Genomic DNA, 72,089 nt, shown 5'->3' with positions numbered 1-72,089 from the left:
TTTTCCCCTCCACCTCTCCGACGGCACCCCGAACGTACTCGGAGATGTCGCCCGAACACCCGGCAGCAAGCCTCCGAGTTTTCTTGCAGTCGATGTAGAGAAATTAGTTCAGTCCTTCCAAGCGACCACGAAAATGCAAACTTTGCACAACTTCGAATGTCTGGTGTCAGCGAATTCCTTCTTCCGAGCTGAAGCTCTCCCGAGTACTTTGAGCACGTTGGAAGCTCAGAAACACTTAACATGACTTACAACGAACCAGTGGCGTTCGTTCATTAAAATTTTATGGGACCAGTTTAGCTAAGCTTATAGCCATCAGGATTTGATTTTCACTATAGAAGTTCATGTAAACAATGTTAGGGATATTTTTTGTTACATAAATAACTTTTGCCATAAAACGTCGCATTTATGCACTTCAGGTTAATCAAGACCAATAATTTTACAAAGGAACAACAAGACGATTTTTATTTTTTTCATTTTTCTCGCAAAATGATCCCGTTTTTCATAGAGATATTTATAGTAAGTAAATTTTTTGGGAAATCGACGTACATTTGGTTTAAATCAGGATGAAGTCAAACGAAATTTTGATAAAATCAGGGAAATTTTACAAAAGGGCAATTTTTAGCACTTTATGCACATAGAGTAATCAAAAATAGTTAGCAACATGCCAAGGCTAAGCCTCGGTGATTGGCACAGGCATGTGCAGCAAAAGTCGCCACGGCATCGTTAGCCTTTCTAAATTGAAACAGAATGGTTTACCACATGTTATAATATGAGAAATTATTATTTTAGTATTAGGAAATTTAGCTCACTTACCCAAGTTGCACCTTAGTTGACAATGCAGCAATGAATTCATTACTTCTTACTGATTAACTTAGTGTTAATTTTAGTACAGTAGGTAATATTAGTAATTTGTATTTATATTCTAATATATAGCATAACAATTCTCTATCTATTTTTTTTGGACTTACCTAAGGAATTGACACACCATTCTTATATGAGTCAAGTATACCTTTCCGCGGCGGGTCTGTTTACACGACCAAGTAATTTGAGGTATACGGCGGACTCAAGAAGTTTTGAGTGGTTAAATTTCTTTTGTTTAAAGAAAATTTGAAATTGAGAAAGTTTTATTATCCTTAATGTGTTTAAAATTTGAATTTCACTTTTTTAATTCCCTAATGCTATATTTTGTTACCACCTGGAGTTTCAACGAAACTCAGAAGTAGCATTTACTGAAATTTTGTTTTATATTGCATTATATTGAACCACGGCAAATTGCACCGGCCTATCGTTTATTAGGAGGCCATTAGAGGCTTGCCAAAGCAACCTTTTACCACTCTAATAGCTTGCTTTGCGCAACTCAAATTTTATATATTTATTTTAATGGTTCACAACATAATAATTTATTTTATAATTTTCAACAGACTTTAGAACATGTTTGCAACACTTACTTTTGTTTATTAATTCTACATTTTGGAATTTTGAAGTGAAGTCTATTACTGACAATAAATTATTTCAGTTTATCAGAACACGTAATGGTATTTTAATATCAGGTTCAGGTCAATTTAGTGTTATTCAGAATTTGAATAATAATTTGATCACCCATAGATCAATTCAGATTAACGAAGGGCAATCTATATTTTTTAATTATCAGAATTTTTCGCAGATTATTGTGGATCAACAAATTTTACATACAAGAATTTTAGCTTTCGAACAAGTAAAGATGAAGGAAATTGAGTTACTACCTAATATTCCCAAGAATTTATCTGATTTCACTATTCCCCAATGGACTCCGCTTGAATTTGCTTTAAAGCAACTTAATCAATCGATTAGTAAGGGCATCTCATTTCAAGAATTAGTTTTAAACCCTTTGCCCATGTCTATATTAGTATTTATTATTTGGAATGTTTTATTAACATCAGTACTTGCGTATTATTTGTATAAACATCATCAGCTTTCTAAACAGGTTCATTCAGAGCAGCACAGTAATAATTAATAGTTTAAGGCAACACATCAATCATGGATATTAATATTTTAATTACGGTTGGATATTTTATTTAAATTTTCCTTATTTATTTTCAAAGAGTTATGGCAATTATTTAATCAATTTATTTTAATTTATTTTATTTTGATGAGGAAATTTAATTTAATTTTAAGAAAAGGCAATGGAAATAAGTTTGGTTTTTTGTGCATAAACGTGAATTATATGTACCCATCCTTTGCAATTTCCTTTCTTTATTATAATTTTCCCTTTTAACCTAACCTGTCTATACGGAACGACGTGGACAAGCAATGCCTACACCATCCATGGGCATTTTTCATGACGGACATTCGCAGACAGGCTATTACTACATAGAAAGATTCATCACCATTCTACGAGGGAGACATGCAGACATTTTAACTTATACTACAAGTACTACATTTTACAGGAAGGATGTAATTAACCAGGAATTTCCCAGTATAGCGGACTATACACTATCAACGACACCTAGTGAAGGAAGCAGATAATAATTTCCCTCCACTCTGTTTGCAGTTCGAACAACAATTTTTCCCCATCTCCCAAGTTTTACGGGTAATTTACCACATCCTTTACATTGCCCCAATGCAGTCAAGACGACAAGCAATCCAAAAAGAAGAAGAAGCAGAGAAAACATTTTACATTTTACAAGCAGCAGTTTCGGTCACAAACAATAATTACAGAATTTTGGTTCGAATTGTGCTACAGTGTTTTTCCACACATACACATGCGAGCTCCTATCATGTGTATTTATTTGGTCATTTAACATGCATTATGGGAAACAATACTTTTCCATAGCCCTTATACACATCTTCAGTTTCGTGCTATGCATGATAACCAGTTTTATATGCATTCAAGTTTACATTATACTACAAGGAAGCGACAAGCGCCAGTGGTGTCAATTGACCAGTGCTAGCATCAACTAGTGCATAATTTTTTTAAGAAGAAGCTTTTGCAAGGGATATCCAATTGAACATGCAAGCAATAACAAACGTAACTACAGCACTTTCAAACATTTTAGAAAGCATACTTTAGTTTTATGCAAATGTTTTTCCCAAACAGTTAATTGTGTTTCACCAACATGGTACATAGTAAACAATACAATTGTACATTGGACATTTTCTGATATTTTCAATCAGAGTAGACATTTGGTAAGATACTTGCAAGATTATTATTTTTTTGTGTGCAGTCATACAAAGGTATTCACCAAGCCATATATATGTATACAGTGTACAGATTAACGTAGAAAAGAAAATTGAACGCTATATTTACGTTTGTACCAGCGACAGTTTTCAGTGTAACTAATTATATGCATCGAATATTGTATAATAATACATCGGGATGTGCAATATAGCCACTGCAAGTTCATATATTTGACGACGTCAGGAGTGAAGTGGCTACGCATTTAGCAAAACGTATTACACTTTGATATAATCAGGCTTTCATACAGAAAAAACAGTGAGATGTGACAATGTTTTACATGCCTACTTACGTTTCTACTTACTTGTGCACCTTTTTAAGGTTTTGTAGTTTCTTTGAAGGGTCTATATCGAGTGGCAATATAAACAAACATTGTGAACTCTGTTCAACCTTGATAAGACGCTTCAGCCGTTTGCTTCGCTTGGCGACACAGAGTAGAAATCGCGTGGCTTGGCATCACAGACTATTGATCACGCGCTTGTGATTTATAAAAACGAGCAATTCTACATAATAAGCATTGCGTACACACAAATGTGGTACATTGAGAGTTATATTGCTTAACTACACGAACTCTTGTGATTCCTAGTCATACAATAGTACATATTATTGTTTTTTATATCATCTGAACATACGAATTTGTTATTTTTACTTGTCATGTTTAGGGAATGAAAATTTTCTTTCCTTCGGGATGCGGAAAACAAGAGAAAGTTATGTTTTGGTGGATTTCTTTTGTATATTTGTTTTTTTAAGAAAATATATGGAATTGGCGAACCTAAGTCATGTCAAGCTTTGCGATTTAATTTTAAATTTTCAAAAGGGAAAATTTTTCTCCGCGGGGCGAACGTAACTATCCCTAAGATTGTATGTTTATTTTTTAAGTCTCTCTGAACGCTTCATGTTGATCAGGGCATTAACTTGTTTTTCTCAGCTGTCTCAAGCCTCTTAGGCATGTTTACAATGCATTGTGTTGTGCCATGCAGACCTCCTGAGCATTCAGGAAACAGGTAATACTTCTGGTTACAGAGTCAGCGGTTTGCATGGGAGCAATTATAATAAACACGATTCGGCATTGAGGAAGAGCTCGATGGCCTGGGAATAGAGGTGAGACAAGCTGAGGGGAGACGGACTTCTGGAATTGAGTTGAGGGAGAGAAGGTGGTCAGCAAGGGAGTAGGTCAGAGGTAGAAGGACGCTTTGGTCAGCATAGGAGAGAAGCTTACAGAGGACTTCGCTTATTTCTATTCAGCTAAAGACTTCAGATAGACAGGTAATTATCCTACACCCAGCCATGATTCAGGTTCAACGGTTCATAAAACCCAACGAGTGACCATTGTCTTTTCTGTAGTTAAGTTCCTAGTGTAATAGTGTACCTTTCGCATTGCTAAGCGATAACTCTCCATGCTAATGACGAGTGGTCTCATCAAGGATGAATGATGACCAATTTACATCACCCCATCAATTAACTGGTTAACCTTCTAGGTACTCTTAAGATCCCACGAACTTCAAGGTTCGTTACGATATCAAGGTAATTTGTGGTATGTGCATCTCCAAACAAATCTTACGCTATGTAAAACATCAAAATCTGTCGACACACAAAAATACGAAGTTTTTAAGACAGGATAAATGATCGACATCCTCTAAGTAGAAGCATATTCTCCATCGTCCCACCTTCTCAAATAGAAATGAAATTTTGTGAGCAAAAGGCACTTTGTGAATTAAGCTTTTTGCTTTTGGAGAGAGAGATGCCTACTCAGTGGCGTATTTGTGAGAAAATTTCAGTAGGTGGGCTTTTTTGAATATATAAATTTGAATATGTTACCAGTCAGTAAACTAAAATATTGCCTAACCTAAGTCATAAAATCTTTAGATAGTATTTACACATATTTTAGAGAAACTTAGAATAGCTATTTACATTATAAGAAAACCCCAACTCATATCAAAAAGAGCTATCAAACTAGTCCAATTCAATGCGAACAGATATGTTAAGCCACAATTTGTTTGAACAATAGTGATGTTTCATCAACCATAGACTAATTCTGAAGACAGTTCCTTTTGAAAAAACTACACCAACGAAAATGTAGACAAGTAAACAATGGGCTATTTAAAAATAGATCTACAGGTACGTAGTAGGATGCAATTGGTTTAAGAGTAATTAACGTAGAATCATTTTTCAATTATGTTTACCACATAGTTAAGAAATGATATACCACATACGTTCAATTCAATTTTCTTTGAGAGGGGTAAAAACATCCTTTGCAGGATTAAAAATAACTTTTTGGACGTGGATAAAAACTTTGTGGGGGTAAATTCCCCGACCCTTTAATTCGCACTCTGGCTCTAAGGGACAAAGCTGAGAGTCATTATATTACAGGAATGTAATGAAACACTAAAATAGTAATATTGAATTCAATTCAAAAGTGGCTGTTCCACATTTAGTTGGCAACACACCACCTAATATTTAACTAGTTGATGTATTATGTATTTTTCATTTTCTGTAATATTACATCGCTTTTCTATAACTCAGGTTTCCCAGCCATGAGGATGAATGGTAAACTGTTGAAATTCAACAGGAAATGAAACAAACCAAATGCAACGTCCATGCTTTGCACAGAATTCCAACCGTGCTACCACAAATTAAAGTACATAAACAGATTTGGAACTAAAGCAGGAAACCGGGACGCTGACTTCCCGCTGGGAATAGTCCGGCACAAGAAGTTTTGCAATTATCCGCTGAGGGGCACCTGTCGCACTCTTGATCCTACTTCTTCTGCCAAAGAAAAATAAGAGATGGCGCTGCTGAATTTCACAGCTGTCGAGGTCTAAAAATGAAGTTACCAGACCCCACACCCTCCCCGAAGCGATGGGCGTACCCGAGAAAACTCTGATCTGAAATTCTGCGAAGCCTCAGTGCTTCCGTAGCTTCGCTATTGAAAAATGGCCTGAAGGCGTGACTTTAACTAGCGGTTAGGCAACAATAGAATGATGTGCATCTATTTAAAGACTAGGTTCTTCAGAGTACTTGGATATTATCCTCATTTCTCACAGTTCCTGAAGAAATAATGTAATAATATCGGGCTCTTTTTCAAGGAACACTTCAGCAATTTACCACAGATAAATCTTTCATATGTGGTTTAATTTATCTTGCGTTTCTTTCATCTTCTACATAAATACCACCTAAATAGTTATAAAAGACGTTACTGAGTGAATTTAATAGTCCCGGTAATTTCTCTGGAAGTCAGCTTTTATATCCTTTTCGGGAAACTACATGGCAACGAAATAAAATTATTTTTCAATTATTTTTGAATGAGCTACAGTATCTTCGGTCAGCATTCAAGGCAGAGATAAAGTCAGAGGTCCATCTATTTTTTTTCCAGCGGAAAGGGGGGTGGAATTTCAAGAAAATTGTTTAGGCGAGTGTAAGGGTAAATTTATAGTCAAAATGATCTTAAATGGACCCATGTGGTAGAGGGGCGTTGAGAAAATATGGTAGGTGTGTTGATAAATCACTGGTACAGTTATGGGACCCTTATCTGCGGTGCTACCCTAGCCACTCTGACTAATTCATAACTGCCGCATACTTATCCATGAATACTTACCCTTCAGTAGCAGTTGTTGAAGACCGAGCTATAGTCACATTGCATATGCAGCCATCAACAGAGAAGGGTTTCTTCGGATATGCAATTAATCCTTCTTCTCTTGCTATTTGAGCCTTAATTGCAATCCAGGAAACAAATGCAATGCTGACCATCACTCCGGACAGTGCTCTCTAAGAATTATATCATCAGCAAATGAGGATAGAACAAATACATGAACATTAAAAATAAAGGCGACAGAAAATTGTGAAAAATATTCAGCTGCTTGATACACATAGAGTAAAATTTATATTTGAGGCAAGGGATAGGGATGTATTTTAAATTGTTGTACATAAATGACAACCTATGATAGCCCGAACCCAGTTTTAATTATAGTCTCATGTAACCCTCTTGTGAAATGTATTTTATTAAATATTTTCAGAAGAGAAATATGGACAGTATTAGATATTTATCAAAGGTCAAGGGAAATGGATTCACGAATTATATGAAACAAATTGCGAAATCTTACCATAATTCTGAGTTTTTAAAATTTCAGTTTTATTAACCAATAATGAAATAGAACATCCGGTTCCTTGTACTCAAATTCATTCTGTGTGACACAGAAAATTCATGGTACTTGTCAGTGGTGGCGATTAAGGAGCACCAGGAGGGAAGTTGCCCCCCCCTTTGTCACTTTTGCCCCTGCTCTATGTTAAACTTTATCTACCAAAGGAATGTAAACTTTCCCTACCCTCCCCCAGTTTTGTCACCTTGCCCCCCAATTTTGGAACCCAATCGCCGCCACTGGTACTTGTAGTGACGTAATAGCTAGCGTCGTACATTTCGAAAGCGTACTTAACGTGCCGTATTAATCATCATGGGGTGCTAAGGGGGTGCGGAATGAAATTTAGGTGGTGTGATATTGAAAATAAAGAAAAGGCGACACACCTTTAGTCACTATATGTATCAAATATCGATCATCTACAAAGACTTCTTTGAAAATTTCCCAAAGAAACTTAGAACTACTCGAAAATTTCCCAAAGAATCTTAGAACTACTCGTAATTTTCTTCATTTTTGCTTATTTTGACAACAATTACATGTACAGGAAAGTAATTGCATATTTTCTTTCAAATTACAACCAAAGGCTTGCCTGTTGTATACAATAGCGGTCTCAATTCAATACCTAACATTCAACGGTGAATTTGACGAAATGGTTTTAATAACATAAGATGACACTTTGTGAGTGTTTTCGATTTAAAATACGTTTTAAAAAAGATGTGCGGAAGAAAATTAAGAATTTATTTCGGGGGTTGTCCGAACCAAGTGTCTCACAAATAATAATAATGAATAATACAGTAGAGGTAGTTAGTCGGTTCAAATTCATACTTGGTACGAGGCCTATTATTTTTATAAATTTAATCACAATGGAAAACCTATTTTGACGATATTTTTGTCGATTTTATAGTATTGCAAATCTGTGATTTTTCATCTCATACTTCGTACGAGTGTCATAATTTCTTTCGAGTTAAAGTACGTAACACGCACACGTACACCCACTCACGCACACCTACACCCACTCACGCACACCCACGCACACACACGCACACCCACGCACACCCACTTACACCCACCTACGCACACCTACACACACACACACGTCCACCTATGCACACCTACGCACACCCACGCCCACCTAAAAAAAAACCAAAACAAGTTATTACGCTACATTGCGATGGCTCGTAAGGGTAAACTATTGCATCATGTTGCGCAACAAGTTATTACCCAATATTATGATGACCCTGTATCTGATGTGTTGTTTTCTGATTGGCTGAATTATGACGTAATGCGATGATGTGGTGTCTTCTGATTGGTTGGATTATGACGTTATGCGATGACGTGTTGTTTTCCGAGAAACTTTATATATAAATACCAGAGCTGAAAAAATAATATTACAATTATAACTATTGTCTTTTTAAGTTACATTCTATCAATTATCGTAAGTTTAAAAGTGTTTTTTCCTAGTAAATAGAATTTTGTATTTAATTCTGTGCAAATTACATGCCTGGAAGCTTGCGTGTATCACCCTCACTGTTTATTCAGCTTTCAACTTTAACTATTGATCATGCATTTTTTTTGCATGTTTCCCATGTCAACACAAAATATATATTTTCTCTTGGATTAATTTTAACTATGAGGATGAGAATTTAAGGAGTAGAGAGAGAGAGAGAGAGGGGGGGGAGGGAGATAGAGAGAGAGAGAGAGAGAGAGAGAGAGAGAGAGAGAATATCATAACAAATAGCTTCTAAAATTTTAAGATATATCCTACAATATTCTACATATTCAACGAATTCATTTGATTACAATGGAACAATGTTTTATTATTACATCATATGTTTCAATATTTTCATAGTCATCCAAACGTTTGACAAAACATTTGTTTAGTTACGAAGATAGGAAGAGAAAAAAATGGTTGAATAATTTCGAGAAGTATTTCTTAATAGGAGACAGTGTTTTTATTTTTTTTTATTTATTTTTTTCGTGTAACCATTATGTTATAGATGGGAACAAGCAAAACCAACATTACCACTACGTTATTATGTTGAAGAAGATTTTTCCATTATCAATTGTGTCCACACACAAAACTTAGTGTCTGTCTGCATCCATACCTTGATCAAAAAATTCGAACCATGTCTCAGCCCCTTGTAACTTATTTAATTATTTACACTTGTGCTTGTATTTGCTCTGTTTGGGTTTAATAAGTCTTGAGAGTTAGTTATTTAGTTAGTTGTTTCCCACTGCACTATTTGAATTTTGAATAAGCACATGTTAGTTATAAGCGCATAGTTGACATCCTGTCTGATCATATTTGTGTTTGGGTTGAAGCTTCGTATCTGACTGCAACATTTATTTTCTTCTTTTTCTTGTTATCTGCTTTCTATATACAATATAAGAAACAACACATTTCCATTAACAGTATTTCATGTTATGCAAAACATTTAAGTTTATACACCGTCAGAGGTATGATTGCAACAACGTTACCACTACGTCATCCGACAAAAAACCAGAATCGGTATTGTTATATTTTATTGCTCAGGTCATTTCTTTTTTTAATGTGTACAGCTATAGGTGTACATAGTAACTTAAGCCATCAGAGTCGTAAACCAACAAAAGTACACCTCTGTTAACTGCCTTGTATGGGGGTAGGGGGGGACAATTGTAGCTGTTGGTGCAATGCACTTTGAAGTTTTGTTTTCTAAGTGCCACACATCAATTTCATCATAATTATGATTATTCATCCTCATCATTTCTATTAGCCAAAATTGCTTTTTTACAAATTTTCGTACTATATCCGTACACCCTGGGCATTAGCAGATTAACAGAAATAGTCTGAAGTTTGAACTCGTGACCCCTCCCAATACTGTTGCAAGCTTATTTGTGATTGTTCTTCTCAATTATTCAAAGTACATCTTTCATATTCAAATACTCACAAGTAAAAAGGGTTCATATCACATTAGTGAATTTAAATTGTATTCTTGGTGCCATGCACATACTTTCTAACATTGTTGTCTGATATTAAAATAAGTGAAAACACACTGCTATGCTTAATAAAAAAACATCCATTCATTGCCAAATTGTACAACTGTATAGGTCGAGGTTCATAAGCCTCTTTGTGAATGTTCTCCTCAATTATTCAAAGTAGCTCACTTTCATATTCGAATACACACAAGTAAAAAAAAGTTCATATCACATTAGTGATTTTAAATTGTATTCTTGGGGGCCATGCACACACTTTGTAACATTGTTGTCTGATATTAAAATAAGCGAAAACACACTGCTATGCTTAATAAAAAGAAACATTCATTCATTGCCATAATGTACACCTGTATAGGTCGAGGTTCATAAGCTTCGTCCATCTCATTCCAGGGACTGCATATTTTGTATACAGTTTATAGTGTTATCGTCAGTCCATATGGGAATTCTTGCTGTGAAATTTTTATGCTGTTTAACCTAACAGGATTCGAATCTCCGAGAGATTTGAGGTCCGCCTATGGTATCTGATAGACGACACCTTTGGGTTTCATAGTGATGGTATTTTATTTATATATCATGCGAGGTTAGAAAGAAAGTTCGCGCCTCAACCAATGCGATGAGTTGTGTGAAAATGCTGTCTGTTTCCGCGTTTGACTCATACCAATCGTACGTATATCGTCTCCTTAATTCCCTCGCCTCATGAAGCTCGTCCATCCTATCAGCCAACTTTATGCCTGCAGCCCGAAAAAGAGAATCAGGATTCTGCAAGTTTTCATACAGCGTATTTTGCAAAGATTGTCCATAAAATTCATTTCGCACGGTGGACGAAATTCAGGCGCAATTTTGCTTAACTCGACGAGCCTTGCGACATACTCACCTCCATCGAATGTGCAGCAGTTCGAGTGGTAAATCGGTTATACAAGTTGTCATTTTCACAAGGTGTTATTTAAATAGAAGTTTCTCGGTATTTATATATACATTTTCTCAGGGAAAAATACAAAACGCACAATCAAGTCAAAATTCAATAAGATTCTATTTACTAGAAAAAACACTTTTAAACTTACGATAATTGATAGAATGTAACTTAAAAAAGACAATAGTTATAATTATAATATTTTTTTTCAGCTCTGGTATTTATATATAACTTTTCTCGGAACAAAATACAAAATTCAATACAAATACAAATTCATACAAATTCAATCTGTGTGAAAAACAACTTGAACCACCTTCAAAAGAAAATAATTGTAGCTATTACGATAAAATTTTCAGCTATGTTATTTATACAGAATTTCCGGAGACAACAAGTAACATCTGATCACACCAAAACTCAAGCTGATCGAAATTACTATGAGCTATGTAGCTTTAAAATAAATTAAATGCTTAACTTTTAACAAAAAATTATGAGCAGCACTGCAACAACACGTCCGCAATCTTCAAACACTCTCACGATACTGACTGATCTGTAATGTTTTCGCATTTAAGTAACCTCAGCGCGGACCGCGTTGAAAACATCAGAAACAGTGAGCCAATCAGAAGACAACAAGTCATCGCATAACGTCATAATCCAACCAATCAAGAGACACCACGTCATCGCATTACGTCATAATCCAACCAATCAGAAAACAATACATCAGATACAGGGTCATCATAATATTGCGTAATAACTTGTTGTGCAACATGATGCAATAGTTTACCCTTACGAGCCATCGCAATGTAGCGTTATAACTTGTGCGTGGGTGTTGGTGGGTGGGCGTGGGTGTGCGTAGGTGTGCATAGGTGGGCGTGGGTGTGCGTAGGTGGGTGTAAGTGGGTGTGCGTGGGTGTGCGTGGGTGTGCGTGAGTGGGTGTAGGTGTGCTTGTTACGTACTTTAACTCGAAAGAAATTATGACACTCGTACGAAGTATGGGATGAAAAATCACAGAGTTGCAATACTATAAAATCGACAAAAACATCATCAAAATAGATCTTCCGTTGTGGTTAAATTAATAAAAATAATAGGCCTCGTACCACTCGTACCAAGTATGAGATGAAAAATCACAGATTTGCAATGGTATGAAATCGACAAAAACATCGTCAAAATAGGTTTTCCATTGTGCTTAAATTTATAAAAATAGTAGGCCTCGTACCAAGTATGAATTTGAACCGACCAACTACCTCTACTTAATATAAACGATTAACTCAAAATAATTATATTATTATAATAATAATTTAATATAGATTAATAGATAAAGAATTGAATATTTATTAAATAACAAGATAGAATGTTAGATCAAGTTGATGAACATTAATGTTTCAAATTAATATATTTGGTACTGTCATTAAAAGTTCGGCAAATAACCCTCGATTATACAACAAATGCTAAATACGCATATTTTAATTGCTTAAAGTTAGTACTTGGTAAGTCTTGCGGCGACGGGAGGGGGATCCGGAAACGTGGACTTCGGCCCAAAATATGTCACTGACAGTGCGGTTGGATAGTTTAGTATGAAGCGTCTCCCAATAAAATAATTATGTTGTTGTTATGCAACAAAAGAGTCATTGTACTGCGTTAGCTTTTGTTTAGACACACACACATCAAATTAATGTCATAAAAAGGAATTGTAAAAACTAAATATTTACTGTCTTCAAATAAATTGAAACAATTAACCCTCGATTATACAAGAAATGTCAAACAACGCATATTTTCCTTATTTAATTTTTGTACTTGGTAAATATTTTGGGAGGACTCCGGACACCCTGGACCAACCCCCTAAATACGTCCTTGGTATGCAAGCATTCTCCTGTTAACGTGTAGAGTACTTAAGCGAATCCAACTGTGGAAAATTCATGATGGCATCCAGGATTATATAGCTAAGAATGGGTTCCATCAAATTAGAATTGTTTTCAGTAGGGGTATGCGAGATCTAAAAAAAGTCGGAAAAGGAATCGGGAAAAATTGTTCCCATCTTCCCGACTTCGGGAACTGACTTCCTGACTCTCCGGGATCCCGAGCAGTTGGGAAATACCGAATGGTCATTTTAAAAAGTCGTTAACATTTGACGTTTTCTGATAACATTTAATGATTAATCTACTTTATTTTACTTGTCTTTTCTGCCAGTTTTGTCTAATCTCGAAGATGAGCATGAGTGATGATGTTATGAAATTTATGAAGGCACACTCACAAAGAACGCCCATCCCAGTCTGGATTAGACACTGGGACCTTTGTCGTCGTAGCACACTGAGCTAACCACTTTGCCACGGTTTTCGGCAAAAGATACTACAAGGATATGCTTATTTGTTATTCATATTATGTGCCAATTGTTTAGAACAGTTATTTTAGGTTGCTTTCTGCCTATTGAGTTAATTTCATAGTAAAGATGAATGAAGCAATACATGACAGGACAGGGCAAAAACAATTACAGTTCTATGCCATTCAACCCCATTATTTCTGAATTCCCTCCTCGTTCCTTCCGCAAGTGAACCAGTAGATTCAATGGCAGAATGCATGTAGCTTTTTTAACCCTAGAAAGCTAACGTGTATGAAAAGTTTCGTTAAAGCTAACGTATCGCAAAATTTACGATGGGGTTAAAAATTTATGACAACCAATAAGTTTTTAAAAAATTAAATTTTCATGAACATGACTTGTTAGAATACACCTTGAGAAGCATTTTGCTTACAGAGAAACTGTTTTAAAGTTCATCAGTGCAGTGCGCACAGCATTTTCCCCGATGCTCTCCACAGATCGGCTTGTTCCAGCGGCAGCAGTACAATGACGTCATCCTCCTCTTTGCCGATGGACAAATTCCGCAGATTGTGCGTGGCTAGTTTTGTGGATTTATTTTTGCGGCTTATAAATAATTTGAACTTTAATTCAATCAAAACATAACTCCACTAAAACTTCACAAACTATATACAATAATAAAAAAAATAAAAGTTCGCAAAAATGGTTTCCATAAAAATTCCAGGCACAGAAGCTAACTTGTCGTAAAACGTACGAGCGCGTTCTGAAAACAACTATACCATTGACCAGTTGACAACTGAGTCTGCCATAAACCGACACAAAAGGCACCGTGGTGAGTGGAACAAAGCGGACGTGTACATTGCCCATCGGCTAAGGGGTATACCGTGAAATATGGTCGTCTTGGATCGTAGGTTTTAAGATACGTTATCTTTCTAGGGTTAAGCTCGCAAGATTATGGTGGAACCACAAGCAAAATAGCCTGCGCAGACCCGCAATTGTGCACCTCTCACTCCTGCGTGCAGGGGAGGGGAAGAGTGGAGCTTGTTTCCTTATGGCACGAGTTGAACGGAAGAAAGAGAAGTTACGCAGAGACTTTTCGCCGAAGGTTCTTTTCCTTGTGCTCGCTCTATAACTTGTTTCATGTTCAAGTAGAATTGCATCATTGAAAAAAAAATGTTAATACAAAATTTCAAAGCAATTCAGTATAAATGTCCTAATTTAACGAAAAATAACTGTACTTATTATTGAACTTTAAACTAAAATCAATTTCCAAATAACTTTCAGTTCAATGTTTATTTATTACAAAAAATCATAAAATACTTTGAAATGCTTAAGTGTTAGTATTTTCTACATCTATACAGGGCCCACGGACCAGAGAAACGTTTAGAAGACATAAAAACAAACAACTTTTCTCAGTAACATTTTTCTCGTTCATTCGTCTTTTCGGCACTACAGTTGTTCAAAAGGACCTGTTTGCAGCCTGACTGCTGGTAACTCAACACAACATTTTATCCCATCTGTGACGTCATTTCCTGCGGCAAAACATCTCACGGCAGTGTTGCAAGCCACAAACAAAATATCTGAAAATGGCAGACTATCAACTAGAACAAAGATAGGAACTCGTCCAGTAGACCGAACATCTAGGATAACATGGCCTACCAGCAAGAACACCAGCAGTTAATCCAAGGAAAGGGGAAGTGAACCAACGATATGAAAAATGGTAGAAAAAACAATGTATTCAAAATGAAGTGGCAATATCAGATTTTGTCCCTTAGCCTACGTGTCAAACATAATCATCGTCATCAACAAATTTTATTGGACATACCGTTTACATCTGACTGTTTACGCCCAGCTACATGTCAAATATTTGCAAACCTCGTTGCAAGGTTGATATTTATAGGTTTGGATATTCATTTATCCTGATGCATGCGTTGTGGATTGTGCTGCTGATAACGGAAGAATGCAAGGTTCACATTCTTATATTATGGCTAAAACACCCTACAACCACAGTAACAAAATAATCATGAATCAGCATGTAATGTACTGCCATATTCAAAGTTGCAAACTATTACATGTGTTTCCGGTGCGTAGATAAGCACAGTCGTCGAAGAGCTTGTTTTACTACTTCTTACATCCCTTTATTTTCAACCATTTTTGCCCATTGCAACATAATGACGCGTGTTACATACCTTTGGAATTTTGAGTTCATTGATTTCAATTTTGTCAACTGTTCAGTGTGTCATAGATAAGCAGTATCAGAAGGATAAAGTGAATAGACTAAACTCTAAGTGCCAACTTGGCAACGAAATTTGCAAATATTTGAGACAAAATTCGATATTACCACTTCATTTCGAATGCGTTGTTTTTCTACCATTTTTCGTATTGTTGGTTCACTTCCTGTTGGGTTACAGAACGTGTTTTCTCGCTTTGTTTTATGGTACATAATGAGGCAGGTTGTAGCTATGTCACTTTTCACAGAATATGTTTGTTCCTGGCAATCCTGGCACGCATTGCTTCACGACAGGAAATCACACCTCAAATGCAAACAAATGTTGTGTTGGGTTGCCAACATTCAGGAGGCAAACGGCCTTTTTTGAACGTCTGTAGCGCTAAAACGATGCACCAACGAGAAAAATGTTACTGAGAAAAGTTGTTTGTTTTGATGTCCTCTATACGTTTCTGTGCTAACAATTAAAATGACACGCTGTATAAAATCTAGAGCTATTCCAATTTACTTACATTGATTCATGAAAACGAATTCAAAATGCTAATTTTTAACTCAAATTGCTACTATTTTCTACACACTTACTTCAAACATAAAATAATTATGTTTCGAACTGTAAGAATATACTACTTACTTTCGAGTTACACCAAGGGTAGAACATTCCCAAAGTGAACAATCCACCTATTGTGCCGCAAACCAAGCTGTTTGCGGTTATCATCATCTGCAAAACATGGTGTCTCATTAGAATGATATGGACAAATGTAAGAAGCTATTTTTTTAAATAAATAATTACAATAATACAAATGATGATTTGAAATATTAACTTCCATTTCTTTACTATTTGTGTAATATCTTGGAACAATTTGCATTTAATATGATCGATATTTCTCATATTTTTGAGCCATCCCCGGTGGCGGAGTGGTTACCACATAGCGCTACGACGCCAGGGGCCCCGGGTTCGAATCCCTGCCTGGGAATGGATGTTTGTTGATTTATTTATTTATTTATTTTATTTTTGTTCGCGTTTTGTGCATCTTGACTAATTTACCAAGATGAGGATGAGTGATGAAATGATGAAATTGATGAATGGACATGCGCAAACAACCAAGCCCGATCGGGATTTGAACCCGGGACCCTTGACGTCGCAGCGCGATGTGATAACCATTCGGCGACAGGGTTAGGCTCATGGATGTTTGTGAGTGTCCATTCATCACTTTCATCATGTCATCACTCATCCCCATCTTCGCAAATTACTAGAAGTGGAACTAAAAGCAAATCAATCAATCAATCAAACCCATTTGTGAGCTAAAATCAGAATTTTCACGGCTTTGTCCCTGCATGAAGTGACTTCGGGACTCACCCAGCCTCAAATCAATGAATACCCGGAGGCAACCTTTGGGGGTAAAGGCGACCGGACCATGGTGCTGATTACGTCACCTACAAAATGGACGAGATCGAGAATGTGTGTGGCTCTACCCACACATCCCCTAAACATGTCTTAATGATACTATGTTATATGCAGGGGGATCTTTACCTTGCCTTCATATTTTGTTTTATTTTTAGATCAATTACTATGTCACTAACTAACTAACTCTCTAGCCTTCTTAAAAACAAAGGTTAATGGCTTCAGTAACACAGGTCTTCCATCTGTCCCTATCTTGAGCAAGATCTATATACTCTTAACCATCCCTACCGATTTCCTTTAGGTCCCTCTCAACGTTGTCCCTCCATCTTCGTCTTGGCCTTCCACCAGGTCTCTTACCATCAGGTTTCCCAACAAGAATCCTGTAAACTCCTCTTTCCTCTCCCATTCGTGCCACATGGCCTGCCCACCTAAGTCTTCTTGATTTAATTATTCTAATAATATCTGGACATGAATACAAATTATCTAGTTCTAAATTATGTAACCTTCTCCACTCACCTGTCTCCTCATCCCTTTTAGGTCCAAAGATTTTCCTAAGGATTTATTTTCAAATAGTCTCAATTTATGTTGCTCTTTCAATGTAAGGGACCAAGTTTCACACCCATATAATACTACAGGCAAATTACTGTTTTGTATATTTTCACTTTTAGTTTCTTAGATATTAAACGAGAAGACAAACGTTTATGAAGAGAGAAGTAACATGCATTTCTTGAATTAAGACTACTGTTTATTTCCTCTTTAATATAATTTTCATGTCACATAATTACTATATCACTGCATTCGATAAAGTGCATATGGAGATACAATTGTTGCAAATTGGTTTAAAACATTTGAAGGACGTGTTGTACATTGGTGCAAAAAAGTTCTTCCCCATAAGACTTTAATGGCAGCAAATAATGCCGGAAGGGTAGGCAACACACATTGCACCATTAGGTGATCGGCTGATTCTATCTGTCTCAAGAGCAACTCGTCTTTTATGCAAAAGCCAACAGACACAGGAAATGTTGGAAAGTCACATGACTTGTCAGGTGGAATGTTGTTCGACAGAAGATCGCCTTTTCTCAAGCCAGGTCGCAGAACCGACAAGAGCTACACGTTATATGTTCGAAAATGATTCGCCTAAAAACGTTGAACGAAACTCTAAAACAATTCTTGCCTTAATTACATAAACTACTATACTATATGTGCCGCAGTATCTCAGTCGATAGGGCGTTTTATTATCATGCGAGAGATCTGGGTACGATCACCGACGGGATTTTGTCCACCTGTTGAAGCTACTCCGGTGCCCACCCATCGTCGTATAAAGTGGGTACCTGGAGGATACTCTGGGAAAGGGGGGGGGGTGTAAGGCGGCCAGGGGCGTGGTGCTGATCACATCATCCTCAACTTCGGCCTGATGAAGAAAGCTTGGAGCCCTTACTCCACACACCCTATACGCCTTCATGGCTTGATTCAAAGCACAAGGTAGCACTTTGCTTTTTAATTTACTATACATCCCGATTTTGCCGGAACAGAACTTCCCAATCTCTACGTGGGCTAACTTCCAAGTTCCGTAGGGATGTGAATGGGCTCCAATTTATCTTTACACAATTCATACATGTTATATTTCCTTACAAGAACAACAGCCGATATCTTTTGTGACCGAGTGTGTGTGTTTCTGTGGGTGGGGGGTATAATCCAAACATGTGAGGTGATCCTTTTTCACTTCTCCATTCTCAGAAATAAATCTCAATTCCACACACTGAAAATGTAGCACTTTCTACATCTTAGAATGCAAATATCTAGTAACAAAGTAATGTGTGGAAAGAGAAAAATTAACGATTTGTAACGGCACTCTGGAAATTTCGTAGTTTACTTTTTTTTCAATTTGAACTGACATTCACAATATTCATTAACAATCCCAATATTGACTAAAGATTAGCTTAGTCGTTCTGCTACTTTCAATTCCTCATTAGCGTAGTCACCGTAACTCTCTCTCTCTCTCTCTCTCTCTCTCTCTCTCTCTCTCTCTCTCTCTTAGCCTTCCCCATGGTGCAGTAGTAGCGGAGTCGATTTGTAATCGAGTTCGATACCCGGTGGAGACACATAGTAGTTCGGATCCCACTTTAAATTGTAGATGCAGTCTTGATTAGCCTTACTGTCCATAAAATGGACTTATAATACCAAATAAAAATCAAAATCAAAATCACCGTAACTCTCTACAAAGCCAGAGGATCCAGGTTCGAAACCTGTTGAGGCTTAGATGTAGCATTGCATTAGTATCATTACCATCATCTTCATCGTTGCGATTATCGCAAGAGGTATAAATGCGACACAAAATAACCCAAGCAGAAGCTTGGAATCAATCTGAATATTGGTTACGTTATACGTGGTAGTATTGTCTTTAAAATCACTTCCTGTGATGTAATAGGGTTTTTGATTAAGGACCATTTGTATAATGCATATCGTTGATGCGAACAATAAGTAGTTTCACGTTCACCACACTCCTCGGTTCTTTAGAAATCGTTAGGAAGAATGATCTCTAAATTTCCGCTTTCACATGTCAATGTAACTTTAACATAAGTTCAGTGTAAGTCACAAAAGAGATTTACATATTGTTATGATATCTTTTAAACATTACGAACTCTAATTCCAATAGGCCTCCCCCATGGCGCAGTAGTAGCGTCATTGCCTTGTAATCAAGGGGTCCCGGGTTCGATACCCGGTGGAGGCACAAGTGGTTCGGATCGCACTTTAAACTGTAGGTCCAGTCCCGATTAGCCTTACTGTGTATAAAGTGGACTTAAAACACCAATTCAAACCAATCTAATTCCAATAGAATACGTTATTAGTCTGGCGGAAAAAAAAGTAACGAAGATTTCCGTGTTTCCTTGAGGTGATAGATAAGTTGGCTGCTTGGAACCTTCACTGTCAGAGTTACTCACAGCAGGCCTGCGCTCGTTCCAGTGTGCGTATAAAACAAGTATTTTATTTTGTTCTTTCCAATCCAGAGTTACTGTATATGAAGCTAACATTCTAATATTTTCTTAAATTTTTAGTAAACAAGTTGTATACATCATGGTCTTCCAGAGTGTTGTTGCCTGCTATTTACACGCGGGAGATGGGGGTGTTGTAAACATTTCTCAACCCAAAGGTCGAGCACGGATGAAAAGTCGTGTAAACATTGGAGGTAATAACAAGGAAAGAGAAGTTGAAGGAAATGCTGGAATGAATTATATCAGAAATTGAGTAAAAGCAGTTTTTTCATCACAAATATGGCTATCAGAACACTCTTCAGCGGAAAGTAGGACAAATTGTCTCAAAATGTTGGACACGAACGCATTTGCAGTAAATGTAATAGGTTACTAGGACATCTTAGCATATAACGAGAATATGACACATCTTCAGCTCAAAAATTAATGTTGAAGTGAACGGTTGAGATCAAAATTCCTCAACTTCTAATTAATAGCACGGCCGTAAGTGATTTGAACTTGTAGGAAGAGAAAACAATCCATGAATTCGGGAAGGAAAAAGCAATTGTGTGCCTTATATCTCCAATCAGGACCGCTTATGTATTTTCTGGAATGAAGCTTGTTACTTCGAACAAATTACCGACACTTATACTATCGATAAAACTTCACAAAGTAAGCATTTTTATACATATATCCTGACTTTTTCGGATCTAGAAAACCGGGAATTAATTTCTGAGCTGGGATTGTAATTGTTTCTCTGAACATCCAGTAGCAACCAGGCACACTCTTTGATTTAAGCATACTTGTCCAAGGAACCACGTTATCTTAGACTCCAATCACATTTTCTGTTTCTCAATCTAATTTGAGGTTACGTGATGCCCAAAATACGTATAAGACATTTGTGTTTTCTTTCAAATTCCTTCCGGAGGCCACACACAACTCTGAAATCTAGGACACGTCTGGAAATAAGAATGATTCTTATAACATCATTATATTTTCTTATTTAGCGTCGTTTTTCTTTCACCTTTTGCTAATCGCGACTACGAGGAAGAGTGATATGATGAAATTGATGAAGGGGCACTCACAATGAACATCCATACGCACGACAGGATTCGAATCCAGGACATCAGACATCGTAGCGCACTGTGCTAACCACTACGTAACGGACGGAATTCTTATAGCCCTAATCGTTCCACAAGCATTTTTCCTATCTTTAACTACACATAAAACATAAAGAACAATCTAAATAAACAGGTGCCAGTTCACACTCTAACCGTAAAAAAACATATGCCTGTGAAAATGCAAAATAATATTTATTTTTAGGTAGTTGTGACTTATTATTGTATATTAAAGAAATATATTAGTGATAAAATGACGGAAGTAGAGGAACATCTCCAATGAAACACTCATGCCTTATGGATATTTTTATTTCTTGCCGAACAAGGTTCCGAGTTCGAGTTCCGACCAAAATGGATTCATTGTGTATGTTCATTCATGTCTTTAATGTAATCATAAATCGTCGGCATGAATAACACTGGGGAACAAAAAAAAGATTTTATTTTGCGGCATAAAGTTTAATAACAGTTTCAGCACACAAAACAGCTGTGATTGCCAATTGTATGATTGGTTCAGTTGAATTGACTCCAGTTATAAAAATAAACACACCATGGAAAATGTAGGAGGTAAAATTACTCTACGCTTTTCTCGGTAATATCAAAATTTATAATTGGCTGAAATTCCCATAAGAAACTTATTTGTTTATTTGTAAATTGTTGCTAGGTAACTTATGAAGCATTGCTAGGCAATATATTGGACACTCAACAAACCTTAAGGAAGAATACCAAAACATAAAAATGGTTTTAGAAAAAAATTGAATATGCTGAACATAAGTGGCTCGTGTGTGTGTGGATTTGAAGATGGTGAATTTTTTACTAGGACAGCAAAGTGGGTACACAAAATATCCCTGTTTCCTATGTTTGTGGGATAGTCGTGCTAGAGAAAAGCATTGGACGATAAAAGTTTGGCCCCCAAGGGAAAATATTAGTGGAAAAAGCTAATATCATACATGAACCGCTGATAGATAGGGACAAAATCATCCTTCCGCCACTGCATATTAAACTTGGGTTGATAAAACAGTTTGTCAAGGCCTTAGATACAAGTGGTGATTGTTTCAAATATATATGCCACACTTTTCCAGGACTAAGTATTGAAAAATTGAAGGCAGGGATCTTTGACGGACGACCACAAATTCGTACACTTATAAATGATGCCAATTTTACAACTTACATGTCTTACATCGAATCTGAGGCCTGGCTGAGCTTTGTGTCCGTCGTCAAAAACTTTTTGGGGAATCACAGCGCAGAAAAGTACCCCGATATAGTTAGAAATATGTTGAAAAATTTTGAGAAATTGGGAGCTAATATGACTGTGAAGATACATTTTCTACATAGCCACATTGACAGATTCCCTGAGAACGTTGGTGATTTTAGTGAAGAACGGGGAGAAAGGTTCCATCAGGATATAAGGATAATAGAAGAAAGGTACCAGGGACGGTGGGATTGCCACGTGATGGCCGACTACTGTTGGAGCTTACAGAGGGATTGTGCTAAAAAGCAATACAGCAGGAAATCGTATAGAAAACGTTTCACATAGTTTGTTACTTCATTGTGTACATATTTTCTTAATTCTTTGGATCATAGGCCTATATATATTTATTTTTATAATAATGATTGTAATCACAAAAAGAAATATTAAATTGTTGTTGGAAGTTCATTTATATGTATATCTTATGTTTCCGCCATTTTGGTTTAGTTGCATTTATTTCATAAATTAGAGCCAATTCAGGAAATATATTATTATATCATTATTCAGCAGCATGAAATTGCCCTAAATTAGCTATCAAACACTGTGCCGCAATTTCACTGTTCCCCAGTGTAATTTAACTTCAGAGGAAGAAAACTGACGTAATTAATTATAAAAACAATAACAAAACAAATTTCATATTAAAGCCCTGGCTTTGCGCTACATATTGCATCATGGGGACCATAGGCGTGGGCACAGGGGGGCAAGGTGAGGCGGGCAAATGTCCCCCTAATCATGGACGTCCGCAGATTTTTTCCAATAAGAGACAAGCAAGGTATTTTTCCATGGTGCATATTACCCTGATAATTGTGTTGCCCCTCAAGAGACACCTCTTGAATTTGAAATTATCGCATTCCTGCATCCTCATTATAATAATTAATGTTAATTATTATGACTGAAATCAAATAATACATGTGAAAACTTACTTTTTGGTTGACATTCGTTTTGTAAGGAGAAGATGTGGCAAGCCTGCTCCCCTTCCAGACATCTATTTATTTATTTATTTACATTAATGAACTCAACAGGCTGGCGCCCAGTTAGAGAGTTCAGAGATACAGATTTTCATACATGCTTCAGTGGGTGTTATTTGATATTGTATTCATTACACAGTTTTTAAATTGTATATATGGCATAGAGAACAAATCAATATTTTTGTTACTCTTTTCTAAGGCATTGTAGAGAATACCCATTCTCCAGATAGGGGATTTCTTGACAATGTTTGTTCGCGCTCTATTTACAAAAAAATGTTTGATGATTGGGTCGCGTCTTATTGTTAGGAACGCGTAATTTAAATTGTGAGATCTAAAGAGGAGAACGAAGTTTTCCATTATATATTTTCCAGAGCAGTAGCAGGTCTCGGACAGTCCTTCGATCGTCAAGCCTGTGCATTCGGAGCTCCTCTATTAGATTACTGTACGAATCAAATCTGGGGGTAAGTACCTCAAGTTTATACTTCATATAACGTAACATTTTTGATTGTACTCGCTCTATTTTTGTAGTCTTTACCATACTGTCAGTGTTCCATACAACAGACCCGAATTCAAGTTTTGAACGTACTAATGAGTAATATACCTTAAGTGTTTGAGTGTCTCAAAAGTCTCTGCCCATTCTAATAATGAACCCGATAAGTTTGTAAGCGTCGCTTATTACTTTGCTAATATGGTGAGTAAAAGTTAACTTAGAGTCAAAATATATTCCTAGGACCTTTGCAATTTCAGATTTTTTAGATTGGTATTATTAAGTTTATATTGCAAATTTAAGATGGTTCTTTGTTTAGAATAAGTAACGGAATAGCATTTTGCTACATTAAGAGAAAGACCGTTGCGCAAGCACCACGCACTCAACCTATTTATGTCTTGTTGTAAACAAATACAGTCTTCAATATTTTTTATTCTTTGGAAGAATTTCAGGTCGCCTGCAAATAACAGTTTCCTAGAATTAATCAAATGCTCTCGTAAGTCGTTGATTAATAGAAGAAAGAGAAGAGGTCCTATGTTGGACCCTTGAGGTACTCCGGAACGTACTAGAAATTTGCTTGATGTGTGGCCTTTGTTTCTGTTTCTGTTCATTAAATATGACGCCCCTATATTATTATATTTTCTCCTAGAAATTTAGGATAGATGAATCTTATCGCGGTTATTAAACGATATTATACTCTTAAAGAAAATTAAGTATTTTCAAGCTAATGAAAGTTCAAAGCAACTACAGGGGAAGGGTACGCAGGTAGTGGCCCAACCACAGCCCCCCCCCCCCCCAAACCTTGAATGGAAATCAATTTTTGGGGGCAAACATGGAAGTAAAGGAAGGCAAGAGTAGCAGGACAAAAGGATGCTTAAAATGGATGGATTTAGTTTTCACGTCTTTCTTGCATTATTTCATCCAAACCGCAAAGAGGGCCTGCGGGGGAAGGGGATCGGGGAAGGAGCTGCAATTGCCCCCTCAATTTCAAATGTTATAGAAATATAAATGCATTTTAATATTCTCTTGCTCGCTTCGCTCGCAATGTCTGCTTTTTTTGCAGTCTTGTCAAGTTTAAAGCCGTAGCTAAGGGTCTGCGGGAGTTAACCCTGACGCCAAACGATCTATATGAAAAAAGTTGTAAAAGAGAATAATATGGCGCTCCATGAAATTTTTTCGCTATATTACATCGATATTGTTTTCATGTTGGAAAAATTTGGATCCGAAAATTTATTACTCGCTTCGCTTGCAATTTTGTTTCTGTAATGCATTTTAAATTACCGAGGAGAGAAGTACAGTAGTTATTCACCCCCGTAGAGTCCGATAAATCAATTGATTGGAAAAGATCGATCAAAGATCAATTGATGACCAAGCAGTGTGGGCAAGCAAGGGTGGGGGTTTTGAGTGTTTTGATTGGCTGTTGGGAAAAAGTGGGCGGGGCTTAATGATATGAACTTCCTGTTGTTAATGAGGAGAGTGATAAGTGTTTCCGGGGGGCGTTTTCGGGGCTTTGATAAGTTTGGCGGGAAGTGTTTCCTGTTGTTAATGAGGGATTGATATGGGTTTTAAGGAAAATATAGCGGCGAGAGTCGGTTTTCTCGTCTGGGTGATGAGTCATTCCGGGGAGGAGGAAAAGTAGGCGGTGACGGTTGGTTTTCTCCGAATTGGAGTATGTGTTTTCGCGGGAGTCACGTGACTGTGACGTCACAAAAAGGAAGTCACGTGACCAGATTATATTATTAAATTATTATTAATTTAAATATTAGTATTATTATTATGAATTGTTTTAATTTCTGTGACGCCATTTTGTTTTTGTTATGTTATTTTGGTGTGTGACGTCATATATAAATTGGAGTACGTGTTTCCGGTGTTCGAAAACAGATGGCGTTGATGAGTCGGAAATTCTCGGATTATTATTATTATTATTATTATGAATTGTTTTAATTTCTGTGACGCCATTTTGTTTTTGTTATGTTATTTTGGTGTGTGATGTTATATATAAATTGGAGTACGTGTTTCCGGTGTTTGAAAACAGATGGAGTTTGAGGAGAGATGGCGTTGATGAGTCAATCTGGGAAATTCCCCAGTTTTCGTCCTGTAGTCAAAATGTAAGAATTAAAAACGCTTTTCAGGCTCTGAAAAGCATAATAATTCAACATTTTCCTGAAGATCATCTCTGGTTTGCTTTGGGGAGAAAATGAGTTTCAAAAGAATATTAGCATTGAACGCGATTTGTTGCAACACCGATATTATATAATTACTCACCTGTAGAGTTTTATTACGTGTAAGAATTTCTGTGTATATATTTTGTAAACTGATGATCAACACCAATAAAGGTTGCGATGTGTAAATATGAACTTATTATTGACAAAATGAAATTAATATAAGGTACTTACATGGTCCCCGTTCTCCATTCTGGTCCTTCGTTCACAATTTCCAAGTGTGAAATGATCGTAGAGAAACATATGCAGCTGCCGCAAACACAGATTCCAGTATCACATCGCCTTTCAAGATAGTAAGTTCATTGCTGAATCTGGGCTAATTGGTATATCTGGTAAACTTCGATTGCAGTATCATATCAAATTGGTGTCAACACTTGCGAGATGAACTCACTGCTGACTAATCGGCATATCCGGTAAATTTGGATCGCAGTATCATATCAAGTTGGTGTCAACAGTTGTGAGATATATAATAGCTGCATGTGGTTGATTGCTTGGCAGACTCTGATAGAGAAATAATAAGGGTCTAATTAAATATACAGCTCTCTGACAGCCCGGTCGAGAAGTTTTGAGATAAACTGTTCTAATATAAAGTTCCTTCTTTCTGTTTCCCAATGTAATGTTATGAACCGATCGGCAGGAAAAGTCTACAAATATGGATGTTATTAACTGAGGCAGGTGTCTCACATAATAAAAATGTATTTTATAATATTGGTTATATATGTTTTATAATGGGTTATTGATTTGGTGTTATAAGTCCACTTTATGCACAGTAAGGCGAAACGGGATCGAACCTACAGTTTTAAAGTGGGATCCGAACTTCCATAAGCTTTCACAGGGAAATGCACAGTAAGGCGAATTGGGATCGGACCTACAGTTTTAAAGTTTCTTCTTTCTGTTTCCGAATGTAATGTTATGAACCAGTGTTGTAATATCGGTAGGAAAAGTCTACAAATATGGATGTTATTAGTTGAGGCAGGTGTCTCCCATAATGAAGATGTATTTTATAATATCGAATATATATGTTTTATAATGGGGTTATTGATTTACTGTTATAAGTCCACTTTATGCACAGTAAGACTAATCGGGATAAGTTTTAAAGGGAATCCGAACATCTATAAGCTTTCACAGAGAATATATATAAGTATAACATACATATATATAACTTTACCTTTGACCTTGACCTTTGACCTTGACCTTTGACCTTTGACCTTGACCTTTGACCTTTGAGCTTGACCAGCGAATTTCTCGGCTCCTAATTGAGCTAGGAGGATGATTGATAGCTTGTTGAACTCGGAGTGAAGTCCTCTTTCCGGTGAACCAGGTTTCATTGTTCTAGGACCAGTGGTTTCCTACTTTCTTTATTTTCAATCGTAGACCCCCTTCCGACCACTCTACTGAAAGGTCTCGACGTGCAGATTACGAATATATAGTCAGATTCGTTCAACGACAATTAGGGGAGGAGCTAGAGCCTTTTGAATTTTTTTTTTTTTTTTTGTGATAGTCAAAATAATTCGTTCCACCGAACTGGAAACTGCATGCCGTAAATATGGAGTGTTCGATGTGTGAATGTGTATTTTGTATAGTAAATAAAAGAGTGAATTATCTTCATGCACTGAGGCTAATCGGAAATAGGATGTATGGTTAATCGGAAGCAGAATGTATCTATGCGGATTGAACAGATGTTTAAAGTCCGCCTTATTCACAGATAGGTTATTCAGGACAGAATCAACTTTTTACACTGAGGTTAGTCGCGAGCAGAATGTATCGAAGTAGATTCCGGTTTATTCACAGATAGATTAATCGGGACAGAATTCACTTTATGTAATTAGGCTGATCGGGATGCAAGTTTGAAATTCCAGGAATTGGGTGTGATCCTTTCAGCGTACAATAAACCATAAGTATTACTCTTCAAATTGTCTATGAATATTGTGAGAAATAATGTTGATTTAGAAGCCAGTTTTAATTTTGGATTTCTTATTTGGTCGAATAAAATTCAGCATAATACTGATGGACCAAACTGTACATGATGTATTTTAAAATAAAAATAACTATTGGTAGTATGAATTGTAAATCAAGTAAAATGTGTAAAATGTTCTGAATTTTGAAGCTCTTATTTCGCCGAATAAAATACAGCATAATATTTATAGAGTCCGCTGTACAAGGTGTTTTTAAAATGAAAACAAATATTGGCAGTATGTATTGTAAATTGAGTAAAATGTGTAAGACCTGTCCAAGTAATAAATAGAGCGGTATTTACATACAAAAGTAATGTTATTATTGCGTTGCACTTGGGTTTGGTCCTTTTAGCGTACAGTGAGAACCATGAGTATTACTCTTCAAATTGTTTATGAATATTGTAAGAAATAATGCTGATTTAGAAGACGCTTTTAATTTTCGAGTTCTTATTTGGTCGAATAAAATGCAGCGTAATACTGATGGACCCCACTGTACATGATGTTTTTTAAAATGAGAATAACTATTGGTAGTATGAATTGTAAATAAAGTAAAGTGTGAAAAATGTTCTGAATTTTGAATCTCTTATTTCACCGAATAAAATACATCATAATACTTATGGAGCCAACTGTACAAGATGTTCTTAAAATGGAAACAAATATAGGTAGTATGTATTGTTAATTGAGTAAAATGTTAGTTTTTCTGAATTTTGAAGCTCTTATTCCGTCGAATAAAATACATCAAAATACTTATGGAGCCCCCTGTACATGGTGTTCTTAAAATGAAAAAAATATTGGTAGTAGGTATTGTCAATAGAGTAAAATGTGTTAGCCGTGGCCAAGTAATAAATAGAGCGGTGTTTACTTACAAAAGTAATGTTATTATTGCGTTGCACTTGGGTGTGTTCCTTTTAGCGTACAGTGAGAACCATGAGTATTGTAAGAAATAATGCTGATTTAGAAGCCGTTTTTAATTTTGGAGTTCTTATTTGGTCGAATAAAATGCAGCATAATACTGATGGACCCCACTGTACATGGTGTTTTTTTAAAAATGAAAATAACTATTGGTAGTATGAATTGTAAATAAAGTAAAGTGTGTAAAATGTTCTGAATTTTGAATCTTATTTCACCGAATAAAATACATCATATTACTTATGGAGCCCACTGTACAAGATGTTCTTAAAATGGAAACAAATATTGGTAGTATGTATTGTTAATTGAGTAAAATGTGTAAGTTTTTCTGAATTTTGAAGCTCTTATTCCGTCGAATAAAATACATCAAAATACTTATGGAGTCCACTGTACATGGTGTTCTTAAAATGAAACAAATATTGGTAGTAGGTATTGTCAATAGAGTAAAATGTGTGAGCCGTGGCCAAGTAATAAATAGAGTGGTGTTTACATTCAAAAGTAATGTGATTATTGCGTTGCATTTGGGGTGTGGTCCTTTTAGCGTACAGTGAGAACCGTGAGTATTACTCTTCAAATTGTCTATGAATATTGTAAAAATAATGCTGATTTAGAAGCCGTTTTTAATTTTCGAGTTCTTATTTGGTCGAATAAAATGCAGCATAATACTGATGGGCCCCACTGTACATGGTGTTTTTAAAAATGAAAATAACTATTGGTAGTATGAATTGTAAATAAAGTAAAGTGTGTAAAATGTTCTGAATTTTGAATCTCTTATTTCACCGAATAAAATACATCATAATACTTATGGAGCCTCCTGTACAAGATGTTCTTAAAATGGAAACAAATATTGGTAGTATGTATTGTTAATTGAGTAAAATGTGTAAGTTTCTCTGAATTTTGAAGCTCTTATTCCGTCGAATAAAATACATCAAAATACTTATGGAGCCCCCTGTACATGGTGTTAAGCGATTAAATGTATTAATAATTTCTTTACTTTAAATCATTTAGTAATAAAAATTAAACAACATTCCTTTGTTATTTTAAAATTATATATATATATGTAATAAAACCTTTCGCTTAAATAAATTTTCACTGTAGAAACTGTATACTTCAATGACAATTGCTTTTACAAAATTATTTTTAAATTTATACACTTTTAAAACCCACGAGTAACGATTTTCGTTAAAATTTATCAACATTTGTGAATTTTCTGCCGCCATATTGGATCCGCCATTTTGTTTTTGGGAAAAATATTGTCAGATTCGTAATCAGCGGTCCCGAAAACCCCCGGGTAACGATTTTCATTAATATTTATCAACATTTGTGAATTTTTGGACGCCATATTGGATCCGCCATTTTGTTTTTGGTAAAAATATTGTCAGATTCGTAATTAGCGACCCCAAAAACCACCGAGTAACGATTATTGTCACGATTTTTCAATTCTGTCTTGAATTATTTGATGATGACCACCTTTTTCGCATTTTTTCTCACTGTGCACCGGTACATACCAGGGAAGCGATTTTCTTCCAGAAAATCCAACTCCTCGATAAGCATGGGGCTAAAATTAGACAGATGCTTTTATTTTCACAGCCTCTGAACTACACTTATTTTTGTGTAACCTTTTTTGGCCTCTGCAGGAATTAAAGAACGAACGTTACAATAAATTGCAACCCGAAATGGAGGCTTTTGTATATTGTATCAAGAAAAATATGGTTTCAGAAAAAAGAAGTCCACAATTTAGTAAACTATTATTTTGAGTGAAGGATTGAAATAATATTTGAAACCTGTTTTATGCACCAAGGATGAACCGTTTTATGCACCGAAGCTGATCGATACAGAAATATACGTGGTTATGCACCGAGGGTAATCGGTACAGAAATATACGACGGTATTGTAGAAAATGTGGGAATCCTCTTAAGGGCTGATCGATTGATTGAACTGATGTTTGTAATCCATTTTATGCACCAAGGGTGATCGATACAGAAATATACAAGGGTTAGGTATAAGTTGTCCAATGTAGTGATTGAGTGACGGATTGAAATGATGTTTGAAACCTGTTTTATGCACCAAGAGTGAACCGTTTGATGCACCGAAGCTGATCGATACAGAAATATATGTGGTTATGCACCGTGGGTAATCGGTACAGAAATATACGACGGCATGGTAGAAAATGTGGGAATCCTCTTAAGGGCTGATCGATTGATTGAACTGATGTTTGTAATCCATTTTATGCACCAAGGGTGATCGATACAGAAATATATGAGGGCTTGGTATAATTTGTCCTATGTAGTGATTGAGTGATGGATTGAACTGATGTTTGAAACCTGTTTTATGCACCAAGGGAGAACCGTTTTATGCACCGAAGCTGCTCGATACAGAAATATACGTGGTTATGCACCGAGGATAATCGGTACAGAAATATACCAGTTCACCGGAAAGAGGACTTCACTCCGAGTCCGACAAGCTATCAATCATCCTCCTAGCTCAATTAGGAGCCGAGTTACAGCGATTTTAAGTTTTCGAAAAAAAAAAAAAAAAAAAAAAAAATCGAAATTTTCAAATCGCTCTAGCTCGTCCCCTAATTGGCGTAGAGCGAATCTGATTATATATTCGTAATCTGCACGTCGAGACCTTTCAGTAGAGTGGTCGGAAGGGGGTCTACGATTGAAAATAAAGAAAGTAGGAAACCACTGGTCCTAGAACAATGAAACCTGGTTCACCGGAAAGAGGACTTCACTCCGAGTTCAACAAGCTATCAATCATCCTCCTAGCTCAATTAGGAGCCGAGAAATTCGCTGGTCAAGCTCAAAGGTCAAAGGTCAAGGTCAAAGGTCAAAGGTCAAGGTCAAAGGTCAAGGTCAAAGGTAAAGTTATATATATGTATGTTATACTTATATATATTCTCTGTGAAAGCTTATAGATGTTCGGATTCCCTTTAAAACTTATCCCGATTAGTCTTACTGTGCATAAAGTGGACTTATAACAGTAAATCAATAACCCCATTATAAAACATATATATTCGATATTATAAAATACATCTTCATTATGGGAGACACCTGCCTCAACTAATAACATCCATATTTGTAGACTTTTCCTACCGATATTACAACACTGGTTCATAACATTACATTCGGAAACAGAAAGAAGAAACTTTAAAACTGTAGGTCCGATCCCAATTCGCCTTACTGTGCATTTCCCTGTGAAAGCTTATGGAAGTTCGGATCCCACTTTAAAACTGTAGGTTCGATCCCGTTTCGCCTTACTGTGCATAAAGTGGACTTATAACACCAAATCAATAACCCATTATAAAACATATATAACCAATATTATAAAATACATTTTTATTATGTGAGACACCTGCCTCAGTTAATAACATCCATATTTGTAGACTTTTCCTGCCGATCGGTTCATAACATTACATTGGGAAACAGAAAGAAGGAACTTTATATTAGAACAGTTTATCTCAAAACTTCTCGACCGGGCTGTCAGAGAGCTGTATATTTAATTAGACCCTTATTATTTCTCTATCAGAGTCTGCCAAGCAATCAACCACATGCAGCTATTAGATATCTCACAACTGTTGACACCAACTTGATATGATACTGCGATCCAAATTTACCGGATATGCCGATTAGTCAGCAGTGAGTTCATCTCGCAAGTGTTGACACCAATTTGATATGATACTGCAATCAAAGTTTACCAGATATACCAATTAGCCCAGATTCAGCAATTAACTTACTATCTTGAAAGGCGATGTGAGTAGTAATGCACCCCTTTTGAAGTCGATAAATCAATTGATTGGAAAAGATCGATCAAAGATCAATTGATGACGCAGCAGTTTTTTTTGTGACGTCACAAAATGGGCGTGGCTTATTTTGTAAGGATGATTTTGATTGGTTGTGACGTCATAAATGGGCGGGGCTTATTTTGTAAGGAGTGTTTTGATTGGTTGGAGGAATTCGGGTTTTTCCCGCGGGAGTTTCCGGTGTCTGAAAACAGATGGCGTTGATGAGTCAGAAAGTCTGGGGTGGGGAGGAGGAAAAGTACGCGGTGACGGTTGGTTTTCTCGGAATTGGAGTACGTGTTTTCGGGGTCTGAAAACAGATGGCGTTGATGAGTCACGGGTTTTTCCAGTGACGGTTGGTCGGTAGTTTCCGGTGTCTGAAAACAGATGGCGTTGATGAGTCAGAAAGTCTGGGTTGGGAGGAGGAAAAGTTTTTGTTGTTATTTTGGCATGTGACGTCATATATAAATCGGAGTACGTGTTTCCGGTGTTTGAAAACAGATGGCGTTGATGAGTCATTCTAGGGAATTCCCGGAATTGGGCGTGTCTGTTTTCTGTCTGAAAGGAACATGTTCGAACATGTTTTAGGTTGAGCGCGCCGAATATAATTCGAAAATACGTCACGAAGACAGTACTATATAAAAAAGAAAAATTGTGTACGTACCGCAGAACTGTTGATCGAAGCCTACCGACCGGAGATCATAACCGAGACTGGCACATCTGTTGCGAGAGTGAAGAAAATTGAAAAGGTAAGAGACAAATATTTAGTTTTAGTGTTCTACCTAGAACAATGCAAATCGCTGGTCAAAGACTATCATCACCTTCACACAGTGAGAATCGTAAACATAGATACATCTTTCTTTTGAAGCAGAGAGTTTAATGCAGAAGAATATGACGTTTAACAGTGATCGATGGTGGGGGTGGGCTCCCGGTCCTCTTCTGCTAGGGGTGGGATATAAATATCCAGCAAAATCACTAAGCATTGCAGTCTACTAGCGATACACATAAAAACACAAGATGGAACCAGAAAGCCGCTACAACATTGATAACAACATGGATGTCGTTATTCGAGGTACTTTCACCGACACTGAATTGATTTTGAGACATGTAAAAAATTACATTGTCCTAAATAGCGATGAGTACCCATCATGCGTGTACAAATCAGATGCGATCTTCGACACTTACAAGAACAGATTCCCCACACGAGAAGACAGCTTCAGATCTATAAACATTATAGGAGAACTTTACTTCACCTTCGAGGGCAGTGGAGAAAACATAAAAGTGGAAATCAGCAACGCCTCCGGAGAAGTCACACTAAATTTTGAACAATGGCGAAAATTTCTCTCTTACCATGAAACCCTCATGGAGGAATTCCAGCGACGACTAAATCGTAATGACTATGTGATTTTCGCTTATTGGTAGTCTACTTTTCGTCTATATAAATCTGATATATTCTTGAAATAGAAGGAGTAACAGGAGGCACCAGTTGGCGCTGCCGATTGGCTCTAGTGTCATTTCGGTTACGCATTCTGAAAAACAAAATATAAGAATTAAAATAGTTTCCGTTCCATGTAGATATCGGCTAGAAAGAAAAGTTATCAGATATGTAGCACATGCTAGAATAAACGATGTTATCAGAAATAAACTGAAAAATAATTACCTGGCTCTATACCGACGGAGATTGGCGTGGAGCCTTTAACATAATTAACATATTTTCTGTCTAATTTCAGATGTCGACACTCCCTCTCGGATTCAATTTGGTGTATGGCGATATTAAGGAGACAACAGCAGGTCCGACAGAACGAAGAAACTTATGGAGTAAAACACATGGAAGACAGGTTGAAAAACACATCGGCAATTATGTGAATTTCTGGGAAGAAAATGGACTGGCGGAAGAGTTATTGGCAAAATTAGAAGAGACATGTAAAGATATCGAGGTATCGGTGGACTGTTTGGTCAAAATATTTACTTACATTGTTGACAAGAAACGAGATGCGCCAGTGTTTGGCGATTTTGTAGAGAATATACAAAGAGCGCAATATGTACCTTCCCATCTATCTTTAAGAATATGTTTCGAATTGATGGAGGTGTTTAAAGGTGTGAGAAATGAAAAGGGTGAAAATAAGAAGACAGGGGAAACAGGGGAAAATATACATGAACGAATGATGGAGATGTTGAAAAAAAGAAAACTGAACGAGTAACAAACACATACTAATACACTAACATCTACCAGCAGTGTAACAGAATATGTAAAAATATCTAATAACCTGTAGTACGAGTTGAAATAAAAAGTTTGTATATGTAGAAAACTTGTAATTTTCTGTAGAAGTTCAATGTGTTAAAAAAAGATTTTGTACAGAACAATATTGTTTTTGTATATAAATAGTATTATATTAGAATGCCTAAGACAGGATACAAACCCCAAAAGTTTAATGAAAAAGTACCACGAATCCTGAAATTAACTGTTTTGATAAAAGAGGTACCGGATTCGAAACCCTCCAGACATGGTTCGAATCCTGGAATTGCCAATGTTTGCATAAAGAAAACCCGGATTCGAATCCCACTCTGGTATGGTTGCAAATGTCGACGGAGACTCTGGATTCGAATCCTGGTTGTGAAATGTAAAAGGGTACTTACAACATGTAATAAATCTTGGCCATCCATGTTGCTACCCAGATGAAAAGGAGATGAACTGGAGGGAAGGATGCCTGCAGAAGGAATTCTATCCACTTCCTTATAGAGACACACATCTGCAATTATTTTTTGCAACGTACGTTAGAAGTCTGCATATGAGATCACGACGTTTTTGTGAGGCACAACAGTTCCTTGATAATTTTCACAGAAGTTCCTTGTTCCGTGTCACCACATGTTCTTCGAACAAGACTTCCTTATAGAGACGGACATCTGGTATCATTTTTTGCAACGCGGCCCAGATGAAAAGGAGATGAACTGGAAGGAAAGATGCCTGCAGAAGGAATTCTATCCACTTCCTTATAGAGACACACATCTGCAATTATTTTTTGCAACGTACGTTAGAAGTCTGCATATGAGATCACGACGTTTTTGTGAGGCACAACAGTTCCTTGATGAATTTCACAGAAGTTCCTTGTTCCGTGTCAGCACATGTTCTACGAACAAGACTTCCTTATAGAGACTGACATCTGGTATCATTTTTTACAATGCGGTTTCCTAATTTCTTTATTTGCAATCGTAGACCCGCCTTCCGACCACTCTAACGAAAGGTCTCGACATGCAGATTACGCATATGTAATCAGATCCGCTGTACGTCAATTAGGGGAGGAGCTAGAGCAATTTGAAAATTTGTTTTTTTTTTTGTTTGTTTGTTTTTTCTCGAAAATTTAAAATCGCTGTAGCTCGGCTCCTAATTGAGCTAGGAGGGTGATCGATAGCTTGTCGGACTCGGAGTGAAGTCCTCTTTCCGGTGAATCAGGTTTCATTGTTCTAGGACCGGCGGTTTCCTACTTTCTTTATTTTCAACCGTAGACCCACCTTCCGACCTCTCTAACAAAAGGTCTCGACGTGCAGATTACGAATATGTAATCAGATCCGCTCTACGTCAATTAGGGGAGGAGCTAGAACGGTTTGAAAATGTCGATTTTTTTTACCTTTTTTTCTGCGAAAATTTAAAATCGCTGTAGCTCTGCTCCTAATTGTGCTAGGAGGGTGATCGATAGCTTGTCGGACTAGGAGTGAAGCCCTCTTTCCGGTGAACCAGGTTTCATTGTTCTAGGACCGGCGGTTTCCTACTTTCTTTATTTTCAACCGTAGACCCACCTTCCGACCTCTCTAACAAAAGGTCTCGACGTGCAGATTACGAATATGTAATCAGATCCGCTCTACGTCAATTAGGGGAGGAGCTGGAACGGTTTGAAAATGTCGATTTTTTTTACCTTTTTTTCTGCGAAAATTTAAAATCGCTGTAGCTCTGCTCCTAATTGTGCTAGGAGGGTGATCGATAGCTTGTCGGACTCGGAGTGAAGCCCTCTTTCCGGTGAACCAGGTTTCATTGTTCTAGGACCGGCGGTTTCCTACTTTCTTTATTTTCAACCGTAGACCCACCTTCCGACCTCTCTAACGAAAGGTCTCGACGTGCAGATTACGAATATGTAATCAGATCCGCTCTACGTCAATTAGGGGAGGAGCTAGAGCTATTTGAAAATTTCGATTTTTGCAACTCATATGAGTCAGGAAGACATCTGCGTTGAATAACAGAATGTGTCACTGCTAAAAAACATCTTGTAAAGACGGTTAATTGATTCCGAGAATTTACATGAGCCTTCGTATCAGTCAGAAAAACATCTGCTGAAGACGTTTGACGATTTCTGAGAAATTTACATGAGTTGTCATATCTGCCAGGAAAACATCTGGTGAAGACGGTTAACTAGCCGCAGTAGAACCGTTAGGAACGGAAATAACTGCTTTGTCATGCTTGCGTATATAAAGAAAGGCGTTCTCTCCACAACACAGTGTTCGTGAAACAGTCATCGTACGATCATGGATGTACAGTTATCCGCTGACGATCTGTTAGCACGTTATCGTGATGGATATTACACAACACATGGACAGTTGCGGGAAGTGTTGACGATCATCGCGCAAAAAATCATCGCGGGAGAAAGTATCTCCCTAGTAGAGGAGTATGACCGTCTACTACAGACCGCGACATCATTCGTACCCGATCTAACCGGAGAAGGATGGAGAGATATTTCCGAAGAGTCGCCAGGCCCGTCATCGACACCCGATCCTGTATCCAGAGTTGCCGAGGAGAAGCAGATAGCCGTCACATCACCAGGAACTTCCAGAAACACCGCATCCGGATCAGACCCGGAACCTTTACCAGGACCGTCATGGAGACCGGACCCTTTACCCTCAGCAGAACCGTTATCCCAAAATGCTTCTGTATCAAATAGAAGAGGTAACAAAAGAAAACGTGATACAGTTCCTCGTGAACAAATAGGGAACATAATATTACATAACATTCAAGAACGTGAATATCCCAAATTCCGTTCCAAAGGGCGTCGTGTGGAATTCAGTTTCTCGCACCCTCCAGAAAATGTCGATCCTCACACATGGATCCGTGAAGGTGTCGAAAATCTTCTCACCTACGTTAAAAAAGACACCAAGGATGAAGACAAGATAGGTTTAACTCTATCTAACATATCTGACCCCACTGTGAAAGATATTTACATCGGGTGGCATAGGTGTGACCAGTTACAAAGTGATATGGTGTGGAACATCATGTACAAAATATTGCAAAGTGCGAAAACCTTCACTGCTACAGATCGCTTAATTTTGCGAGCTGATCATGTCAACATACCTGTCGGAGGTGGGGGTAAGCGAACATATTGTTTACCTAATTACATGTTAAGCACGCAAAAAAGGAGTGTCGTCGGTGTGCCGAATAGAAAGAAACCACTCTGTTTAGCTGAAGCTTTGATCATAGGAAAAGCCCATGCTGATAATGATCCGTCCTATTCACAGTATCGAAGAAATAGAAATCTTCTTAAACCTGTTTTCGAACTTATGCGCAAAGCAGATGTAGATCTGACTGACAATGCGTGTGCCGGAAGCGGAATTCCTGAACTGAGAAAATTTCAGCAAGTTCTCACAGATCATAAAATCATTGTATACAACAATCTTCGTGATGCTAAAGATGTTCTGTTTGAAGGACAGGTTGAACATGTTTCAAAATTTATATACCTTCTGTATGATAATACCAGACAACATTATGATGTGATAGTGAACCGTGTTGGAGCATTTGCGGCAAAACAAGAATGCCATGGGTGTAACCAGCTCATATTTGGTAAACCTCATAGTCACATGTGTAAGCAAGTATGTTGTATGTGCCGTGCAACTCCACCGTGTGTACCTGAACCAGGTGTCCGTAGAACATGTCAGACATGTCACCGAAATTTCAGAAATGAACAGTGTTTCACAAATCATGTTTCTACACCATTCCGAAACGGTACTGTCTGTAGCGAAATACAAGTGTCCCCGATGTTTCAGAATTATTCTCACAAACAATAGATATGAGAAAGTACATAGATGCAACATGAAATATTGTACTGTGTGTAATTGTGTGAAACCTGTAAATCATTTCTGCTACATGCCTATACCGAAACCTAAACAGAACTCAAAATTTCTATTTGTGTTTTACGACATCGAATGCTACGCCGATATTCCTTATTCTGACAAAGAAAAAACTTTTCTTCATGTTCCGAATCTTATCGTGGTGCAGACAGCCTGTCACGCATGTCACAAAAAAGAGGATTTAACAGCTCCATGTTCTGTTTGTGGAACAAGGCAGTTTATATTCTGGGATGACCCTGTAGATACATTCCTGTCCTACCTGGAATTGCAACATAAGTTTTCCAACATAACCATCTGTGCACACAATGCACGAGGTTACGATTGTACATTTCTATTACGGAGAATGTTGGAAAGAGAATTGAAACCTCGTGTTATCTTAGATGGTACCAAAATTGTCTGCATGACATACCAAAATCTCCATTTTGTAGACAGTCTCAACTATGTTCAGTCAAATCTTGCAGGATTTTCAAAACTGTTTGGTTTACCTATGCAGAAAGGACATTATCCGCATTTGTGGAACACTTACAAGAATAGAAATTACATAGGGCCACCACCTCCTCCTTCTGCATACGGATATGAATATATGAAAACGGTTGAAGTTCAACACAGTTTCATGTCCTGGTACAACAATGAATGTGAAAAAAATATACCTTTTAACAACAAAAACGAACTTCTCCAATATTGCATCAAGGATGTGACCCTGTTGAGACAAGGATGTCTAAAGTTGAGGCAGAATTTTCTAGACATATGCAAAATAGACATTTTCAGGGACTGCATCACGATAGCATCTGCCTGTTCATTAATTTACAGACAGAAATTTATGCCGTCTAACACTATTGGAATAATCCCTAAAGGAGGTTACCATCATGCAGATCAGATGTCCAAGATCGCATTGAAATGGTTAACCTATGTTGAAGAACAGAATCATGTAATACTTCTTCACGGTGGACGTACTCGTGAAAAATATGTCATAGGAGGACGTTACAAAGTGGACGGCTATCACGAGGAGACGCAGACAGTGTACGAGGCGCTTGGATGCTACTGGCATGGTTGTCAACGCTGCATATCAATTAACAGAGATATGTATCCGAAAAACGACGACGAAGAAGAAACAGATCAGGATAGTAACAGTCAGAAATATAACGACATGTTGAACACAGCAGCATTCAGATACGAGACAACATGCCGTAAACTTGAGGCTCTACGTTCTGAAGGATACCGTGTCGTTACAATGTGGGAATGTGATTTTAACAAAACATTGAAAGCCGATCCTGAACTCGATAGACATCTATCGACGCATCCTATCGTCTGCTGCATTCCTTTAAATCCACGAGACGCCTTATATGGAGGAAGAGTTGAAACAGTCAGGACGTATTACAAAATCAAGGAAAATGAGAAATTACAGTACTATGATTTTACAAGTTTGTACCCTTATGTCAACAAATACTGTGCCTATCCTGTCGGTCATCCTACCATATTTCTAGGAACTTCTATTCCTTCGGTGAATGAGGTTTTGAACATGGAGGGGCTCATAAAATGTACTATTCTGCCACCAAAAGCCCTTTTACATCCTGTTTTACCTACAAAAATGCACGGAAAACTGATGTTTGTCTTGTGTAACGAATGTGCTATCAGATTAAAATGTGAAGGTACGTGCAGCCATTCCGATGAACAACGCACACTTTCGGGGACTTGGGTCATCGCCGAGGTGCGTAAAGCTTACAGTTTAGGCTACAGAGTACTGTCAGTGTCGGAAGTGTGGAAGTATGAAACATCGATGTACGACCCTGTCACAAAAACTGGAGGACTTTTTGCTGGTTATGTCAACACCTTCTTGAAAATAAAACAGGAAGCGAGCGGCTGGCCTTCATGGTGTCATAACGACGAGGATAAAATGAAGTACATACAGAAATATTTCGATAAGGAGGGTATTCTATTGGAAGAAAACAGTATCGAAGTCAATCCTGGTAAACGTACTCTGGCTAAACTTTGCCTTAATTCTTTATGGGGCAAGTTCTGCCAACGGGACAACCTTTCCCAGACGACCATCATCAAGGAATCGAAAGATTTTCTCGATAAAATGACTGATCCAAATATAATGATCGGAGGAGTCGTATTCATCAATCAGGACACTGTTTTAGTGAACTGGAAATATGTTGAAGAGGCTGTCAGTCTGAACAGGAAAGTAAATGTTCCTATCGGAGCCTTCACAACATGCCATGCTCGTCTGAAACTGTACGAACTTCTCGAAAAGTTGAGTGACAGGATATGTTATTGTGATACAGACTCTGTAATTTACGTAGATAGTCCTGAAATGGAGTATCACCCACAGACAGGTGACGCACTAGGAGAACTCACCGATGAATTGTCATATTTCGGACCCGATGCAGTTTGTGAACAGTTTGTCTCAACGGGACCGAAAAGTTACAGCATAAAAATAACAAAACCGTTCTCCGAACCGCAGTATATCTGTAAAGTGAAAGGAATCACATTGAATACCTCCACATCGGAATTGGTCAATTTCGATACCATGTGCGATATGATAAACGATGAAAAACCTGAAGTTATGGTCGAAAATATTTTCAGGATCAGAAGAACAAAACAGTTCCAAGTAATCAGTACATATGAAAAAAGCTGTTTCAGCCTGTACTGTTGAAACGACGTTTCGACGATGAATATTTATCGTATCCCTTCGGATACTGTGCTAACTAAAATATGGCTTTAGTGGTCCAGAGTTTGAACCCTTCTTCGGACCGTCAGTGTATAAAATGTGTTTACAATGTGCCAGATCTTCATTTTTCTTCAAATCTCCAGTATAAAACATGTTTCCTAAACTTTCCCATCCTTTCACCATGATGGTCTGCGGAGCATCAGGTAGTGGAAAAACTACTTTTGTGACAAATATGGTGGACTCCATCGTTCATCTCGTCGATGGAACCGTGAAGAAAATCATATGGTGTTACGATCAGGAGAACAGTATTCCGCAAAATCTTCGAGATGTGCAATATCATAAAGGTATCGTCGATTGGCAGTCGTGGAACGGAAAAACCCCTACTCTCATAATTCTGGATGATCTTATGATGGTTGCTCAAGGAGAAAAAGTCGCCGACCTTTTCACAAAAGGCAGTCATCACAAAAACATTTCGGTGGTGTTCATAACACAGAATCTTTTTCATCAAGGGAAAAATTGCAGAGACATATCGCTGAACGTAAAGCATTTCGTTATTTTTAAGAATCCGCGAGATATGAACCAATTCACTGTGTTTGCACGACAACTTCATCCTCACCGCATGAAGGAACTCGAAAAAGTATATATAGATGCTACCACTCAACCTTTCAGTTATTTGTATATTGATCTTTCACAGTCAACACCGGATCCTTTACGTTATCAGACAGACATTTTTAACCAGAATTATTCAACTGCATATCTTCCTCAGGAATGTTTAAAACATCGAGATGAGGAGAACGAGGAAGACACGTACCAAATCACGTTCTAACAGGAATTCGACTTCTTTCAAGAAAAATTCCCCTTTTTTGCACGTGTTGAAAAATTCACCGACCAAACTCCGTAAATCGTTGCTGAAAAGTGCTCCGAAGAAGACAATCCGTTTCATCAGCGAATGCTGCCTGAACGTTTTAAAAGGAAACGTGAAGATTAAACCGTCCACAAAACGTCGTCTGGCCCCTTACAAGACGGTCTTACGCAATCTCGTGAAACCGAAAGTGAACATCGAAAAAAGAAGAAAACTTCTTGTGCAGAAAGGAGGATTTCTACCCTTACTTCTAGGGTCCTTGTTATCGGGTCTTCTCGGTACTCTCATTCCTCATTGAAAAATGGCATCTTCTTACAAAAAGATGATCGTCCTTTCACCGGAACAACTAGCACGTATTCGCGGTTCCGTCTTGTCTGTAACTCAAAAATTATCCGTTCTGGATAAGAAAATGAATGATATTCTGAAAATGAAAAATATAACAGACGATCAAAAATGGCGGCTTTATAGAAAAGAACTGGACGAGTATTTATGGCTGAGTCGAAAATCCCAAGAACCATTACAAATTCCTATTGTTCAAGATAACGACGGTTCTTCTACTATTTCGCCAGGATCGACGTATTTTCCTCCGAACCTAGCAGAGACGTTACCCCGTAATACACGTCATCAGTTACAAAATATCATCGACGAGTACCAATCTACGGCTCAACACTTGATAGACGAACGTCAGGAAAAAACACTTCCTGATCCGAAGACGTTGAACTTCTCAGCGTCGTCAACGGAAAGCCCTGGACCGTCTCATCGACAGAAACAGAAAAAGAAGAAGAAAGTGGCCGTCCGTGTTTCCAGAAAAACTACACCTTTTCTGAGAACACCTGACGCATACAAGCTGGTTCCTTTGAGAAAAAGCCGTAGACAGAGAGATCAGTCATGGGAGTCCCTAAGTTAAAACACGATAAAATCCTCACCAAAATATATTACGATCCCCGACACCGTGCTTCATTCTCATCTGTAGATCGTTTATGGAACGCGGTACGGGATAAAAATATATCTCGTAATACGGTGAAAACATGGCTGATGCACCAGGAAACGTACACTCTCCACAAACCTGCGAGAAAAAGGTTCCTCCGGAATCATTACAATGTGTGGAACATAGACATGCTTTGGGAAGCTGATCTCAACGACATGACTTCGATACAAAAACCTAACGATGGATACAGATATCTTCTGACAGTGATCGATGTATTCTCAAAATATGCCTTTGCATTACCGCTAAAAAATAAAACAAGCAATTCGGTAACCGAAGCTTTCAAAACTATTTTCGGACGAAGCAGACGAAAACCCGTCACACTACAGACCGACCAAGGAACAGAATTCACGAATTCTACATTCCAGAAGTTCTTAAAAAATGAAAATGTAAATTTTTCGATTGCTTCAAATTATCCTGTGAAAGCAAGTGTAGTGGAACGTTTCAACAGAACATTGAAAGAACGAATGTGGAAATATTTCACATCGAAACAAACAAGACGTTACGTAGACATTTTACCGCAACTTCTCGAAGGTTACAATACAACTATCCACAGTTCCATAGGAATGGCGCCTCGAGATGTGAACGAGACAAACGTTTACATTGTGTGGAAACGTCTCAACAAACCTGACAAACATATTTCACAACCGTCTTCAGATCTGAATGTTGGTGATTTCGTACGAATCTCTGTCGTCAAAGGACATTTTGAGAAGGGATACGAACAATCGTGGTCACGAGAACTTTTCAAAATCCATTCCCTCGTTCAGCGAACACCTGTACCTGTATACATATTAGACGATTTAAATGGAGAACCTGTAAAAGGTACATTTTACAAACATGAACTGCAAAAAGTTTATTCGGATCCTGACGAAGAGTATAAAATTGATAAGATTTTAAACAGCCGGGGAAAAGGTAAAAATTTGGAATACCTGGTTCGCTGGCTCGGATATCCACCTAGTTTCGATTCGTGGATCAAGGCATCTTCCGTAAAACAGTTATCAGAAAAATAATTTCCAAAAGATATTTATATCAAAATATATCGTCACTACGATCCAGTGAATTCTTTGTGTTCGGCGAGAATGGACGATAATTTCTATATTTACCTTCCGTCATCTGCATCGGAGAAATATTTTCCGAGCAACACGCTGACCCATTTCACCGTAAAACTTGCAAAACGGATCGATCTGTCTCCAGAATTGTGGGAAGTCGGATTAGCAGAACTGCATTATTCAACTCTATACGACAATGTTTTGGAAACAGATTACGGAACGGTAACCTTTCCTGTTCGGACGTATGCAAGTGCTGAGGACCTGATCTCTACCATCGAAGAATCCCTCCCCAACGACCTGGAAATACGGAGAAATGTTCTTAAGCAATTCTGGCATTTTCTGTTGGAAGCGCAATGGGACGCGTCGGGATCTTCTGTTTCTACGGATAATACACTCTATATTAACGAGCAGCCATTTTATTTTCCTGCAGCAACATATACAATAGAGGAGTTCATTCAGTTCCTGAAAACAAACCCTGCTAACGTCGTTGTTCCTACTCATCTCAGATTTTTCTTTAAAGAGGCTGTGAACAAACATCTGTCCGTGATAGGGGTTCCCGATCCTGAATCTGAAGGTGTTCCAACAAATACTGTTACACCCATAGACGAAACTGATGACTACGCTAAATTTCGATATGACGTATTGAAATCTATTTATTCTACGCACGCAGTGTCCAATAACGTCGTGGATAAAAACCCCTACATATTCATTTATTCCGATCTCGTGAAACAGCAATTGGTCGGAGGAGAAATGCTACGTCTTTTACGTCTTGCCCGAAAACAGTATTCGGAAACAGAATCATCTTGCACAGTACCCGTAGCCCATCATACATTTAATCCGATTCATTACGTTTCTCTGGATAAAGGTTCTTTCGAAACAATAGAAATTGCGATGTACAATAGAAAAGGAGATCTCCTACCTTTGAGAAACGGCTCCGTACCCACAATAGCTGTTTTACGTTTTCGTAGGAAAGCAAAGTCCTTTTAAAAAACAGTAAGGAATCATTTTGCTCAGTCTATGTCGAAAAGCTGATGAATCACCATGAATTCGCAGACCGAATATTACAGTAATCAGATCCGTGGGGGAATTGGACCCATCTATCGTTCAACTAGAATTCAAAAAGGGAGAGGATTGGGGTCTCTCTTCGCAGGACTCTTTAGAATGGTGAAACCTCTACTCTGGAGTGGTGCAAAAGCGATCGGAAAAGAAGCTTTGAAAACAGGCGCTAACATTGTCACCGACATGGCAACAAGCCAGCAAACTCCAAGAACTATCGTTTGTCAACGTGTACGTGAAGCGGGTCAAAATCTTCAAAGTAAAGCACAACGGAAAATCGACTCTCTGGTAGGTTCCGGTATAAGAACAAAACCTGCAACAAAAATTGCTCAGTCGATGTTAAAACGTTCAGCCACCCGTATTAGAACATCTGTGATCCATAAAAAAAGCGCATCCAAAAAGCGGAGAAAAACATCCACAAAATCTAGGACAACACGCAAAAGGAAAATTAAACAGAAGGCGGCAGGAAAAGATATTTTTGGATAATGATGGAGAATAACACTTGCATGATCTCACAGTTCGATCTTTTCATCAAAAAACCTATTCAGCAAAATGTCGAAAAAACTTACACGGTCGCCTACAAGCCTATCACTTCCATCGATAATCAGAACATACTTCAATTTGCCGTTCCGCCGGCAGGAACAGATTTTCTAGATCTTTCATCTGCCTATCTCCGTCTGCTAACGCAGATGGTCAATCAAGATGGGTCTCCCATGAGTGCTTCCGAACCTTCCAACGCTCTCACAAAAAACTGCGGGGTCGTAAATTATCCTCTCCATTCACTTTTTTCACAAGTTACAGTGGCTCTCAACGGTATCGCTGTAACAGTTGCCGATAACAATTACGCATATAAATCAATCTTCGAAGCAGAAATCAATTACGGCAGCGATGCTGCGAACACGCATCTCACAAATGCCTTGTGGTACTTGGACACACCTGGACATCAAGATGCAATCACAGCCGACAACAAAGGTTTCACCACCAGAAAAGACTTTTTCCAGCACGTTCCGACAACCGGAAATCCTACGGAAGTGTCTGCCGTAGTCGAACTTATGGGAAAACTGCACATAGATTTTTTCCACCAGCCTAAATACCTGATCAACGGTGTTGAAGTACGTATCGATCTAGCCAGGTCACGTGATGCTTTTTACATCTGGGGAGATCAAACTTCACCAACCACCAGATTAAAAATTTTAAAGGCTGTTCTCGAAATAAATCACATCATTCCTACTCCTACCACCAGTTTGGCCATAGACAGAGCACTCTCTTACGCTCCTGCCCATTATCCGTTCACCAGAAGCGTCATCAAAGCTTATTCTTACGTTGCCGGAACGCAGCAGATTTCGATCGATAATGCTTTTCAAGGTCCTTTTCCGAATGTTGTTCTTTTTGCTATGGTATCCACCGCCAGCTTTCTCGGAGACAGTAAGAAAAATCCGTTCGACTTTAGAAGTTTTAACCTATCTTCTTTCCATCTTGTGAAAAATGGAGAACTCGTACCTTACGAACCCTTGCGGGTCACCACAGGAGGAAACGGAGGATTGAGAACACGTGCCTATCAAACTCTATTTTCCGGTACAGGCATTCACCACGCCAATTACGGACACCAGATAACAAGGAAAATGTTCGAGAACGGATCCTTTTTCCTGATTTTCGACATAACACCTGACTCTTCAGGAAACGATACGCACACCAGTCTCCAGGAACAAGGTATCATCGGAGCCGAGATGCAATTTTCTCCCCAGCTTTCGGAAAATATAACATGCCTTCTGTATGCTGAATTCGAATGTGCAGTAGATATGACAAAAGACAGAAGTGTTATCCTCCATCAGTGAGACCGAATTGTCTATAAATATGTGTGCTCGTGTTTCTGGCTCGCAGTGTTATCCAGACAGTTCTGACGTAGACATTATACTATCTGTGATGGAAAAACCAGCCGAACGGAAAACCCGTGATATTAATCATACTAGTGTTTCTTCGAAAGTGACGACTTCCAAACCTGTTGACACACGTTTGCTTCCACGACTGCCAGACGCCAGATTTTACCCTGGACTCGTAGAAATGACCAAAGACAGAGATATTATTATAAACATATGAAAACATATGTAACGTGAGATGGGAAAACTCATCGAACTGTTAACCTGTGATGATATTTATAATAGTGATTCTTCGGAAGTACTGTCCGCCAAACCTGTTGACACGCAACCGTCCCCCAAAATATTAGAAGAATATCATCTTGCTCTCATTTTACGTTTTCGGAAACATAGGCAGCATGAACACGTCGCAGATCAGGGAGATTCTATCTCAAAACTGTTCCACCAAGAACATTTTCTACGGTGTTTACTCGAGAGATCTTTTACCTCGGACGTTTCCTACCCCTGCTTTGATAATCGCAAACACTGACACTTCCAACTTCCAGGGTACACACTGGGTGGCCTTCTATTTTGGCAAAAACAATATTGCTGAATATTTCGATTCATACGGATTTCATCCTTTCTATCCAGAATTCGTAACTTTCCTGAATCGTCATTCCTCGGTCTGGACTTACAACAACATTCCCTTACAGGGGGTATTGGCCACGACGTGCGGACATTACTGTTGCGTGTATGCTTATTACAAAGCACGCCATGTTACGACCAAGGATTTCATTCAAGCATTTCCGCCCGGTGTCAGTAAAGATGGATATATCCTACACCGTTTTCGTCAGATCTTCAAATGTTTACCCCATTCCAAGTGCCCGAGAGGGGATCAATCGTGTTGCTCCATCCACACGATCCGGTGTCGTGTTATGCAAAAATCTATATAAATGTGTGCTGCTGTAGCTTTCTCTCAGTGTCGTCGAGACAGCTCTAGTGAAAACATCATGGAGCCTACTAAGGATTCTACAATGGAAAAACACGATAAACTAGTGAAACGCATGACCCATCAGGATGATGCTTCCAAACGTAAAACCCGCAAACGTGTGCAGCCCCTCAAAATCGAAACTGTCCCTATCAAGAACGAACCGATGGACGAGGGGATAGATTTGACTACTGACTGTGATTTCATGAAACGTCGTAGGGAGATCGGCTTTTCCCCAGATACAATCGAATGTCCTGGACTACACAACGTAGAGGCATGTTTAGATCTCTATCTTGCTAACACATATTTTCTGAACAAGGAAAAAAACAAGTTCGTAGCAATAGGATTCGAAAAGCGATCCCCTTTCAATTTGGTGTGGGAGTTTTCGCAACAGGGGAGATCACCCGTACGCATCGATTCTAAGCAGATTAGAGAACTGTGGGCTTTGAAATCTGACTTACTGAATTACGTCGAAACAGGTCGTCGATTCAATTACTTGGTTACAGGAAATATCACCGTCAGTGCTGTAAATTTTTTCGGGAAACGTTGTATCTCGATGTATCAGCATCATTCATCCGATGCTTTTATTTTCACAGCCTCTGAACTACACTTATTTTTGTGTAACCTTTTTTGGCCTCTGCAGAAATTAAAGAACGAACGTTATCATAAATTGCAACCCGAAATGGAGGCTTTTGTATATTGTATCAAGAAAAATATGGTTTCAGAAAAAAAAGAAGTGCCCAATTTAGTGAACTATTTTTATATTCTTTGGTACAACGAACTGATGATTGAAATATATCTTGAGAACAATCTTGGGCAGACATTGACATTGTAAATAAGTTCTGTTACTTTCATGTATCTGATGTTGTAAATAGCCATTGTAAATGAATCGTTGTTCTTTTATGTATTGTACATCAACCGCTGTTATTTTATGTATTGTAATATAACCCTTCAGGTATTGTAAACCTTTCATATTCAATTGTAAATACAACATTTGTGTTATTCCATGTATTTAAACCCATATTACCGATTGTAAATAAAACATTTGTATATTTTAAAAAACTCTTTTATTTCTTGTACTTATTACAATAGAAACTGCACATCTTCCAGACATTTTCAACTGCACAGGTTTTTTTTTACATTTTCACATTTGCTATGTTCTTTGCATCTTCCTGAAGTGTTTTTCACACTATTCAATTTTGGACATTCAAGTTCTTCGATGTTACGTACGGTTATTTTATTTTTACCTGTTTTTCCAAGTAATTTTTCAAACCATTTCACTTTCTCCGTACCTTTAACGTACACTATTTGATTCACAAGCACAACATATAACAGATCTCCTAATTTCTCATACGGCAGCCATCCATCTCCCCAGTTGAGACCGTGTTTGTTGGCACAGAGCCAGTAATTCACTCGGTGATACTTTTCACTCAAACAGTGTAAACCATATGGAGATTTCACTAAACAATCAAATGCATTGTCAAAAGGAAATTTTAAAATTCCGACTTCTTTCCACACAAATTCTCCTCCTGCTCCTCGAAGACCTTGAACGTCCAAAAAACAGACATTCATTTTGTTCATCAGGTGAAAACTGTCAACGTATCTTCAATGCTACCCCGGCATACGGCGCACTTGTCCAATTGGGAAGCACAGGATCCGCAGGAAACAAAATGTCGACACGGGAGAATTACAACACTGCTAGGATTCTCAAAACATATTTTGCACACAGAATCCACACTAGGTTTATCGGACGTTTTCTCAAGAGTCTCTATACTGTCGCAATACTTGCAGCTCTTGGAGTTACGATGTAACGCCGCAACACTCTGTATAAAAGGACACTGGGGTACCAACATGTAATGTCCTAGAATCGGACAATCTTTGGATGTCCAATCGCAAAGTCCGTACGAACAATGAAAACATAATACTCTGTCGCTAAAGCCTGAATAGTAAAATCCTGCAGTCACTAATTCTTCCGGAGTCTGACGTAATCCTATAGGCCACTTTCTGTATGTTCTGTATCTCGAATTCACTGATAAGTAATTGATAACATACGGCTCGGCGTGAGTCCTGCAGACGTGATAAGTAAACACTCTCATACGTCATAAAAGGTGAAGTAATCGGATACTGTAGGTGACGGCGTCCCAGGTATCGGCGATAAAGGAACAGCCAGAGGATCGTCGGGGAACAGACGTCTGCGGACACCGAAACCTTCTGCAGGAACCACAGGGAAACAGGGATGTCCTTCTAATTTACGTAACAAAGGACGATCACAGCCAGAACACCACGAGGAATTTCTGTTCGCCAACAAAGAAAGCCACTCTTTCACTCTCTCCTTCAAAGCTTCACCGAGCTTATCCACTTCCTTCCTGCGACGTAGTTCGCACATACACCTGTGACTTGGAATTCCTGTTCTCTCGTCCGCTCTTCTTTTTCTCTCTTCTATCTCCTTCAAAGTCTCGCAGTGATGATGGACTCCTTTTCCTAATCCGTTGAACAGGTAACATCCACACCAGGGAGATTCAGGTATCGCTACATACATAAACGGGAAATAACTCAGCACCCGATGCAGGGCCGTTCGATCGTTGTCCAGGTCGCCGCAAGATCGAACAAGTTCCCAGAACTCCTCGTAGCTAACCTCGTAGAAATTCACGCCATTATCAGACAGTCTTGTACCGCACACATCCATCCTCGCATGACGCTATTATCATGTATCCCTTCTATTTACGGTATACCTTCTTTTTTTCTACGTCACGATTTCCGTTAAACACACTTCAAATAGTCCTCTAGAAGACCGAGCCTAAAACATGTTCGAACATGTTCCTTTCAGACAGAAAACAACCACACCCGATTCCAAGAATTTCCAAGAATGGCTCATCAACCTAAAACATGTTCGAACATGTTCCTTTCAGACAGAAAACAGACACGCCCAATTCCTGGAATTCCCTAGAATGACTCATCAACGCCATCTGTTTTCAAACACCGGAAACACGTACTCCAATTTATATATGACGTCACATGCCAAAATAACATAACAAAAACTTTTCCTCCTCCCAACCCAGACTTTCTGACTCATCAACGCCATCTGTTTTCAGACACCGGAAACTACCGACCAACCGTCACTGGAAAAACCCGTGACTCATCAACGCCATCTGTTTTCAGACCCCGAAAACACGTACTCCAATTCCGAGAAAACCAACAGTCACCGCGTCGCCTACTTTTCCTCCTCCCACCCCAGACTTTCTGACTCATCAACGCCATCTGTTTTCAGACACCGGAAACTACCGACCAACCGTCACTGGAAAAACCCGTGACTCATCAACGCCATCTGTTTTCAGACCCCGAAAACACGTACTCCAATTCCGAGAAAACCAACCGTCACCGCGTACTTTTCCTCCTCCCCACCCCAGACTTTCTGACTCATCAACGCCATCTGTTTTCAGACACCGGAAACTCCCGCGGGAAAAACCCGAATTCCCTCCTCCAACCAATCAAAACGCTCCTCACAAAATTAAGCCCCGCCCATTTATGACGTCACAACCAATCAAAATTATACTTACAAAATAAGCCCCGCCCATTTTATGACGTCAGAAAAAAAAAAAAACTCTGCTGCGTCATCAATTGATCTTTGATCGATCTTTTCCAATCAATTGATTTATCGACTTCAAAAGGGGTGCATTACTACTATGTGATACTGGAATCTGTGTTTGCGGCAGCTGCATATGTTTCTCTACGATCATTTCACACTTGGAAATTGTGAACGAAGGACCAGAATTGAGAACGGGGACCATGTAAGTACCTTATATTAATTTCATTTTTTCAATAATAAGTTCATATTTACACATCGCAACCTTTATTGGTGTTGATCATCAGTTTACAAAATATATACACAGAAATTCTTACACGTAATAAAACTCTACAGGTGAGTAATTATATAATATCGGTGTTGCAACAAATCGCGTTCAATGCTAATATTCTTTTGAAACTCATTTTCTCCCCAAAGCAAACCAGAGATGATCTTCAGGAAAATGTTGAATTATTATGCTTTTCAGAGCCTGAAAAGCGTTTTTAATTCTTACATTTTGACTACAGGACGAAAACTGGGGAATTTCCCAGAATGACTCATCAACGCCATCTCTCCTCAAACTCCATCTGTTTTTAAACACCGGAAACACGTACTCCAATTTATATATAACATCACACACCAAAATAACATATCAAAAACAAAATGGCGTCACAGAAATTAAAACAATTCATAATAATAATAATAATAATAATCCGAGAATTTCCGACTCATCAACGCCATCTGTTTTCGAACACCGGAAACACGTACTCCAATTTATATATGACGTCACACACCAAAATAACATAACAAAAACAAAATGGCGTCACAGAAATTAAAACAATTCATAATAATAATACTAATATTTAAATTAATAATAATTTAATAATATAATCTGGTCACGTGACTTCCTTTTTGTGACGTCACAGTCACGTGACTCCCACGAAAACACATACTCCAATTCGGAGAAAACCAACCGTCACCGCCTACTTTTCCTCCTCCCCGGAATGACTCATCACCCAGACGAGAAAACCGACTCTCGCCGCTATATTTTCCTTAAAACCCATATCAATCCCTCATTAACAACAGGAAACACTTCCCGCCAAACTTATCAAAGCCCCGAAAACGCCCCCCGGAAACACTTATCACTCTCCTCATTAACAACAGGAAGTCCATATCATTAAGCCCCGCCCACTTTTTCCCAACAGCCAATCAAAACGCTCAAAACACCCTCCCTTGCTTGCCCACACTGCTTGGTCATCAATTGATCTTTGATCGATCTTTTCCAATCAATTGATTTATCTTACTCTACGGGGGTGAATAACTACTAGTACTGCTGCTAAAAGGTTTTCTTTTAAATGCATGAACAATTGTTTGGAGGAAAAGGACCGCGCACATTTGAGAGACAATTTATACGATTTTTACTGTTGGTATATATGTATATGTATGTATGTATGTATGTGTGTGTGTGTGTGTATGTTGTATATATATGTATATATGTATGTATGTATATGTGTGTGGGAGGGTGGGGTGCATATATAAACACACCAATCAATGCAATAAAATTTAAAGAAGTGAGATGAAATTACGTTTTTCTTTCCCACCTGAACTATCATCAAGGCTTTTGCCCCCCCCCCAATCAGAGGGTCTGCGCACGCCTATTACTGGGACTGAAACTTTACGTAGGTGTAGACACGCTTCGTACAATTTGATGATATCACGATTACGTAATGGATGTGCAGCCACTTAACTGAACCCCCAAAATTCCCATTTTATTACTAAATTCTAAATTAGCATAATATCACATAGTTTACCTATTATTAATATGCGCCGCTTTGTTGCACTTTGTGTATTATTTCGTTGTTTTTTTTAAAAATAATGTTGCATTAATCAACATCAGGTTAATCGCGGCAGGCAAAGTGGAGGAAAAATGACAATGAAGCAGAACGAGGTGGGCCCTTGGTTCCCGATTAATGAAACTTTGTCTACATGCAACTGAGTCGCTGCGTAAAATCGCTGAAAATATCATTTCTTAATTTCTTAATTTTGCTTATTTTATACTGCTTTTCTAGCACTTGCGTCAACAAAGGCGATAATAATGATTAATGAAACTATGAAATGGATGATAGGACATGATGATCCATGCCTTACACAAAATTCTAAGTTGGGACTAATGAATATCGATTCGTCTTATCATTTGTCAAGTAGTTGTTTTTAACTCCAATCTTTTTCAAGGACTTCTGGGTGGGTTAACAGCATGTGTGTTGCGCGATGATGATTCGATGAAAACCACCATTTCAGTGAACTTTTTTGACAATGACTCTAATATCAGTAAAGAGAACATTTCCTTACGAGTAGCTGTTGTTAAGAAACCAATTCTTGAAACTTTTTCTGGTGGTCTCACGGCACCCAGCTGTTGTTTGTTATGGCTGGGCCTGGGGGTATGACTTACGCTGCTGTCAATGTTAAATCGTTCCCAAGAATCCAGGCCCGCCAGGCAAACCCAAGCGACAATTTTGTTATTTGGGTTGCATAGACAACAGGCTTTAAGATGTTACGATATCGTAGGTCTCGTGGCCCAAGAACTACTTTCTCCGACTGTACATGAAAATCCATTGAACTGCTTTATTGTGTGTAAGGAATATAATGCTTTGGATGTATAACAGCTTCAACAGGTTTACTAAATATGTTGCACAATTCTTCCTTATGCTATTTTTTATTTCAAGTCAAGATGAAGAATTCAAGAGAAGAACTTAGAAATGCAAAATTAGCATAATTAGAAACTGCAATCCCATTAAATCCCAAAATTAAGTCATTTTTACTGCATTTAAACTAAATTTAATTTAAGGAATTTTTCTGGAGACATTATTTAATTGAAGGGAAAATAAACAGTTGAGACTATTTTATATGTAACTGAGTTGTGTGTAATTCTATTTTGTACGTAAATTACTGTACGTCCCGCCAAATTTAAAAACGTGTTAATTAATCCTTATTCATACGTAATGCATTTATACGTAATTCGTTGCTATTGGTACTAGTGTTCATGAAATACAGTTGGTTTGTACATTGTCAAGCTAGAACAATGTGATAGAAGTGACAGTTTTCAGTTGCTAGTCGTCGGTCATGGATAAGAGAAAGAGGAAAAGTTACACGCTTGACCAGAAAGGAAAATTTATACAGGAAGTGGACGCTAATCCACATAAAACAAAGAATGAAATAGTTGCAGATTTAGGCATCGCTTGTGCTACGCTTTGCACAGTCGTGACTAAAAAATTGCTATTCTAGACGATTTTTTAAAAAAAATATTGGGTAGGGGAACTTTAAATGTATAGTGTCTACTGTAGTATACTATTTTAGTGTCAAAGTGGTCACTAATGTAATGTATTGTATCTAAAATTGATTTGTAAGCAATCCTCAGTTATACATATTATTTTGTCTTGACCTTGACATACGTGTAACTCAGGTTCAACTGTATATACTAGATATTGAACGTTGAAATAATCATTGAAACCAATTGAATTCTTATATCTACTACATAGATTCAAGCAGAATGTAATGTCTTTCGTATTTGGTAAAATTCAATTTACTATACATTACTGATTCAAATCTACATCAGGCTGGAGCATATACGGACTATACAACTAAATGTCACCGGACAGCCAATGGTGTTCATTCCAAAGACTCGAGCCGAGTAACAAATAAGATGTCGGACTTCCCTTAGCTATTTTTAGCGCATTTACTCTTCGGGGCAGGCTTTTCACTAAGTTCTGGTGTATTGATGTTGGATTTTTTTCTCATTCGTCCTGTATCCTCGTGAATAGTTCATGGGTGGTTTTCGGTCGAGTGGGTCTGGCACGCAACTGACGCTCCAGTTCATCCCAAAGATGTATTATGGGGTTCCAATCGGGGCAATGAGCGGGCCAGCTAAGCACATCCACCTGATTGTCTTCAAACCATGATGCAATGGGCCCTGCTTTATGCACAGGTCCATTATCGTACTGATAGAAAAGAGGGCCCATTCCACACTGTTGCCAGTGTGGGCAGCATGCTGTTGTCTAAAATGTCCTCATTGACACCAATCTTCATGTTGCCATTGACCAAAACTAATGGTCCGAACCCAAATCATAAACAGCCCCAGATCATAACACTAGGGTGTCAGTGACTTTAGGCTATATAGTACATCCTGTAGTCCATGCTCTGGATTCGCCTCTCCTCCAGTACACCTGAAGGGCATAGGCGTGCGCAGATCCTCTGATTTGGGGGCAAAAGCCTTGATGAAAGTTCAATTGTAAAAAAAAACTATTTTTTTTTCTCACTGTTTAAGTTTCATTGCATTGATGTGTGTGTGTGTGTGTGTGTGTGTGTGTATATATACACACCGTGTCCCAAAAGTTCGGTAACACTTTTATTAATTCCTTATACAAAAACTTCACGTGATATAGCTTTCGTGTATATGTCATATGAAAGAGTATCTCAAATGGTGTTTTTAATGTATGAGTTCACAATGCCTTGATGTGGGAATAAATGTGTAACAAGACATATGTCTACACGGTAATCAAATTCTTGCCATACTCTTTGCAGCATATCCTCAGAGACAGTGGTAGCAGCTTCTTCAATCCTGCGCTTCAGTTCTTTTACATTTTCTGGTAAAGGTGACACATACACACTATCTTTTATGTATCCCAATAAGAAGTCGCAGGGAGTTAGATCCGGGGATCTTGGAGGCCACGTGTCGAAACACTGATTATTTTGCCCTGTTTGCCCTATCCAGCGTTGAGGTAACTCATTGTTCAGGAATTCACGAACGTCGTGATGAAAATGGGGTGGGGCCCCGTCCTGCTGGAACAGGAAATTGTCACAATCTTCTTGCATTTGTGGGAACAACCACTGCTGTGACATATCCAGGTACGTATGGCCAGTTACAGTGTTTTCTGCGAAGAATAATGGTCCGTAAAGTTTCCGTGATGACACTGTGCAGAAAACGTTTACTTTGGGTGAATCACGCTCATATTCGACGAATTCGCGAGGATTCTGGGTACCCCATATTCGACAGTTATCTCTGTTCACTCTGCCATTTGTGTGGAAAGTTGCCTCATCACTAAAGATTATGCGATCCACAAAGTTCTCATCCTCTTCCATGAATCGTTGCACTCGGATACAAAACTCATAGCGCTGTTGTTTATCGTTTGGTTTCAATTGATGCAAGAGCTGAAATTTATAGGGCTTCATACACAGTCTCTCACGTAGCGTTCTCCAAACAGTCGTCCGTGGTATTTGTAGCTCGCGGGATGCTCGACGAACAGACCTTTTCAGACTTCTTACAAATGACTCTCTCACACGGTCAACGGTCTCCTCACTCACTGTAGGACGGCCACTCCTTTGTTAGGACACAGGCAACCAGTAGTCACAAATGTACCATGGCAGGCATAAATAGACTTCCTGCTTGGAGCTTCTTTCTTGTACCTTGTCCTAAACTTCCATTGCACATTTGTAGCACTCTTGTTTTTATCGAACTCCAACACACAGAAAGCACGCTCTGCACGAGAAGTCGCCATGTTTACAACACGCCAATGCCAACGCCAACTGCGGTGAATGTGGGAACTACGAGCATTGCCTGATAAACAAAAAAAATCATTTGAGATACTTTTTCATATGACATATAAACGAAAGCTATATCACTTGTATTTTTTTTTGTAATGAAGTAAGAAAAGTGTTACCGGACCCGGGAGAAAGTGGCAATGCTTTGGAAAATCATAGTATGGGTCCGATTTTGAACGAGAACTGAGATATGAACAGAAATAAAAATGAAGTAGAAAAACGTAAACAAAAACAGTAACATGTAAAATATGGAAATGTAATGGGGATTGTGTAAATAAATACATGCTGATACTAATCTTTATTGCATGAATTTGTGGTGTAGCAGTAATTAGTACATGATAATTAAGTATTTAAGCAAACAATTAATGTTGAAAAATAAAATGTTAACACGTGCTGGTCAGTACTCACATGAACGATTGTAAGGAGGTGAAAAGGCCACAGGAATGATAGCAGGTCACAGCAGATTCTGAAAAATGTCACCACCAACATCAATGCACTTCCGAGTGCGTTGGAGGACATCTTGTGTTGCACTACGAAGCTCCCGATGTCGTTCGTGGATTACCTCAGCAGCATTCATAATGTGAACGTGCAGGTTATCTCTTGCATTCACCCTTCCCGGTAAACGTCCTGATTCATCCACCCCAGTAGTGGGGGAAAGAGAGTTCAACGCCCGAAAATGGCGCTCGGTGGCGCTCGCAGTGTTGCTAACTCCTCACTTGAAAAAATCACCAAGGTTTTTGTTTTTGGGTCTAACCTAACCTCAAGCAAGCTGGCAACACTGCTTGAGGCTTGCCTTGCAGTGTTGCCAACCCCTTACTCGAAAAAATCACCAAGGTTTGTTTTTGGGTCTAACCTAACCTAAAGCAAGGAGCTGGTAACGCTGCTTGAGACTTGTTCTGCAGTGTTGCCAACTCCTCACTCGAAAAAAATCACCAAGGTTTGTTTTTGGGTCTAACCTAACCTCAAGCAAGGAGCTGGCAATACTGCTTGAGGCTTGTCTTGGAGTATTGCCAACATTTTACTTGAAAAGTTACCAAGGTTTTTGTTTTTGGGTCTAACCTAACCTCAAGCAAGGAGCTGGCAATACTGCTTGAGGTTTTACAGTGCATAAAGCAATTTGCCAACCTACTGGTATTTTTGCCATAGCTTTTTACAAAAAAAAAGAGAGAAGAGAGAGAGGGAAAAGTTAAACAACCGATAGTGTTGCTAATATTTACCTACAGCTTTTTTTATTTGGTAAGAATTTAGCTAATTTATATACTGGTGTAACATACACTGGGCAAGAGAGCTGGTAATAAATATATACTGCCGTAAAAGAGAGAGGGATGGATGGATGGTAGCACAGTATGTGTGTGCGTGTGTGTGTATAATATGTAGCATTATTAACTAGAGTGCATTGGCAACCCACCTATAACTAAAAAATAGAGATTCTACTGTTGCTGTAAGCTAAAGAGAGAGACTAAGCTGGCAACAGTGGTGAGCGAATATGCATTATTTCCAAGTCCCGAGCGCCAATGTATATCGTGATTTTTGCAAACCTCTCTCGCGGCAACGATGCGCCACACACACACGTACGTACTTCTTTTTATTTTTGTATTTTCATCTACTGAAGTGACTGAAGGGCAAGCTGAAAATCTGTAGTCAACTCAACCATGTAAAAACTTTGGGTGGGTGACTGCGGGAAGCTATCAATCACAGCCTATCTACAATTTTCATCGACTGTTGGGGGTGACTGAGAGGATAATCTGAAAATCTGTGGTCAACTCAACTGTGTTGTGTGGAAACTTGGGCGGGTAACTATAGGAAACCATCAATCATACAACAGGAAGCTGTCAATCACCTGGGTGTGACTGCAGGAAGTTGTCCATCAACTTGATGGTATCATTACTCGACAAAAATCAAGATTATTTGTTACTGCCGAAAACTGTGCAAATTCTCAGCTTTTGCGACGGCTATGTGATTGACAGCTTCCTGCAGTTGCACCCAGGCTGTGCGATGAACTCAACGATATTTTTTTCCTGGATTGCACTAAAGGGCACACAAGATTCAAATCTACTGGGTGACCACAGGAAGCAATCACTCACACAGCTGTCATAAATTCTGCACGAAACAAGTTCTACTTGTTTCCAGCAAAATACAGCTGGGCGTCAACGATATTTTTTCTAGGAAAGGGCGTTCACGCATAGCTCGAACCAACCTTGAAAGTTTAGTTGTCGGCAGGTATAAGTTTCTATTAGAAACCTCGCGCACATCAGTTGCAGTCGAGTATTGCTACTGGGTAGTTGCATAAAAGTGTACGCTATACCAAGTGTAATATTAAGTGTAATAGAAACCGAATTAGTTTGGTCTGTCAGGTGAGTACTATATTAGCATAAGTTATACGCACACAAGTCGCTTGACTAGCTATAATGGATTTGTTATTTTTAAGTCTATTTTATGCACAGTAAGGCTAATCGGGACTGGGCCTACAGTTTCAAGAACCATTTGTGCGGGTATCGAACTTTTGATTACAATGCTATTGCTGTGCCATTGCAGAGACTAGTAGAAGTATTGATTGATTTGATGTTTTAAATCCACTTTATGCACGTAAGGCTAATCGGGACTGGGCCTACAGTTTTAAGAACCACTTGCACGGATATCAAACTTTTAATTGCAAAACTATTGCAATACTATTGCAGAGGCTAGTGGAAGTACTGATAGATTTGATGTTTTAAGTCTATTTTATGCACGTAAGGCTAATCGGGACTGGACCTACAGTTTCAAAAACCACTTATACGGATATCGAACTTTCAATTACAAAACTATTACAGTACTATTGCAGAGGCTAGTGGAAGTACTGATAGATTTGATGTTTTAAGTCTATTTTATGCACGTAAGGTTAATCGGGACTGGACCTACAGTTTCAAAAACCATTTATACGGATATCAAACTTTCAATTACAAAACTATTGCAGTGTTATTGTAGAGGCTAGTGGAAGTACTGATAGATTTGATGTTTTAAGTCTATTTTATGCACGTAAGGTTAATCGGGACTGGACCTACAGTTTCAAGAACCACTTGTGCGGGTATCAAATTTTTGATTACAATGCTACCACTACACCATTGCAAAGACTAATGGAAGTACATAGTTATTCGAATCTAATTTATTTAAAATATTTAGTTTTTTTTTCTTTTTATGCAGGCTTATTGATTTTTAAACCTAATGTTAAATAAAATCCGACAATTATATCCAAATATACTTTTGGCTACAACGAGCATTCGCAAAAATGGCTTGAGATTTTTTTTGCTACGTAAACAAAATGGTCGACATGCCAAATATGAACAGGCTATATAGATTTGAGAGATGGATAGGAAAAATTAATTAAAATTTAATTTCATGATTACAACACGAACTTAATGATTGATTGATTGATTGATTTAGTTTATTTTAACTTCGCATTTTGTGCCTCTTGGCTAATTTGCGAAGATGGGGGTGAGTGATGAAATTGATGAAAATGGATATTCACAAACAACCATACCTGACCGGGATTTGAACCCGGGGAACCCTTGGTGTTGTAGCGCGATGTGCTAACCACTCGGCCACGGGGTCGGGCAAGTACTGGTATATACATAAACTAAAGTTACATGGTTCTAGCCCCCATAGGAGTCGAAAAAATCAATGTCTTGGAAAACGTCTTAAGACAAATATCTTAATCTTTAAGAAAGTCGACTTCCGGTATCTCAAGATGTTACTTCCGGTCTGTCAAGAAAATTTTCTTAAGACAATTATCTTAAGATGTTTTCCAAGACATTGATTTTCTCGGCTCCTAATTGAACTAGGATGATGATTTTAGGTTTGTTGGATAGGATTTGACGAAAACTATTCAACTAGCAAATAAAATCGATTCCACCCCCTCAAGTTTCGAAAATATAGACAATTTTTTTTTATTTTTTTGAGAAACTTGATTTGCTGGCTTAGTTTTTACCCTATTTCGAAAATTTTAATGACATTTGATAAAAAATTGAATGTACTCTACAACCTATTGGAAACATAATGATTAGTGCTTACTGTTTTCGAGTTATTTTAAATTTAAATTTCAAGATGTAATTTCTAAGTTGTTTTGTAACTCGTAAACTATAGGTCGTAGAAAACCTATTCTTGTTTTATCTGCTATTGCCCGACAAATACTATAAACACAAATAATGTTTATTGTTTGATTTAAAAAATGGAGATCGAAAATAACTTTGTTTTCCAAAAATAAAAAAATGTGCGTATGGAAAAAAATACGATTGTGTAATTTTTTATGATGTATGTTTGCATGTAAAATTAAGTATACCTGAAAGTTTTAGAATTTCAAAATAGCTATATATATTTGCTATTATATCAGCCAAAACAATAGAATATATATAAACAAAAACATTTTCATAGTTTCACGCCTCTACTAGAATAGTCGAAAAATATACTAATGGGCAATAAAATCTGAAGAAAATTCGTGTCTAGCAAAAATAAGCTAAATAGAATTACACATGCATACAATATTTATTGTGTTTTTTTTCTATCTACAATCATATTTTTCTTATATATATTTTTTTAATTTTTTTTATAGAGTTGATTAAAGCATATATTTGAGGAAGGCAACACCACCCATATATAAATAAACATACCCCGAAAAAATGCGCTCCATGAAAAGTTGCCCTGTGTGCGAAAAAACCATATCAAGCGAACATTTTGCAAGACATTGTCGCACCTGCGCGCCAGGCAAGCATTTGGCTGCCACCGAATTATGTTCTGGATGCAATAAACACATCACAATTGCATATGCCAAAAAACATAAGCTTACTTGTTTAAGCAAAAGTACATCTGGGGCTCAACCGTCGACCAGCTCAACCAAGAGGAAGGCAGAAGCAGCCTCCATCAATGCACCACCCGCCAAACGCGTCAAGCCTGCGATAAAAGCAGACCAGTCTGCTTTCCAGCGTTCGTTAGAGGACTTTCCTTTTATTTCGGAGGGCTCATGCGACGTGCGTAGCTTTTTGGAGAACGTGCAAGCGCAAATTATTTCCGTCCTCGGCGATGCGCTTGCAACGCACTCCACTAAATTCTACGCATCGCTATGTTGCTGGTACAAGAAGCCTTCTGATGAAATTTACAGCTTCTGCCACAACACCAAGGCGAAGACGTTGCATCTGGCGGATGTCGAAAACCTAGAGGTAATCTACAACAAGTTTGTCGAGGAGCTGCTGGCAAAGCAAGAGGGGCATGAAGCTAAGGGTTCGGGGGGTTCGCTGTGTGGCAAGCCTCACGAACTGCGCGTCAAACTTAGCAAGTTTGTGCCTCTCTCCGCGTCCAGCTACGCCCCCTTACCAGAAGCGATTGTGGAAAAGAAGGCCGTCCTGAACATTCAAAACAGTGACGCCAAGTGCTTTCTCTGGTCTGTGCTTGCAGCGTTACACCCTGTCCACTGGAAAAACCATCCACACCGAGTTAACCACTACCTACCCTACGAGCCAGAGCTGGAAGATGCTATTGCTGGGATCGACTACCCGGTGGAGGTCTCGGACATTCGCAAGTTCGAGGCCCGTACACACAACCCTCGGTTGGCCATCAACGTTTATGGCCTCATCGACGAAAATGTGGTGTACCCCATCCGGGTGAGCGACGTAGACGACAATGATGCTCGAGAAATCCATCTCCTACTCATCAAGAACAAGGCCCATCACCATTACACTCTTATTCGCTCGCTCTCCCGGTTGGTGTCGAGTCAAAAAAGCAAGCATCATGGTAGCATAGAAGTTTGTCGAAGGTGTCTGATCACTTTTGACAACCAACGACAAAAACACCAGAGCTTACAAGAAGAAAACATCGCTGCCGAAAAACTCGCTCGCCACAAACTTTATTGCAATACTAACGAGCCTGGGCTGGCAGACTTGCCCGAACCTGGCACCGTGGAGCGTTTCCACATGCACGGTGCCATGGTAGAGCACCCCGCCATCATCATTGCGGATTTCGAGGCCTTCCTCAAACCCCTGTCCACTTGCGATCCCGATCCTGAAGTTTCTTCCACCACCCCTTACCAACTCCACGAGGCATCCAGTTTTGCATATGTTGTGGTGCGACGAAATAAACACATCGCCCCCGAGCCCTACGTGTACCGTGGTCCCGACGCAGCCAAGCACTTCCTCGAGAGGATGGTTGTCGAGGCCATCGAGATAGGAAAGATACTATTGGCCCCCAAGTCTATGCTCCCACTGTCCCCCGACGATCAACGTAGACACGACGAGGCCATCGCTTGCCCTGTCTGCGTCAAGGAGTACACCGCCAACAACCGTAAAGTCCAACACCACGACCACTTTAACGGTAGGTATGTTGGTCCTTGGTGCAACGGATGCAATCTCATGGCCCGGGACCCGCGATTTATCCCGATCTTCTTCCACAACGGCTCGGGGTACGACTTTCACCACCTGATCAAGCATCTTGGGTACGACAACGAGGGAATCAACGTTCTCGCCCAGAACGAGGAGCGTTACATTAGTGTGAGCAAACGAGTGCCAATCCCGGGATCACGCTCTACCGTCGAGCTTCGCTTCCTCGACTCTCTCAGGTTCCTCCCAGCAAGCCTCGATGCTCTCGCGGGGAAGCTTAGCGACGAGCAAATACGCATCACTTCTGCGAATTTTCCGAACTTGGACGTCGGTCTCTTCAGGCGTAAGGGGGTCTACCCCTACGAATACGTCACAGACCCTGCCAAGTTCGCGGAGACGTCGCTACCCCCCCAGGCGAAGTTTTACAGTCAGCTACGAGGCTCGAACATCACCGACGAAGAATATTACCACGCCCAGTCCATGTGGCGCGAGCTGGGTTGTCGAACTCTCGGAGACTACCACGACGCCTACCTCAGACTTGATGTGACGCTCCTCGCCGACGTGTTCCAGACATTCCGGGCGACTGCAAAGACCATCTACCAGCTGGACCCCGCCTACTTCTATAGTCTCCCCGGACTGGCGTGGTCGGCCATGTTTCTGGTGACGAAAATCGAGCTGGAGCTTCTTTCGGACGTGGACATGGTGCTGTTTGTGGAACGTGCTATCCGGGGTGGCATGGTCCAGGTGTCGCAACGGCACGCGCGCGCCAACAACTATCACATGGCTACTGGCTACGACTCCTCCCAACCGTCGAGCTACATCATGCATACGGACGTGAATAACTTGTACGGGCACTCCATGATGCAGCCACTCCCCTTTAGAGGGTTCGAGTGGGCTGACCCTTTCAAATTCGACGTCGAAAGTTTCGACGATTCGGAACATGGGTTCTTCGCCGAGGTGGACCTTGAGTTCTCCGAGAAGCTACAGGATTTGTTCTGCGATCTTCCCCCTGCACCCGAGTTCAAGTGTCCACCCGATTCCAACCAGACGAAGCTCGTCATGGATTTTAAACCCAAGAAGAATTACGTCCTGCATTACCAGAATCTCCGATGGTTGATGCAGCGAGGGGTCACGGTCCACGCAGTTCACCGCATCCTCAAGTTCGAGCATTCTCCGTGGTTGCGTCCATATATTGAAGTCAACACCGAACACCGCATCGCAGCCACGTCCGAGCTTGATAAGGATTTCTTCAAGCTCATGAATAATGCGGTGTTTGGCAAGACCATGGAGAATGTACGAAATCGCGTGGACATAAAATTGGTGACGAGGAAAGAGCGATGTCGTCAGCTTGTCGCGAGTCCATTGTTCAAGTCTCGAACAATCTACAACGAGCAGCTGGCTCTGATTCACATGAGGCAAGGTGTGGTGAAACTCACCAAGCCCATCTACGTTGGAGCCACTGTTCTGGATCTGAGCAAGCTTCACATGTTCGAGACATACTACGACATATTACGTCCACACTACGGCCACAACATCTCGCTTCTCTACACGGACACGGACAGCTTGGTGTACCACGTTCGCACAGCCGACGTATACGGGGATATAGCCACAGTTCCAGCTCTTGAAAAGCTCTTCGACACCTCGGGCTATCCCCAGCCGAACCAGTACGACATCCTGGCCCGCAACAAGAAGGTGCCTGGCAAACTCAAAGATGAGAAGGACGGAGATGTGATTCTCGAGTTTGCAGGTCTTCGCGCCAAGGCCTATACCATCAAAGCCGAGGGTGGCGTTACCAAGAAGGCCAAGGGTGTCGGCAGACAGGTGGTTCGGGAGCATCTTACATTCGAGGACTTCGTGGATTGCCTCAAGACCAGGTCGTCGGTTCTAAGAGCAGAACAGCGCATCCAGAGCGTCGACCATGTGTTGACCACCAACCAGGTGAGAAAGGTTGCCCTGGATCCCAACGACGACAAGAGGTGCGTTCTCCAATGTGGAATCCATACACTGCCGTGGGGGCACTATCGCTTAGCAGAAAGCAAAACCTGCAACATATGCCCATCTTCAACAGAAGATTCATAAAAAACAAGCAAAAAAAAAAAAAAAAAAAAAAAAAATCATTTTGTTAGTTATTACAAAAAACTTTGACCGTATTTTAAATAACCAGCATAATATGAATCTTTTTGGTTTCCGAAAACAAGCCAACATGGAGGCTGTACATCGCGCGACGACAGATCATGAATTTCTACCTTCCATGTTAACTAAACTCAACGGTCTACTGATTGTTCACCTTAACAGCATTTGGACGAAATTGGATGACGATGTGGGCAAGATGTTTTACGTCTTCAACAACAATTTACATTTTTACAAAATTCCGATCGATGGAAAACTTCAAATCACCGTGAATCCGGAAAACGTAGGCGAAATCAAAATATCTACCGGCAAGAACATTTTTCGAATCAAGCACGACAAGATGCTTTCTAACATTACATACGATGTTTCTGCAGGAGATTGTTTATACGTGGAACTCCTAGGAGATTACGACAAACTCATTCCTCTCTTCGTAGAATTACGAATCATCTATCCTATTATAAATAACCGTTAACCAAAATGCCTAACGATATTTTCGGCAACACTAAGCGTGTAGACCACGCAGAAGAGATTCTCATGTTGGACGTCCGAATTAAAAAGTTGAGGAGAGATTTGATCGCTTTGCAGGAGACCTTAAACAAAAGTTTAGAGTCGGAGATCGCTACGCTCCAAACGCAATGTCTCGACCCCATTCTGAAAATCGATTCTGAACTGAAAACGCTCATAAAAAATTATGTCGACGTACCTTCTTACGACAACGTTCAAAATATACAGTTGAGCGTGGATAAGCTTCAAAATGATTTGGCCAAATTACAGCAATTTCAATCGAAAAATGAAGATTTGGAAAAATTGAAACACGAAATCGAAGAACGAACTTCGGCAATCGAAAATAATTTCTCTGAACTTCAAACCGTCGTGAAGGATATTGATGTAGAACGCTTGCACGTTGTTGTTTCCAAATTACAAGAAGAATTCGCCGACACGTTGGAAGAAATTAAATCCAAGTTGCAGACTTTGGAAGATACCATGACAAACCTACCATCGTCAGACGAACTGCAGGTCATCAGCAAAAGCGTCGCGAACATAAAAATTCAATTGGAGGCTTATCAAGATTTCGAACACATTCAAACCACCATCGCTACGCTTCAGGCGTCTCTGGAGTTGATCAACGAAGAAATTAAAAATATTCACGCTGAAGCAAGTACGTTGACGAGCATACAAGACACGTTGAGCACGGTTCAGCAGAAGATCGAATATTTAGAAAATTTGAACGTCGAATCCAATCTTGCTCATTTTCATCACGTACTGGACAACATACAGGGTGACTTGGAATCGTTACGGACAAGCGTACCTTCGAGCGAAGATTTGGAAAAATTGAAAACGGCCGTGACGGCACTATCCGATTCAAGCGACATCAAAAATTCATTGAGCGATCTCGAGAGTAGGGTGGCCAATCTCCCCACCTCCAAAGAATTACATGCTTTGAAAAGGAGCATATCACGTATGCTGAAACGACTGGAAACAGAAACGGCGAACGTGGAACAGATTCGAGACGAACTTGCTTCGCTGGTGTCGACGTTGCCCACTTCGCAGAGTGTCGCCGATCTTCACACGCAGTTTACCGAGATGCGAAGCATCGTGAACGATCTTACCGAGAAGAGCTCGAAATTGAATCAAGTCGAGAACCTTCAGAGTATCGTCGTCAACATCAGAGATCAAGTTGGAGTGCTGGAATCCACGCAGGAATCGACGCTGGCCTCTTTCGGTGCCAAGTTGCAAGAACTCAACGAAAACTTCAAGCAGTTGAACGTGGAAGTGAAAATCAAACCGTCATTTTCTACAGTAACGGATACCATCGTCGAATATTTGTTGCCCGTACAAAATACACTGGGACAGCTTCACAGCAACCTCGTTAGCGTCGATACTAAATTTGCTAAACTGCATTCTCTGCAAGCCATCGAAATCAACAGCGTACCCAATCAACAGAGAATCTCCACGTTCGTCGAAGGTAACAAACTGTACATGTTACATCCTTATCATCCGTACTACAAGTTTCTCCTCGATGGCACGATTCAGATAAATGAATTTTCGTACTGGTCTCACGGCAGAAAAGCTAGCGTTCCCACTATGACCTTGATATCGAATCGTGGTGTCCAGAAAGCAGGAAACATTCCTCTGGCACGTTGGAACGAAATGCGCAACATATATGAAATACACGAAGACGAAGATCTTACCGTTTTTGACGTGAGTGCCGGCGATAAGCTGATCATTCAAAACACGAGCGAAGTGCCACCCTCTTTGAATCCCATCACGCTAGTGCTTCTCTTCAAACGTAATCTCTAAAAAATGTCTAGGCAAGCCATCGTCGAAGAATTGCATAAACCTGCACGCCGCAACTACGAACGTTTGGCGGTGGTGACCAAGGGCATCGACGACCTCTGGCAAAGTGACCTCGTGGAGATGAGTAGCGGCAATCTAAAAAATATACATAAATTGAACAAGGGCAACAAGTACCTCCTCACCGTCATAGACACGTTTTCGAAATTCGCATGGGCTCTACCTTTGAAGGCCAAAACAGGAACGTGCGTCACGGAAGCATTCAAGACAATTTTTCACGAAAACGACAGACGACCACGGTTTTTGCAAACAGACAACGGTAAAGAATTTTACAATGCCGTATTCCAAAAGTTTATTCGGAAACACGACATTCGACATTATTCAACCTTCAGTCACATCAAAGCCAGCATCGTGGAAAGATTTAATCGAACCTTGAAAACACACATGTGGAAACGATTCACGCTTCGAGGAAATTACAAATGGGTCGACATACTGCCGGAACTCGTCGACACCTATAATGATACGGTACACAGAACGATAGGCATGAAGCCAGCTGACGTTACGAAATCTGACGAGCAGCGTTTAATTTCTACAGTTTACTGTCCAAAGTACACTCCCACGACTACCAAGAAATCAAAATTCAAAATTGGAGACCAGGTGAGGATCAGCAAATTCAAACGCACCTTCGAGAAGGGGTTCACAAAAAATTGGAGCACGGAACTTTTTACGGTGGTTCGAGTTTTACCCGGAAACCGACACACGTATATAATAAAAGATAGTAGCGGTGAGATTTTGAAAGGAAGATTTTACGAAGAGGAACTCTCTAAAACAAAACATCCCGACACGTACCTCATCGAGAAAGTATTGCGTAGAAAAGGCGACAAACTGTTTGTCAAATGGCTGGGACTTCCGGAAAAAAGTTGGATCAGCGCGAACGAAGTGATCTTGTAAGTACATGGAACGTGGTGAAACGTCTACCGGATTCGGAAAGTCAAACGAGAAAAAAGAACGGCGAGTTGCTTCCCGACAGCATCCGTTGTCTAATCGTAGGCCCTTCAGGGTGTGGGAAAACAACACTGCTCGTGGACAATTTTCTCCTCGCACCGAATTGGTTAGATTGGAAGAACAGGCACCTCTACGTATTTTCGAAAAGTCTCGAACAAGCGAAATACCAGCAACTGATAAAACTGTACGATGGTCTGGATATTGCAACGTTCGCTTCGGAAATAAAACCACTCGACGATTGTCGTGAAAATTCAGTTGTTGTGTTCGACGATGTTATTCTGGAAAATCAAAATGAAATTCGCAATTTTTTTACGCAAGGTCGTCACAAAGGAATAGATTGCTTCTTCCTAGCTCAAACATTTTCCAAAATTCCAAAACAGTTAGTACGTGACAACGCTAATTTCATATGTTTGTTTCGTCAAGATCACACCAACCTGAAGCACGCGTACGATGACTACGTAGGCGGAGACATGAACTACAATCAATTTTCGGAACGCTGCTGCTCCCACTGTTGGAACAGTGACGATTTCGGATTCGCGACGATCGACATGACGAGGAAACCCAACGACGGAAAATACAGAAACAAAATCAACGACTTTCTAAACGTTGCAACGTTGTGAGCAACAACGTGTATAAATAACGTTATGGCGAAACGAAAAATCGAAGACGAAAATCTCAAGTTGCGAAACTACCTCGCGAAACGCTTCAAAGGTTGGAAATCCGAGAATCGCGGATTCTACGAAGAGAAGAAACGTCAAGATCAACCTGTGATCGATGCCATCAGCGATCTAGGTAAAGAAATTAAAGGCGTCACAGAACAAAATAAAAATTTGATCAACGAACTCGTGCCACTTGCAGCTAAAAGTTACACCGTACCCACGCCTATTTCGAGCATTCCTTCAACGCCGTTCGAACTGAAGGACGTACCGGCACGACATCGAGCTATAGGTAACACACCGTCGTCTTTGGATAAGATCGAGTTGGGACCTTTGGCACGAGACTACCTGAGCACGGGCAAGTTCGACAAGGATGAAGTGTTCGGATTGTATCCCACCATGGAAACCAACGAAGGCGGCGGTGTGGTATGGAAGATTGGAAAATCGAAGGTGAGTTTCGAAGGCAACGACATTAAAGTCAATTTAGGCGATAAGAATAGCTGGAACAGGTATCCGGGTACGGTGGGACTGTGGGAACTTGTTGCCAAAAAGCAGCCGAAGGATTACACCGAAGAAGATTACCAGAGTTACAAGGAAATTCTGATCATGACGGACGCCTTGTACCAGAACAACGACGCTACGCAGAATAGGGTGAAATCGAGCAGCGGCGAAAAATACAGGAATCTCATCAAGCCGATATGGAACCAGGTGAAAACAGGCAGCGGCGTCAAACTCTACAACACGTTACCCAAAGAATTCGTTTGGGTGGACGACGTGCGCAAGCTCATAGACAGGTTGTTGGTTATTGCAGGAGAGGAGAATGCAGGCAATCGTAATTTCTACAACGAGAAGGTTGGCATCGTGGACATGATCAGCACAAAACTTTTCAACTTCATCGTAAACGACGACAAGGGCATAGGTTACCTCATTAAAATTATCAACACGCTGCCTCCGAGATTCTGGAACGTGGCCGAAGGAAAGGGACTCGTGAACGACATCATCAACAAGTTACCTTTCGAGATGCATTTACCCGGCTACCAGTACTGCGGACCGGGTACCAAACTCGAGAAAAGATTGAAGAGAGGAGACAAGGGTGTGAATCCGTTGGACGCCGCATGCAAAGATCACGACATCGCTTACAACACCACTCGCACCGATCTGGATGCACGTCACGAAGCAGACAGAAAGTTAGAGCACGCAGCTTTCGAAAGATTCGTTAGCAGAGACGCTTCGCTGGGAGAAAGAGTTGCAGCACTGGGCACCACCATCGCCATGAACACGAAACAAAAATTTGGATGGGGTGTGTAGAAATAAAAAAATTTCTCGAACCGTGAAAAAAATTTCTTCGGTATATAAATAACACTACGTAAAAAAAAAAAAAAAAAACCCAGTTGTGTTTGCCATTTATAAAATGAGTAAACAATCACTAGACGCCCAAGCATTAAAACAAATGCTAAATTCATCAGTCGAATATGTAAAAATTCAGGAATTGGAAGTGGACAAACCTTACACGATAACTTCCGGTTCAATTGTTTCTACCCAGTATGGTCCCAAGGCTCGTCTGTTGCTCAACGCACAATACAGTCTATTTTTACCAGATCGATACGCTAACATGTTATCCGACGAGAAGCTAGCTATTTTAATCGAGAACAAAACTCAAATCGTGTACAAGGGTACAAAGGAACTTCTTGGTAAGAAAACAAAGCATGTAATAGAATTTGTGTAACGGCTCTGCGCAGAGTATATTCTTGAAAAAAAATTACACGGAACAAAAAAAATTTCAGAACATTTATATATAAATAACATACCGAAAAAAAATTACACAAAACAAAAAAAATCCTAGAACATATATATAAATAACATACCGTAAAGATTGCATATAGAGCATCATCATGAAGCCCAAGGGTGTCGTGTACCAGATACCATACACCAATCTGAAAAATCTAGGTGCCCTCGATGGGTTACTTACCAAGAAACAACGCGAGAAGAAACGTTCTTGCTTGACGAAAGGATACGGAATGAAATTACTTCTCAGCACACCTCAATTGAGACGCTTGCAGCGTTCGCGAAAACAGCAAAAGATCGGAGGTTTCATATTCAGCATCCC

The sequence above is a fragment of the Lepisma saccharinum genome, chromosome 16, assembly GCF_977018435.1.
Source record: "Lepisma saccharinum chromosome 16, izLepSacc3.1, whole genome shotgun sequence".
Taxonomy (NCBI): domain Eukaryota; kingdom Metazoa; phylum Arthropoda; class Insecta; order Zygentoma; family Lepismatidae; genus Lepisma; species Lepisma saccharinum.
The sequence above is the reverse complement of the archived record's forward strand: the minus strand, read 5'-3'. Positions refer to the sequence as shown.